The sequence below is a fragment of the Rhipicephalus sanguineus genome, chromosome 5 (assembly GCF_013339695.2).
Source record: "Rhipicephalus sanguineus isolate Rsan-2018 chromosome 5, BIME_Rsan_1.4, whole genome shotgun sequence".
Classification (NCBI taxonomy): Eukaryota; Metazoa; Arthropoda; class Arachnida; order Ixodida; family Ixodidae; genus Rhipicephalus; species Rhipicephalus sanguineus.
In genome coordinates, this window is record NC_051180.1 from 12,500,406 (window position 1) to 12,572,156 (window position 71,751).

The 71,751-nt window shown below is 47.3% G+C and overlaps 2 protein-coding genes across 3 annotated transcripts; one reads left to right on the top strand and one right to left on the bottom strand.

Annotated features, from left to right (window-relative positions):
- The first annotated feature begins 2,652 nt into the window (after positions 1 to 2,652).
- On the top strand, positions 2,653 to 21,715 carry LOC119393232 (selenoprotein S). 2 transcript variants are annotated; one of them, XM_037660142.1, is made up of 4 exons: positions 2,653 to 2,909; positions 4,402 to 4,533; positions 10,952 to 11,067; positions 20,833 to 21,715. In XM_037660142.1, exons 1-4 carry the CDS (start codon positions 2,825 to 2,827, stop codon positions 21,082 to 21,084), a joined length of 585 nt encoding a protein of 194 aa, XP_037516070.1. In that variant the 5' UTR covers positions 2,653 to 2,824; the 3' UTR covers positions 21,085 to 21,715. The 2 variants fall into 2 exon arrangements, with proteins under 2 accessions (XP_037516070.1, XP_037516071.1); XM_037660143.2 differs by having other exon boundaries at positions 2,658 to 2,903.
- A 5,018-nt stretch (positions 21,716 to 26,733) lies between these two features.
- LOC119393234 (B-cell lymphoma 3 protein) lies at positions 26,734 to 56,565 on the bottom strand. Its single transcript, XM_037660144.2, has 5 exons — positions 55,795 to 56,565; positions 36,723 to 36,831; positions 30,887 to 31,088; positions 29,019 to 29,107; positions 26,734 to 27,777 (listed from the first exon to the last, which is right to left on the bottom strand). Exons 1-5 carry the CDS (start codon positions 56,352 to 56,354, stop codon positions 27,580 to 27,582), a joined length of 1,158 nt encoding a protein of 385 aa, XP_037516072.1. The 5' UTR covers positions 56,355 to 56,565; the 3' UTR covers positions 26,734 to 27,579.
- Positions 56,566 to 71,751: the final 15,186 nt, after the last annotated feature.

Below are 71,751 nucleotides of genomic sequence, written 5' to 3' on the forward strand. Positions count from 1 at the left end.
AAGCACATGCACCCACATTTAACCTGATCATCTGAGCATTGCATCAGCACACTTCCCAGTCTTAGTTTGGCGTTGTCGATACGGTGAGTTTGAAGAACCTGCTATGAATCTAGTATCTTAAATTCTCACTTATTAAAAAAACATGTGGCTGACAAAGCAAGGTACTTCGCAGAAGTCTCCAGGATAAGCCGAGTGCCAATTTCTTTACTGTTAGAGCCCTCTGATATAAAATCTTTCTTAAGGAGAAGGCCAAGTTCAGTCGATTAATACTTAAGCAAACCACATTGAGCTGGTTGTGTAGTTATAAGATTATAAATGACTACGGATTTATATGCTATAGGTGTCGTTCCTTGCCCTCCTACGTTTCCCAGCTTGGGTGGGGGGGGGGGGGGGGGGGAGCGGTGAAGTGGCCTTTTACTCCTCCCCCGGTTCCTCCAAGTAAATAGCCTACGTAAACTGTGTAAGCTCAACTTTTCCTTGAAAAAATGTGCGATTATAACGTTAAACTACCCTGCATTGTTACCTTCCGTATGGGTCGCTAGCTGTTAATGATTGGTTGAAATTTTCTAGGTCATGCTCACAGAACCTGCTCGTAAAACGACACAACAAATGACGCGTAAATGATCCACCGCGTAATTACCACTTACGTTGGTTCTTCGCTATTCGTCAAAAATTTTCAGTGTGCCATCAAATTGCCTCCTTGTTACGCGACGTCACAAGTCTGCGAAATCTCGCGGCGTTAAAATGAAGTGTGCAAAATGAGCCGCACATTACTGTGCTGAACAATAACTCATTTTTTTTTTTTTTTCGGAGTAGCCAGAGAGTGTCTATTCCTCAACGTAATTTAAGAAGGCTGCCCGCGAATCACATTGGCAGCGGATGCTTATAGCAGCGGGCGAGATGGATTCATATGTGTATAATAGATACCTTCAGTTGTTGTATAACTATGTTGAGCTGTTTTTGCGCGTGTACAACTCTCTGTGAACTCATCGTTGCTGCCAGAGGGGTATAGAGAGAAGTAGGCATTCTTACGAACAGACACAATCCTTTGCAGGTATAGCCATCCTTCTTAGCCCAGAAAACCGTGGACGCCGATCATCTCCCTGGTGAGGTAGATCAAGTTACGGGGCAAACTTAAAAGTTGGGCTTCTCAATGTGCTCGAGTCCACTGACCTGTTACAAGCCGCCGCTATCGCTGCAGGCTGCCATGTGATAAGCAAAGTGAAGCAGGCTAATCGTATACTGAAGTGAGAATCTACTTTAGCTGTCCTGGCTAGGCACAACTAAAATACTGGACACTTCTGCACACCCAACAACTCACAGCAGCTTGGATATGGAGCAGTGGCGATGCTATCCATTTTCAAGGAAATAAACTGAATTTCCCGAAAAAGGAGAGAGTTTGATCGGGCTATAAAGCGTTTACTGGTTCCCGCCCATATTTGCCTCGCCGATTTCTTAAATGTCAGGCCAGGCAGAACAAAATAAAATCATGACAGATTGCTGTAATGTTATAGAGCCCCTGCTGAGTGATAGCCTCCTCTACAATGCTCGAGCGCAAGCGTGGAATAGGCAGCCCGCACCGCAGGTAGCCTACAGTGCGTGGTCATGACACACGGAGGACAGTCGTCACAGCAGAATCATAGGACAAATTTTATTACATAATTACGTTGCTGCTGCGTTCAAGTAAAACGTTGTCTGACTTATTAGTTTCCCAGCCTGCAGCCGACAATAACCACTGTCGAAAGTCGGGGGGGGGGGGGGGGGTGCTCCGCCCCCCTAACATTTCCCAGTGGGGGGGGGGGGCTAGCGTTCCCCTTGCCCCCCCCCCCCCCCCCCCCCTGGTAGATACGCCTATGCATGTGTTGGGCTAATACAAGCTGCAGAACACCAACTCGCCCGAACAGCAATCCTTCTAGTCCGCAAACTGGCTTTTTAACTTGTGTTTTCGATTTAGTCTTTCTTCCAGATACAAGCATTCGTCAACCAAAAGTGTGACTGGGAGGAAACCAGATGCGCGGTGTATTAGCGCGCATATGTCCCGTCCTCATAGAAAACTTCGGGGACGGGAGAAAAAAATCTATCTTTGTCATGATCTTTGTCAAGAACTTGAAAAACCCGCGATTTCTTATGCACGCTTTCAGTTTCGGTTCCGGCCTTGGGTTTGCTGCTACTTTTTTTTCATGCGTAAACAGCATTTTTCCTTTCTTCGTGGTAAACAGAAATAGTTGATGCTTAGAACAGGGCAGTTCGTACGTGTTTCTTGCTTGCAGAACACAAAAACATTACCTTTGAGATTTGTGACTCGTTCTTGTGGATAACGGTCACCTGCCATTTGAATATATTTACCTGCTATCTTGTTGGCACTTTTTATGCTTATCTAATTATGGCAACGGTTTTTGTGCTTCACACGCCGCTTTTTTACTTTCTTTGCGAAGGAGGCATTTTCTGCTCCCTAATTTTCTGGCCCTTCGAGTGCCATCTGTACATCGCAACTATAAATATTTTGAAACATACACTGAATTGTTTACTCTGACAAATATTACTATTTTTAAATTTTTGCTTTCGTCCTCTGATCTCACTGTAGACCTTCAGTGACGCGACAAGGACTTGATCATGGACGTGATTAAATTTTGCTACCGGCGAGATGTTGATCGCGACCTCGTGTCTCGTGTGGCGCTGCTATCGCTGCTGCGCGCTGCGCGCATGATGCAGCGTTTGCGTTCAAGGGACGGGTTGCTTTCGGTTACTTTCGTTTTTGACTTGTGATGTCGTTGTTAGATTAGCAACGTTTTTGGTTTTACTCTCTTCGAAATCCTGACCAGGAATGGATTCTATAGACAGCTCTACGAGCGACAGCATAAGTTCTCTTTTTCAAGAGAGCGAACCAGAGCCAAGCTTCTTCGGTATTCGTAAGACACCTTTCATGTAATTTTATGACGTGTCCATGCTTACAGCCGTGTGATAATGTTTAGTTTCGCCATTATTGTATTTACACTGTCAGAATGTATTGCTTAGGGAAGTTAGTGAATGAGTTCTTCCCTACCCTACTGTTAAGTAGGTTATCGTGCAAAGCCCTACATAACGAAGTCGATGCGATACGTTCCGAATACTGCTGCTCCAAGTCTATCCTAACATTTTGTTTAGAACCATTTCGCGTTAATTGACACCATTGAGATTGAGATAGGCATAAGCAAGCTTGTGCGACTTTAACAGGGCACTGACATTTTGCGTATTACTAGACTTCTTAGGCGTTTTCCTTTTCTTCAAGGCTAACTGCAACGTTTCCGTCAGCATGTTTTTCTTCTCACGCTTTTTATGAAGAATACCCGCCATTACTCCCGTCGTGTGAGCCCCACCATCTAACAATGGTACACGATTTCTGTCGTTATGCAGAAGACATTTCTTGATAATTAAGCTGATATAAAGAACGTAGTGTATCCACGTTTCGACGGAGAGCTTGTTACTGAGTCAGTACTCAATTTTGTCGGAGAACGTAATGTTCTGACAAAGTGCCGACGCAGGCACAAGTTTTGATGCAAGGACGTGAAGTTGCTGCACAGTGGTCAGTCTTTGCGGGTTTTACCATTCTAGTTTCCGGCACACCACTCTGGATAAGCGAGGAAAATCAAAGAAAATACTCATCGCGCTTGCAATCGGTTTGTAAAAATAGTTTTCATATAACATGCTTTGTTCCCAAAAGGTTGTAGATCAGGGCAAAAAATATTGGCTTTGCCAAAATGTAAGAGGCAGTCTATTAATCCACAATGTGACTAAGATCGTGTAAGCTGAGAAAATTAATGTCGGTCGGCGTAAGCTAAAAAAGCCAAGACGCCTATGCACAAGAGCGTTAGGTGGCATCCCTAATATGTCAAGGGAACGTGTAGATGAGCTTAAAAAACGTGTATTAAATAAGTCTTGCCGGTGGCCGTCTACTTGTACCATCAGGAGTCTCCAGCTACTCAACTGCACTTAACAGTGTTTGATCCGAAGTACAAGGTTTTATGGAATTAAAGAACAAGCAATGATTTATGCAAATGAAGGAGTGAATTAGATGAAATTAAATTTATTTGCAGTAATTCACTGCAGCAGCCCTTATTCATTGGAACTGTGTAACTTGGTGTGCGTTAGTCTTTAGATTAGCACACTTGCATGAAATCTGACAAAAAAAAAAAACTTAAGAAATACACGGGATGTGCCGTCATAATGGTGTATACCATAACAGAAGAAGAGGCTGCAAAACGGCTGCTTAGAATATCATTAAAAACGTGCATTAACTCCTTTTTTTCAGTCACAGCACTTGTAATTGAAGCTATAGTCAGTAAATGTTTACCAGCAAACTTGACAGGAGCCTCAAGATGAAAACTTCTTGTTCCCTTACTGGTTTACATTCCTTGCTTCCAGTGCTGAACTTCATCTCAACAAATGGCTGGTTTATCACATTTGGACTCATCGGCTTGTACATGCTGTACAGGAAACTTGGCTCGTACCTACCAACAATGAGCACAGTCTCGCCACCTGCACAACAGGCCTATGGTATGGTGCATGTTACTTACATATGTAGATTATCACTAAGAGATTCAGATCATTAAGGCATGGTATGAGGCCTCAGAGCATTTACATAGATTGTTTTAAATAAAGTTCTCTCCATCCATCGGTCCTCGGAGCATGTGTCCCAATTTTTGAAAGGTGTGCCTTCTGCTACCTTTTTATTAGCTGCACCATTCTCAAGTCATGGTATTCCATATGTGCTTGCTGCATGCCACATTTTGTTTCCATTCTTATCACTCTTAATTATATGCTACCGTTGTCATCTTGGCAGGGGCACCACATTGTCCTGTTTGTCATCCTTACACAAGACCTATGTCTAGGCAAAATTGATGGTTTTAAAGGGACACTAAAGGCAAATAACAATTTATGTCACAGTGAAAGCTCAGTGTATGACGTCTGAAATGGCAATATTATAAACAGCAGTGCCCTACTTACCGAGAAATTAAGCTAAATGCATCACACGACGTGCGCCACGAGTGGGACATTTTGGAAATGATCCCAATGACGTGAGAGCGTCCGATTACAATTAATCACCAGTAATCAAACTAGCTTCAATAAAAAAAGAACCTTCCGTGCATCAAGAGACGTAATAAAATGCTGCTTGTTCGTTTTTGTTTGATTTATGGAGAAAAGAACCTCATTGGCATTGCCATGGGGAACGGCGCACGTGGTTCAAAGGTTCCGTTTTCACTGAACTGCGCTTCGTCCGGTACCTGGCTTCGCTCACGCGGTCACGTCTCAGTGGTAGTTTCGGTAATGCATACTGCCGCGTGTGTTTTGCACGCCCGTGAAAGTCGCTCTGACAGAAAGTTCGACAAAATGCCGCTTGCATGTGATGTTGCCGGATGCCCGAATGGTGCACGCCGCCAGTTCACACCGCCGCGCAGTAAAGGCGGGCAACATTGGGCACGGCAACACTGACGTCAGAAAGACTGCTTTCAGGCGGGTGATTTGAAGTGCGCTAACGCGATGCGGACTACTAAAACAGGATTTTATTTTAAAATAAGCACTTCCTTGGCACAAAAGTAGCACTACAAGGTTTCTGGACTGCTGTTTCAACAATCAACATCGACTTAATATTTGCCTTTAGTGTCCCTTTAACACTAATCTACTGTTCTGGCTTGACTTAATTCTCATCTTTACATGTTGATGCTGGCAGCTCATACATTCTAAACTAAGTATTGCACCAAAGTGCAAGAAAAAGGTCAGATAGACATTTTTGCTATGTTATCCATCTTCTTGCTCTGTCTTGCATTGTTTTGACTACGACGCACCTCTTGTGTCCTCTCAAAACTACTCTCTACAATGTGCTTTGTTATCGTAATTGTGTGCAGCAAACTTTTTAAAACTATAATTTGTGTGCAGTTTGTGCAGTGCCTGAAATAAGTTGAATTTGGTTGCCTTGGGCCGCTATTAGTGAACCATATTGTAGAGAGTATTTGAGCAATTAGTGGTTAACATTCTTTGTACAAGTCCCAGTTACTTACAAAGCTTGTCAAGCTATTACAGTCGGACACCTTCATTATTATCTGCCTCACAATTTCAGTGATAGTGCAGAGTACTGTGCCTAGAGGGCGCCGTGCAGTACCTTTTCTTGGGAAAAACCAGAAAAAAGGTAAAAGAAAAAGGGATAAGGCGCGTGTTGCAATTAGTTACATAAACATGCAGGGTGGCAGAAAAAAGGCAAAATGGTTAGAGATTGAGGAGCAGTTAAACAAAGAACAGATAGGCGTTTATGCGGTTACAGAAACACACCTTAGAGACTTGGAAGGGTGCAACAGGATCATTTCAGAAAGGAAAGGTGGGGGTGTAGGAATGCTAATTCACCGCGGCGCCAAATGGGTTAGAGTGAAACAGACGCGTTCAGAGCACCTCTGGGTTTTGGGCACAGTAGGTGGAAAGAAAACATGGCTAGGGGTTGCCTACTTGTGGACGGGAAATAACTGCAGAGAAAAGAATCAGGAGATAGTGGATTACATGAGTGAGGATATTAAAGAATTTGGTAATGGGGCCGAAATCATCCTTCTAGGGGACATGAATGCCCACATACACGACCTTGACGGATATTTAGACACCAATGGGAAGTTATTACTAGATCTCTGCGAGCAACATAGTCTGGAGATAGTTAACACGGGGCCTAAATGTGACGGCCAGATCACGTGGGAAGTCGGAAACAAACAGTCAAGTATTGATTATTGTCTCATGTCTGAAGGAATTTGTCACAAACTGAGAGAAATGAGAATAGACGAGGAAGGGATTAAAAGCTTAGGTAGTGATCATAAACGAATAACCTTACAAATGGGATATAAAACTGGAAATGAGAGCATAGAATCAAAGTCTGGCACATCGTATTTAAATGACAAACAAATAATAAATATAGCCACAAGAGTCGAGGAAGAAGTAGGCAAAATACCGGACAAGGACTGGGAGTACAGTGAGCTATTAGATTTAATGACGAAAGAGATAGGGAAAGAGAAGAAAAATATTTGCTGGAAAGGAAAGAGGAAGCCAAAAAGTTGGTGGAACAAGGAAATCCGGGAAGCGATCGAGAAGCGGCGTGAAGCATCACGGAATCATAGAAGGGCAAAAAAGGACAAGCGACCGCAGGACGAAGTCACCGAAATATAGGAAATATATCTAGAGAAAAAATCCATTGTACAGAAATTGGTCGAGGCAAAAATTAAAGGCGAAAGTGAACGCTGGGTGACAGAGATTCACGAAAAAAAGGAGGCCGCACCTAGTATATTTTGGAGCCACATAAAGGCGCTAGGTAGGAAGTCTGTCACAACGCAACAACATATTCTCGATGAAGGAGGAAATCAATTGGAAGGGTATGAAGCGCTAGGTTACATTCGAAAGGTAACAGCCGATTCGTTTAAAAAGAGCGTCCAGGGGATTTCCTAGGTGAGTAAAAGTGTGGCGGAGAGAGCAACCGAGGAAGAGCTAGTGCTGGAGAATTTCAATTGGAAAAGGGCTGAAGGAAAAATTCCAAAGCGCACTGCCGCGGGTTTAGATGGGATTCCCGTTAGCCTCATTAACGAACTAGGAAATAGCACTAAAGAAGCACTGCTGAAAGCTGTAGAAAAATGCTTAAAGGACAGGCAAATACCGGATAGTTGGCGAAAAGGTAGAATGAACTTAATCTATAAAGGCAAGGGAGAAAAGGATAACATTCGCTCGTATAGACCACTAACCATTACATCGGTACTGTACAGGTTGGCGATGCAAGCAGTAAAAATGAAAATAGAAAAGTGGGCAGAACACAACGATATTTTGGGACAACTCCAGAATGGATTTCGAGTCGACAGGCGGTTAGACGATAACCTGTTTGTTCTCACTCAGTGTATAGAAATATCTAAAATAGAAAATAGGCCCTTGTACATGGCTTTTCTAGACATCACTGGGGCGTACGACAACGTTAATCAGGAAATTTTGTGGGATATATTGAAAGGAATGGGCATAGGTGACGACTGTATACAGCTTTTGAGGGAGATATACTGAGAAAATACAGCTTGCATAGAATGGGAAGGAATGAGTAGCAAAGAGAACGTTGAGATTAGCAAGGGGCTGAGACAGGGATGTCCTTTGTCCCCACTGTTATTCATGCTGTACATGGTGAATATGCAAAAAGCGCTAGAAGGTAGCAACTTTGGCTTTAATCTGTCACACAAACAGGGCGGCGTGATGATTGAGCAGAAGCTTCCAGGATTATTTTATGCTGACGATATTGTCTTATTTGCTGACAGTCGAGAGGATATACAGCAGCTGGCGGATATATGCGGAAGGGAAGGGGAAGCTCTAGGACTAGGATTTAGTGCAACAAAATGTGGATTGATGGTATTCAATGACCCTTTTGATCAGGCGGTGTCAATACAGGGCCAAGAAATACCGAGGGTGAGCGAATACAAGTACCTCGGAGTATGGATAAATGAGGGTGACAGGTACATGGAGGTACAGGAAAAAGCCTCAGCAGCAAAAGGAAAGAGGAATGCTGCAATAATGAAGCACAGAGCATTGTGGGGATACAATAGGTACGAGGTGCTTCGACGTCTGTGGAAAGGTGTAATGGTTCCGGGGCTTACTTTTAGGAACTCAGTGGTGTGCATGAGGGCAGAGGTGCAATCGGGAATGGATATAAATCAAAGGACTGTGGGACGCCTCGCGTTGGGTGCTCACGGGAAGACGACAAATGAGGGTGTAAAGGGCGATATGGGATGGGCAGGTTTTGAGGCGAGGGAGGCTCAGAGCAAAATAAGGTTCGAAGAAAGGCTAAGGAATATGAAGGAGAGTAGATGGGCAGAGAAGGTGTTCCATTACTTGTATAGGAAGAGCGTGGACACACAGTGGAGAAAAAGAACTAGGAGGCTCACTAGTAAATATACGGCTGGTAGTGTAAGCAGTATGTCAACAAAGAGCGTTAAGCGAAAAGTCAGAGAGGCGGAGAGGATTTACTGGATGGCAGCTATGGAGAAAAAACCGGCTTTGAGTAACTACCGAAAGGGCAAAAATGAAATAAGGAGGGAGGCATTTTACGACAATTCAATGGGAAACGCTTTACTGTTTGAAGCGAGATCGGGTTGCCTTAGAACGGGTAGTTATAAAGCGAGATTCAGTAAAGAAGAAGAACAATGCACGTGCTGCGGGGAAGATCAGGAAACGGCGGAGCATGTTCTGATTGAATGTGGAGACATCCACCCAGGTGCACGTTTGGGCACGAGCCTACATGACGCCTTGGGTGTTAGAGACAATGGAAAGCTGAACACACCCGCGATTGAAATAAGTAAGAGACGATTAGAGTATTGGTGGCAGAAAACTAGAGAGAAAGGACAAAAATAAATATTGGGAAAAAAAAATAAGGACATTCTGCCGTAAAGGGCACAGAACGGAGCTGAAAACTTAAGTTTTTTTTTTTTCTGGAGTAAAATAGTTTTAATTGAAGTAAAGACACTAGGCCAACGCTAAGAAAAAAAAAAGAAGTAAAGGTTTTTTTTTTTTTTTCGAGCCTGGTGGCACACTTGTCACCGCCCCGTTATAAAGGGGACGCTCATAGCATCCATCCATCCATCCATCCATCTTCGAAACTGAGAAAACGTTACAGCATGTGCAATACATTTCAATTAATATATTCCTGCAGAAAATTTTGAGGTTGAGGTAATAATAAGATACGCATAGAGAACGTAATGTATGCATTGCCCATTCCTCCTGAGCACACTTGCCCTTTACTGCAGCTGTGCCAATAGTATGGCTCTTCCTATTTTCCCTTTAGTACTTTTTCTTTCCATGGTGTGCTTATTTTAACCCTTCAAAGTTAGCACCTATGTTTGAAGAGTAACAATGCAGTGATGACAGGTCAGGTGGGATCAGAATCAGAATCAGAATCATTTTTATTTCAACATCAGATTTTGACAAATACAGATGTTGAGGGCCGTGAGCTAAAAGCCACAAAACGGCTTGACGAGGCCCATGCATTAACATACCTGCCAACTCTCCTGATTTGCCCGAGAGACTCCCGATTTCTGGCCTGTCTTCCCGATTGTATGATCGCTGCCATAAATCTCCCGATAAACTGCCTCAACTCAAGTTCGAAAAAAAAGCTACAGTAAAACAAAAACAGGTGATTAAAACAACACGAACTTATTTATATGGCACACCAAAGAAAAGGGAACGTCCATGCAGCTCGAAAGGTTCGCTGGCCACTGCTGTTTCCTCTCGTCTGCTGGGCTGTCCTCCTTTCACCAGAAACACACAAACACACCCACACCCCAACTGCTGACGCCGGTGGGCACGTCCCCCATTTTATGGCCCTGTTCGGAGAGGCCACAGTGACAGTATAGAGGCTGGAACGCTTCTATAGTCACAGTGTTTCAGTCAGGCCGTAGGCCCGCTTCAAATGTTCTGAGGCCACGGGCATGGGGGCTGTATGTTGGACAGTTTTGTTGACCGATCACAGGCGTCAACTGAAACAATTCCCCCCCTCCCCTCCCCCCGCGATGTGTCTCCTGATTTCAGAAGTCCCTAAGCTGGCAGGTATGCATTAACAAACAGCACTTTGGGGTTTGCTGGTAGTTTAGAAAATGTGCACATGTGCGCAAGCTTTTGTGCAGAAGAAACTCATGATAAGAACAATTGTGCAATGGCTGCCATATATGAGCTGTTGCATGTGTCTTTGATCTCGTATAGCCGATGTGGGACAGTGGCGTTTGAAAGCTGCAGGAGACAGGAAGCGATATTTTGTGTCTGACTCCTGGCCGCATGCAGCAGAACACTACGTTGCTGGCATGCTCATGGCAGCCTTGTCTGCATGCTGCCGACATTCTCTTACCCCGTTTCAAATGTGTTGCAGTGCCCCTTTCGAAGTGTTGGTGTAAGATTGGAATATGTTTAACGAATCTTCTGTGTGCAGGACCATCAGAAGCAGATGAATTCGTGAAGCGGCAAGAAGCTCTGGAGCGGGCACGTCAAAGGATGCAAGAAAAGCAAGACGCGCTAGCTGAGAAGCAGAAAGAAAAGATAGCTCAGGTGGGGATGTACACATAATTACCACAAAAATATACACTGTCCAGAAAAATATAGCAGGTTCTGTGAGGGGTATTTGATTATTTAAACGTCTCTAGTAATGGATAATATAATTGCTATAATTGCTATTAGTAAATATAGATATATAACTTTAAAACGAATACAGAGAACTTAATTAAAAGCATCCTGAGAAGCGCCACCCCTTAGGGCTACACCACGGCCTGCTCCCATGTGGGGACAGCTGTGCCCAACCTAACCGCTACATTGCACGCTCTCTGGACAGCCAAAAGCTGATGATGGTGTTTTGAGCTGTTGATGGCCGAGCTACACTTCTGTTCAGCGATGTCCTTACCCTTTCGTAACGAGGGACACCACCAGAGCATGTGATCTAAATTGCATGTCTCCCTGCAGATAGGACAGTGTGAGCTAAAAATGTCTGGGAATAAACAGTGCATGAAGGCCACACTAGGATACGAGTTAGTCTGAAGCATCCTAAGGGTTATTGCCTGAGGTCTTGTGAGCTTTTTATGTGGTTGAGGAAAGATTCTTTTCTCCAGATGGAAATGTTTAGTGAATTCATTAAAAGGTGAATAAAGTGTCCCGGAACCCTTGGACACTGGACTGTGACAAAGCTCCTCCTCCTGCGTAAACTTAGTACGCATGCCTGGGAGTGATCAGTGTCATTTAGGTTGGTGAACGAGTCCAGATTTAGGCCCAAATGTGCCAGAAACCAAGTGATCATATGTGGAGTGATTGCCCTGTTCTTGAGAATACTATGGGCCTCTTTTTGCGATGGAGCCCGAGGCAAACAGCCTGACTGCCGATCTAGAACCTGTGTAGATTTGCATTCTGTTGCCTTCCAAAAAACCCAAAACAACAACAACCTGCTCTGCTTTAGAAGAAGTGGTCCCAGCCACCGAGACTGCCGAAACAGCATGGCCTCTGTGATCTATTGCCACTATATGGCAAAATGAGATGAGCGGCCATAATGATCCACATGCACAAAGCAAATCGATTGTGGTTTGTTCTGGATCTTTTTCAGGATTGCAATCGCCCTTGCCCTATGCGTTCCCCAATTGTGCTGTGGGTGCACATTACGAGGGATTGGTACAATGTAAAAGCCTTCTGTTTTCTCATCAGTGATTCGATGCCTTCTCTTCGACAACTACTGGGTTAAGGCCCAGGATGGCCATAATTCTTCTCGCCGCCGAAGAGCAGGACAGTCGAGCCAGATGGACTGATTCTGGCGCCTCAATGATCTCCTCCAATGAATTGTGTACTCCTGATGGTTGTCGAGTATTTTAATGTGTCAGTTGTGTCCAATCAAATCAAAAGTTTTATGTAAAAGTATGGTACATAGCACTTCCATGTGCATTGTATAGGCATAAAATTTGAGAACTAGTGAAGTTTATAACAGGCTACATCATTCGAGGTGCCAGACTTTACCGGCTGTACATTGTTAAATCACAATCTTTTAGGAGTCCTGTGTATCCAGATACTTTCCTTTTAAAGGAAAGTACCTGCACCCAAATTTTGCCTGCTGAGTTTTACATTGCAACTCGTTCCTCATATCATCCTGAGATGAATGCAAAAAACGCCAGGCCTGCGCTGAAACCGCAGCACAGTCACAGCGAAAGCTGGAAGAGCGGCGTTTCTAGAGCCCCTTAAGCTCTCTTGGGGCTACAATACAAGTACACTAGAAAGGTACCCACTACGCCATAAATCACAATTTTTGTGAAGTTGGGAAGCACCTACTAAGCCATTATTCATCATTCTGCGGAGAAGCGAGGCGCCAGCTACACGTCTGTAAGGCATTATGTGCACTTTGTTGACGTGACGACTGATGACGATGAAGAACTATAGCTCAGCCTTTTGTAATGGGTTGGAATCTTTAAACGGCCCACCAGTTATGTAATTTGCATTGGTGACGCCCGGTCGCTATTCCCCTCTCCCGTCATGCTGTATAACATACGTTGACGTGGGAGAGAGACGGGGGGGGGGGGGGGGAGAAGAACTTTACTGAGACCCCAAGGAAATGGATCATGCGCTTATGGCCTTCATTGGCAACCAATACAAGTGCACTTGCGAGGAACCCACTATGCTATAAATCATTGTAACTTTACTGAGACCCCGAGGAAGTGGATCATGCGCTTATGGACTTCCTTGGCAACCAATACAAATGCACTTGCGAGGAACCCACTACGCTATAAATCATTGTAATTTTTTAGAAGTAGGGCAGCAGGCACTGTGCCATTTTTTGTCATCCTACGGAGAGCGTTGGTACCTGCTAAACCCATGTAAGGCATTATGCGCACTTTGTTGATGCTGTGCCTGATGACGATGAAGAATTATGGCAGAGTCCTTTGTAATGGGTTGGAAGCAATCAACAACCTACTCGTTGCGCAATTCGCATTGTGTGACGCCTGGTTACAGAATTCGCTTTGTGTGACGCTTGGTGCTTATTTTACTCTTCTACCACGCTATATTGCATAAGCTAATATGGTTCCTTCCCGACATGAAGCCTGTATAGGACCTTTTTGCAAAGCAGTTTCAAGCACCGGCATGGCTCAGAGGTTGAATACTGGGCTCCCACGCAGAGGGCCCAGGTTCGAACCTCGTTCCATCCTGGAATTTTTTTCTTATTTCGAGCGATACTGGTTACGGACACCGGCGGCGGCGGCGGACAACTACGGCGCCAAAAACGGCCGGTGAAATGATCTCATAACAGCTTTCGCTGTAAAAGAATTTTGGAGATAGACAACAGAAATTAGCATACCCTTTCATTTTTTCACTCACCCAGTGATGTGGCAATCTGGTTTGTCTGGTTTGTCTGGTTACGATCAGAACAGAGCTTGCATTTGGTCATACCAGAACCCTGCAGCACAGGGTGCCCTTCCTGCCGCAAGCGGCTGCTGCACTTTTTAATGGCTTTGGTGCTGCACAAGTTAACAGACGACTCTGTGCTGACAAATGAGTGGTCAGAACGGGTCAGAAACGATGAATACAGGGCAATTCTGTGTTTTGCCATAGAGGAATAATGGTTGTGCCCTGATTCAGAAATGCAAGGTACTACTGTGTATTGGTGAAGGCTGCACTTTCTGTAGACATTTCGACAGCGCCACCTGTGTCACTTGCAATTCAGATTGAAGTTGCGATGCACAAATTGGTGTCTTTTTTGCAGCCCTGAGAAGCATTAAACACATCACATTGTGTAAATTCCTCATACTGAGTACATCTTAAGCGTGTGCAATATATTGTTTTATTTCCAACCAATCAAAGTGCCCATCATATGCCTAGCATGATACTTCACTGCTGGCAACAGAAATTTTCAATAGACAACACTGCAGTCAGTGTGGAAACGCACTTTGGCAAGAAATTAAAGTATCAAACGCTTTGTTCTTACCACTTTCACTGATGCCTCAGCAGTCGTCAAGACCCATAGCAAGCAAACGGCCGATAAAAGCATGAGTAATTTGGGGTGCAGGGCCATTTTAAGTTTCCTAATTCTCCATTCACTGCCTTTAGAAAGACAAGTCCTCTTGTCAAAACTTTGGCTCCAGCACCATTCTCTCTTCAACAATTTCTCATCACTTAATTGCTCCATTTGTGTTTTTTATTTTAGCATAAAGAAAAGCATATCATAATACAGTACACTATACCTTTAAATGAAACTCGCCGTGGACAATAAAATTGGTTTCGTTTATCGGCAGTTTCATTTGTCTTGTGACCCCCGAAAAAGCTGGGAAAGTGGGTTGCCTCAACTTGGCACGGAACTACTTCACTATACTCCACCTCACCACTACCGTTCAGCACTACCAAAGCTACGGAGTGTAAGCCACATGCTTGCACAGCAAAACATAGTTCCAGATATAATTACCTTACAATTGGCAGAGTTGAGATATTTACGCTTGTTTGGCACGTGTTGCGTCACATTAATAAGTGAAATGTTTATTCTTCATTGGATTTACATCGTATTTCTTTAATTGTTGTATCAGTAACCACTTGTAACTGTAGTTACAAATCAACATGGCAGCGCTCATGCAGACGTGACCGCCTGCTTCAATCCGAACTTGCTCTTGCTACTCGCCCACAGCACTGACAGCAACAAATAAATTGTGAAATGAGCCATCGCTTTGTGCCATCTCACGATGTGGACAAAGCATCAGGTACGTTTCATCGTTATTGATGAGATCAGCTGTTTGTTTAGCGACGCCTGCTAAGCCTAATGCGCCGATAATTTGGTAACTGTTCATGGGAATAGAACAGTATAGTCGCGAATACACTGCTGTTGAAGCATCAGGACATAAATACAAAGCAAATACAAGCGTCAGTTTGGAACTTACGGCCCACTCAGCACAAGACAACGACGTGATAAATTCGAGGCGGAGGGCTCTAGCGTCCTTAGATGCAGCCATGTTCTTTTTTTCGGCGCTAATCTCTGCTCGCTTTACTCACCTGCACAGATGCCATGGGGACACTGAGCAGACGACGTGCGCACGGATGAATACATCGGGAGGGATTTACGCCCTTCCTATTGGCTAAGGGGCCCGCAGCCTCCACAGTGTTGAAAGGAACTTCTGAGATGGAGTATAAGTAGGCATTCGTCCTGTTTAGGTTGCACGCATGCTCCAAGTAGCCCACTTTCGGGAAGTACCGCTGGAGTAATTGTACTGCTTTGCTTGTTTCCTTAGTCGCTTTTAGCCACTTTAGTCGCTTTAGTGGGGAGCTCTGGTTGTCATTGTGGTCAATCTACACTTAGTCTCTTTAACGTTGGTTTTTTCAGCTGTCCTTCAGTGTGTCGGCAAAGTGTCCTTTTGGCAGGTGACAACGTCATTGTGAATAGTTTCATAATTGTCCATTGTCACTGTGCCTGTGCCGCACCTATGAACCACCAGACCAAGAACGGCTTGTGCTTTAGTATTCTCGACATCAGATTCCTCTTGGTTTGTGACCACTTCCTTGGAGAAGCCCACATGACAGAAGCATCTTTGAATGGTCGTATAGCTTCATCTTCATCCCACGAGTGGGCCAAGGTGTGAATGGCTGAAAGGAGGGCTGAGGTGTAGTCATCCCTACCCATACACAGCATCATCCTTTAAGGACATGGCGACGGAAGAACACCTATTTCTAATGAAATGACACCCTGGTCCATCGACGGAAGTATGGCCATTGCATTCGCAGGAACGTACTCCAGCTCAGTAGAATTTAGGTCTTGCACTTTACCATGTGCTGGGGAGTTGTCCACAACAAACACAACCTTCCTGCCTTCTCTGGAGAACTCAGCATCACTCTGCCTCAACCAGCTTTAAAAAGACGGCCTGCGTCATCCAAGCCTTCGTATTTTGCTTCGTACTGGCAGTTCTTTGACAACTAAAAGCTTGGGGCCTCATTGCTTTCCTATTTCAACTTTTCAGACCCATGCATGTTGGCTCCCATTAAAACAGCAATGTGGTCTTTGCTGTGCTTTCCTCCTGGCACTTCTCTCACCTTTAAAGCTGAGAGTCTTGTTGAGAAGAATCTTATAAAAAAAGCACCATTTCATCCACGTTAATATTTTTCAGGGCTTATAGCGTATATATGCATGCAATGACCGCACCCGTGTAAAAGCCACACCCAAATCTTCGTTAAAGGGGCACTGACATAAAATTGCAAGCTCGAGATGTGTCCTTCATTCGATTGTTTGGTATGCATAAGTATTTTTGACCAAGTTTGAATGGCATCCGTCACCTGGAAGTTATTATTTCGAGGGCAAAGAGCGTACGAAAGCTCAAAGGGGCTTTCATCATCCTGCGACATCGACACTACTGTGACGTGTTTGGTGTGGCGCATACCATCCTGAGTAACAATGCACTAGTGGCGATGACGTCGACGATTCGAGTGTTTTTATTGTGGCGCCGATGCCTGGAAACGCTCTCACTCTTCATGCCTGATCTTCGTCGCGCCGCTTTGGATGATTTCATGAAATTACGAGACGCAATCCACCAAGGAAAGACAGGCGAAAGGAATGAGCATGATTCGACATGTGTTCGTCAGCCAGCATGTCGGGGAATTGCATTGTTGGAAGCGCAGAAAAAGCTGAATGAGTGTGTCGTTTCATTACACGTGAGGTACACGACGACAAGCTATCAAAGTGGAGTAGCGTATAGATAAATATCATCGCTAACAAGTAACACACAGGTAGCGTTAATAGTGAATTTTAGTTCATCCGTAGACTTCGTTGCGCTAGCGTAATACCGGGTTACTGCAGCCGTAACCGTGAGAAGCCGGATAGGTGGGGCCATCTGGCGGCGCAAAGAACTTCGCAAGCACAATTGCTATTGTAGAAGCCTAACATATTCTATTTCTCCGCTGGTGTGCATTCACTATACCGATATTCCATAGAACCCTTTGCGCATACCGGAATGCCGTGCACGCTAAAATTCTCTAATATAGCTAATTGAGACACACCAGCGAGCATGGCCCAAGCGTGCGTCCCCGAGCACCTCCTCGTTGCTGCTTGGAACGGCGTCCATTTTTGAATAGCTGTTTTTCAAAGCGTCGAAGTGAAAATCATTTGTCGCGAATCGCGGCGATTCTAAGTTCCAGAATGTCGTCTTCAACACTAGTCTACATGTTGGATGGCCATGCTGGTGACAAGGCATGACTGAACGTGTGCGCGTAGCAGACGAAATGTTAGCTGAGCAGCTGAGCCTCACGTCACTCGTTTCTGTAGGCAGGAGGTCAGCTGGGGCGCAGTCTGGAGGTGGCGCTGCCGGCGCTAAAAAATGGCGGGCTTCCCGGCCGTTTTGAATCGTGCTGGATACCGGTGATCTAAATCAATAAAACAGATAGGTATTCGTCCCTCAGTGGCATTTTGGGTCGCGAATCGCTACTAGGGGGTCGATAACTACTCGTGGATGCAAAAATCTTGACATGCGTAAATTTGATGTCAGTGCTCCTTTAAAAGTAGGGGTGTGCGAATAGGGAAATTTCATCTCGAATAGAATTCGTATCGAATAGTGCCGAATAGTGGTCAGAAATATCGATTATCGAATCAAATATCGAATAGTATATTTACAGGAAATGTGTACCGCCAGTTACGGCAAGACAAAGGAAAAATCGGGGACGCTACGGCGTGATGACAGCTTCATTACGCACTTGTTCGGGAGGGGCTTTTGTTTCAGCTTTTATGGGCGCGCAAACATGTTGGTAGAAGAGCCGCCATTCCAGTCAGCAGCACCACACCTAACCTCCTCACAGAAGGGGGTACGGTAACTAGTTTTCTTTCCCTGTGGTCGCGCGATATGGCTCATCTGACAACGGTAATGTTGTGCTTCATCGCCATGGGTGCTTCGGGCCCAAAAGTCATCGGGCGCCCGTTCACAGCAGCGTTTTACTGGGTGCCAAAACGATGGGAGTTTCTGAACTAGTGGTGCAGTGTGGCAGTGGCGACTGCCCAGCGTGAGCACATTTTTAATACAAAACCAATCACCGAGGGTTTTGCAGGCCAAAGTCAGGTCGTTTTACTGCGCTTGCGGCTTATGTGACCGAACTATGCAAGAAGTCCATGCCTTCGTTTCGGGAGCGATGTTGTGAAGGACTTGACAGTTTTATCATGTGTTTTTCTGCGTGCGGAAATGACATAATCTCCTTTAAGGTCAACATGCCTCGCTTTTGAACCAGGATGTCAGTGAAAGTTTAACAAACGGCGACGTTAGCGTTAGTTTTAGCCACCCCACCCTAACCAAGTTGCACCATTGGCCTTTGTCGCGTTTTAGATATTCGTCCTGTCGAATTATTCGATTAGGAACTATTCGATTCGAATTCGAAACTCGAATATTTGCACATACTAGCTATTCGAAAGTCGAATCGAATTATTCGATTAGGAACTATTCGATTTGAATTCGAAACTCGAATATTCGCACACCCCTAGTTAAAAGACTACCCTGAAATATAAAAGTTTCCCCTGCAATAGCCACAGCCTTGATTTTTCAGAAGGTTAACAGTATTACCCCTTTAGTGGCGTGAGAATTGCAAAGCTTCTTGGGGGATGGTGGCAAGGAACAAGGCAGCCATACTTTCTGGCACTTCCAATTAGCTTTGTCTTTTCCTTTGTCCCATCCTTTATTGCACTATTATGAATAGGGATGGGCGAATAGTGAATTTGAGGTTCGAAGCGAATCTGAAGCGAATAGAGATTTGGTCGAATAATTTCGAATCGAATAGTTCGAATAGTATTTACCGCATATTATTAAGAAAAATTAGCATTTTTGTCATGACCCTTGCACAATATTTTTAAGGATTGAAACTAGGTATGAGTGAATGTCTCTCTTTTGGTTTGAAATGAAGTGGAAGCAGCCTTGAATAGTATCAAGATTTGAATAGCAGTAGGGTTATAAGTGGACGTTACAATTTAAAAATTACTACACTTAGCGCATATAAGCCCATATAACACGCTCTTAAACTTAAAAAAAATATGTACATTTAACCTTGAAGTGTGGCTTCGCTGCAGTGCAGATTTCCCCTGGGTGAGTTGTTTCACGGCACATCAACCAGGCGCTGCAGTGAAACCACCTTTACAGGGTCAAATGCATGTGCGGTCAAATGTATACATATATTCGTTCATTTCGAATAATCTAAATTCGTATCAAAGCGAATTCGAATACTGTAATATTCGTATGAATATTCGAAACGCCCGAATATTTGCCCATCCCTAATAATGAATGTACAGTTCTGCTTTGCATCACTGAACGGCTGTAAACTACTGCCTTACATTGTTTTTAAAGGGCCCCTAAAACACCTCCAATAATTTTTCAACGTTTCCAGTAATTGCGTGCATTGAGTTCAGAATGCCATCAAGATGAACAATGCCAAGCGCAGCAGCGCTACAAGCTGCGGGCTCACCACGAATTCCGAGAAATCCCTTCTCCTCTCCAAGCCTTTTCGTAATCCTCAGTGTTGGCTTTGATGTCAGCATTTGCGTCTGGTCATGTCATTTACAAAAAGAGCCTGTTTGCTCACAGGTACGCATATTTGCTGCTCTTCCTCCTTGCCTCATCAAGTGTGAAATTTGACCATTGGCATCGGCATCCCGCGGTGTCGTGGACGAGTGATGCAAACTATCATCACATGATGACGTCACAGACCACCAGAATTTGTGACATCATCATGACATCACTGTGCCTTCACATGATGACATCAACACGTGACATTGTAGCCTGTTCAAGGGTGGTCCGATCACGGAGGCAATACAAAACCAGCCGAGGTGCCTCTGATGTTGGAGGCAGTGTAAACCCATGTTAGGTTCAGAAAGCTGTCGAAGGGTGGCAGGGCATGATCAATACATCGACTGAGAAGAAAAAGAAGATGGCTTTCGCCTTCGAGTCATCTTAAGTGAATGTATAAAGGACCGTGTGATTTTTTAAAACGTGCACCTAAACCTAAGTACATGGGCCTCTAGCACTTCGCCTCCATTGAAATTCGACTGCCATGGCTGCGATCGAATCCACATCCTTCGGATCAGCAGCTGAGCACAGTAACCACTGTACCACCGTGGCGACAACGTCCTTACACACTGGCTTTGTGAAATGTGTTGCCACAAGTGCATCTGCATTAGGGATGTCCTTATAAATAGACATCCGAATAATCTGTTGTTGATTGTCGCCATGAATATGACATCCAACCATAGGGGTAGGCTGCTTTCAATTGCAGATTGCCTTATTGTTAGCTAAGTTGTCCATTTTGAAACTTCGGCATTATGCATATTGTACTTCATTTTTTCTGCTGCAGCTTGAAGAGCAGAAACGGCAAGAGAAGATAAAAAACTGGGAGCAGTTGCAGCAGGGACTTGGCCTTGGTTCAAAGCTACGAACCACGTCTACCAATGAGAGCTCTGCCGAGCCCAACAGACTATCGCGGAGACCCCGGGGAAGCCAAGACGGCAGCGATCGCCTTCGTAACTCGGATTACAACCCGCTCACGGGTTCTTCGGGAGGCTCCTCGTACAGGCCAGAGAGGAGGTGTGTGAGCCAGGGTGGATGAGGTTAAAGCACGGGGTTCACCTTTTCATTTATGCAAGCTGTGGTGTTGCTTTTCTAGTTGCTGACATGCGACACATTGTGAACGCTTGTTTTACTAGCTTACAGCATTGAAGCATTACTCTACAACCCGTCTAAGTCTTTGTTATTTTTACTTTGCAGTATTTTTGATACCCTCAAAATTGTTTCGTATCTTCCTCAATAAATTTGAGCTGCTCCAACCTTTCGCTCTGCACCGTCTGTCTGATGTGCTGACAAATGTATTAGCATTTTTTTCTTCAGAAAATGTGCATGTTGACAGCTTGACGATTTAGCAGAGAAATGCTTCACCACAGCTGCAGAAATGTGAACCCCCTGCTTTCTGCTACATGAGCGTACCTCAGTGCGTACTTGCTGTATTCGTTCCTTGGGACCAAAGGTAGCCTGGGACTAACACAAGCACGCACACTCATGATGTCATTACTGGAACTGGTTCGCAGCCAACGGTATTGATGGAAGGAGGGATCTGAATGTGGCAACTGCTTTTTGGAGACTCCATGTGAATAAATTTACACGACCATTCCTGGGTTTAGAATCTCTCTATGTCCCTTTGAAACCAGAAATTGAGTTGTAAATAAACGTACATGTCCATTTCATGGTTCTCAATCTCTGTATGCATTCCTTGGGATATTACAAATACAGTCGAACCCACTTATAACGATCCCACATATAACGATCTATCGGTTATAACGACCATATTTGGGTGCACTTACGATTTTCCTATGCTAACCATTGAAGCTGCGTCCAGATATAGCGAACATTTTTCAAAGCCTCCTTTTACAACGAACACTTCAGACACGGTCGCGGTAAAAATATGGCGCATACGAAGCGAAAAAAAGTTAAAACATGCCTTCTAAAGCGTGACAGGGGCGCGCGCTCGCGCGTGCCCCGCTCCAGTTTACTCGCGACTATTAGATACCCAGATCGGCGAGCACCGCACGCAGATTTCGGACGCTGCGAGCGACGTCGCACACTTTCCAGGCGTTTCTTCAGTGGTAGAATGGCAGTGAGGGGAAAAAAATAGTAGGCAGCATGAAGCCTTGCGGTCAGCTTTCGCACAGTAACTTTCCTGACGCCGTTCTCTGCAGCTACGACCGCCTGCGATGAACCAAACAATGCCTTGGAACGCAAGAAGGCATAAATGCAAGAAGTGATAACCGCGATAACTTTCCATCGCAAAAAGGTTCACTGCGTCCCTAAACTCGTCGAATGTGCCGCGAAAAGTCGTCCGTCTTTTCGGTAACGGCAGAGACCGGGCGATCGGTGATTACGACTTCCGCGCGTGTGCGGCGATGCCTTCGCGGATAAGCATCAGAAAAGAGCGAAGGCGAGGTGGCGGCCGTCGATGAACGTGCCATTATGACTTATAGCCGACAACCTTATCACAGTCATCTGTAGATATCTGCTCGGCTGCGCGTGTGACGTACGCCGTACACTGCGGATTGACGGCGGTACGGGCGCGCCATGAGCCATGCTGCCGTTCGCAAGTTCGCCGCCGCCGCGTCGTGTGAGACCGCTTTAAACTGCGCGTCGCTTTGTAGAAACGAAAGTAGCTCGCTGTTATTGAGCCGCGCGGGCACTGAGAAACTTCGATGCACTGACAGCGAGCGTATACTGCGTGTTTGACTAGGTGACAACTGAAGTGCGCCGCGCATCGTCGTGCAGGGCCGCGAGAGCATCGCGGAGACGTAAAGTGCGCGTTGCTTGGAAAATGCTTGTTTTCGCCGCGTTGAACGAAGAGGCTAGTCGCCGCACCCGTGCACGGTCCGGAGTGAAGCAGGCACGAGGAACGTACAAACGAGCGCATACGGCATAAAGCAAGCGGCCCGGCAGTGACTCCGCGACCCGAGTAGGCGACGCGCTGCACGCAACTAGCCAGGGATGATCGGCTCCACGTCGCGGTACCGCGCTTCGGTGAAACGGTGTCAGCTCATTGCAACGGCGGTTAATTCACTCGTCAGCACGCAGCGAGCGTCGCTTCACGACGCGAAAAGGCTTAGCTTGTCACCGAAGGGGTTGTTAGCACTTTAATAAAAGTGCACAAAGAAAAAAAAACGGCTTGGCCGCTAAGCGCACGTTTTTAAGGGCGAGTCCATATACAACGAACTACTGATATAACGACCACTTTTCGCGACACTTTCGAGTTCGTTATAAACGGGTTCGACTGTACATAATCTTTCCATCAGCAACGCTAACATTTTACCATAGCTACAGTACGTTAGCGAGCAATGAATATATGTTACGGGGCTGTTAATTTAACATTAAGCCTGCTTTCTGGGATCTCCAATTTACTTTGTGCAATGTTGGTTCAGTAAGAGCTTAGTGGCAGTGGGTTGTGCTCTCACGCAGTTTCACTGTTCTCTATCATTGCTTCCACTACACTGTGCTTTGGTCTCCCCTGTCTAATTTTTATACAGTGAAGTTTAACCCTTCCCCTACCGAGTTTTTGTCCGGAAACGATACATAAATACCGATTGTTTTTATTTGCCTGTCTGATTCTACATGTCTTGAAACAACTGGAAAAATTATTCAAAGGCACTTCATTCGCAAGATACACGCAAAGTATATATTTGTTTGAATATGCAGAGGATAGGCTTCACTGCACTGCCCCATGGAGAGTGCCCTAACCTCATCAGTCTTAGGTGCAGAAAATGTCTCTCTGAAATTTAATAAAGTGCAGGGATGCAGGTACATGAAAACAAACCTTGGATGCGCCGGTGGGGTTTTGTTTACATCTATCGGCGTCCACTGCCGATACGCCAAGACACGGTCATCGTCCAAATCCGATGATTTAGAGGAACTATGCTGCTATGTGTAGTCGCTGCGACACACGCAGGAGAACTGAAGTTCTTCATTTCACGAAGCTTCGGCAAACTAGGGCATGTTTTTTTTTTTCTGATCAGAGCCGGGCCTTTTCCGGCACGTGCGCACAGAAGAGGACGTCATTTTCTAATTGCCATTACATGAATCATGTCTCTTCTCGACCAAAATGCATGCTTTGAGCACATTTTTAAATTTTACTGTGTTATCTGTTGAATCCAAAGAGAACACAGCAAAATGAATCGGGGTAGCTTAACTGCGGCACCCCCAAATGCTTGTTTTCGTGGACAAGTCCAACTCGTCTACGGTAGGAGTGGTACAAACTGTGTGGACGAGCTCAGCTCGTCTTCGATAGGGAAAGGGTTAAACTTATTAATTGGGCTTTATGCTTGCAAAAGCTGCCAAGCGATTGAAATGCTTGTTATAGCAGAACCACATTGATATGTTTGTTATGGTACAACTGAAAAATGCCCGATTCACGATCTGGAGAAACATAGCACTTGGTAGCGCTTGTGACTGTAGTAATGGTGAGACAAAGCTCGCGTTAAGCATTTATTTAATGATTACGAAGTCACCACACTATTGAAAATCCACCCAGCAAAGTAAAAACTCCACGTAAAATCTCCTCTGGGAGTTGTCCACATGGTGCATAAGCATTTGCTACTAACCGCCCGCTGTTTCATTGCTGTATGGTGCTTTGTTGAGGCGAGTAGTGCACTCTTTTTTCCCCATGTTGTCCAGTAGTATGCACTTGTATTTCCGGCACTTGTTCTGCGTTGTGGCCACAGTGTAAGATATATACCCTTTAGGTGGGGATGCTTCTTGACTTGCTCACATGGTGTGATTCACCAGATAAAGTAGCAGTGGCGCGTGCTGATCGTTCTGGTGACTGCAGCGGATATCTGTCGGCGATACGACCAAACTTCAAGACAGGAAAGGTTTTACTTCAAGTTGCTGTGGCAACCAGTGCTTTGTGGGAAGTGCAAAATGATTGAGCTATGTGGTGAAAGTAAGTCGGTGGCGGACAGACGAAGGCGCCCATATCACGTGTGCCTGACAGCTAGTCAGACAATCTGCGAAGGGCTGGTTGTTACAGCAGCGTGAGATAAAATAATTTCTGTCTTCAAGTTACATCGCATTTCCGATATATAGGCGCTGCCGTCACTAGATCCGGTTGATCGCACTTTCCGAGTGTTCTCACCAAAAGAGAATATATATTTTACACCTCGGCTGCAACCTTTCATGGATCGTCGTCGGGCAGCATTGGCACAGCATCCTCCATCCTCTTGCATCCATTAGGTTATGGAGCAGCCCAACAAAGCACACAACCAGAGAAACACTTCAAATATGTGCTGCACTTAGCATTCAATTTTCGCAACGTCGGAATTTTCCTGGTGTGTAGAATGCTCCATCTCAACTTTACATGTTGTCCCAGAGAGGACTTTTATTCTACCGTCTCAAAATATTCCTGCATAGCCTTTTAAAAAGTGCTCTCACACGTTTGTTTTATAAGGCTGGTACAATGCATTTATATGGTTCAAATATATTCACATTCTGCAAGCATTTGTGTTTAGCCCAGTGGGTAGAACACTCTGCTTCTAAGTGTGAGACCATAAGTTTGAAACCCACACCACGGTCAAACAGATTCATTTTGTTTTATACACTTATTCTTGCACAACAAAGAGACAGGCAGATGCAGGTTTCTCTCTGAGTCACCATAGAAATGCTTACGCATTTCAATATTTGTTACTCGTCAGGAACTGGTTCAGCAGTAATCTATCTTCGACATATGGCATTGTGCTGGGGACTTGTATGTGCACGCTAAGCTGAAACACTCGAGGCTGCGCTGCTCAAGTGACTGCACTAGTAGGTTGACCATGACTTGTATTTTGTAATATTTTGTTTAATTTCCTTTTTTGTTTCCAAAATTGTGTTACCCACCATAGTGTTCATCTGCTTCAATCATCTGCTTAACATCAATACACCAGAATCGCTTAGATGAGTGATCATTTGAATCTGTTTTCACTGTCATTTCAATGCACAGTTAGTCTGGCTTGACTTGCCCCCACTATCTGTTTATGCCAGCTGTGTCCTCTCTTCTCCCCTCCCCTGGGCAAATGGGAACATACGGCTGAATCGGAATGTATGAAAAAAATTCATTATGGCCTATGCATCAACCTGCTCTGAAATAAGTGGGCTATGTGCATATTCTCAGGAACCACCTCTATGTGGACCCTGAGTTGCAGGCTGATTGGAGGAACTGCAAAAAAAGTTTAACCTTTATAGGTTCTGAAAAATTTCTTGAAGAGTGTACAGTTGTGCTCAATATGACTTTCAACATGGGAGCGTGTGGCCTCATGAGTTCAAAGATTGCGCGTGGGTTCAACTTGTTTTCATTTCAGCAACTAAATGATATTTTCTTATTTGGAATCATCCCCGAGTGCTAGAACAGCGTTTAGTTATGGAAGTAAGGGCTCGTGGAATCCATGAGCAGTCTTTGAACTCGTGAGGCCACGCGCTCCCGTGTTGCAAGACATATTGAGCGCGACTTTTATAGTGCCATGTGAATACCTATGCACAACAATACCTTGTTAAATATGAGGAGGCACCAAACAGTAGAATAAGCTTAGTCGAAGTCCATGGTACAGTGTAGCGTCAGTTCCAATCTCTAATTTCACTACCGTCTACATACGTTGTCCTTGTCTTCATTTCCATTATTTCTCATCCAATACATTAAGATAGTAAATCAGATGCGCTTGAGGAACAAGGAACAGTGATCAATGCACACTGGAAATACTTGACAAAAGTCCTTTTAATTTTAATAAATATGCCGGTGCCAGCGGAGTTGCATTCAACAGGATCACAAACACTTTGCCCACACGGGACCACAACAGTTTGTGGAATTCTCGAAGGATGGTCCGTATGTCCCTCCATTGCCTCCATTCACGAGAGGTAGCTGCGCTTGTCAGCTACTTCGTGAGGAGTGTCTCTTCACTGGAGGAATTGGCCTGAGCATCCAAACTGTGTGTAGCTCTCACGGCACTCTTTAATTAGCCCGCTTGCAAAGCCTTCATCGCACTGTTGACTGGAGCTTCCCAAGGACATCTACAGTGCAGCATCGTGCGCCCCCGTTGCATTTGTACAACCTATGGCACTCTGGTTAAACACCGCATGGCCAAGTAGCGTCAACCTGCCACCATTGCCTGCTTTCTTGTAAAAAAGAAAGCGTTGTAATCATTTCACTTTGGTTTAGGCAAGGCTCACTAGAGTTTATAAACACGCCGAACTTGACGTGACGGCGTGTTTACAGGATGACGTGAATGTGATGGACGTTAAGAGTTTGTAAACGGCAGCAAGCTAACGGGAGGTTGAAGGCTTTTGCAGGGTGGCGAAAAGAGCACAGGAGTGGCTAATCACAGATACACAGCTGGCAGTTGCGCATCGCTCGCGCTGAACGCGCGTGGTCTCTGGTGATGTTGCTTCGCAGAGTCGCAGTGGTGTGGCTCTTGTCGGCAGCGCATCGCGTTGGCACTTGCGCAGTCGGTTGGCAGCCCGCGCCGAAGGGTCTGCCCGTTGCTCGATTACGGGTCGGCGCTGATGTTCCGAGTGATGCTTCTAACGTGTTCTTGTGTTGTGGCGGTCAGCTGCACAGTGAGGACCCTTTTCCCTGGAGCAATGGCAGGCACGGGCTCTTTGCCTCTTTGGCGAGCGCGAGGCACGAATGTCCCGCGTAGTCTTGGGCCTCGGTGCTGGCACCTTGCGATACGAGCTGCTTGACTAGGTGCTCGCGCTGCAGGGCGATGGCGTGGTACAGCGGCGTCCTCCCGCTCCGGCCGTCCTGCAGACGGAAGCAAGAAGATTGTTAGACGCTTGAAAACTAAATCAGTCTTGAGTGACAAATTGTTCCTTGAGAATTTTATCATCGTTAATCTCGCTATCATAGCCTTACTATGAGAAAAGAAAATTAAGGTCACAGTTTAATACTTAATTACGCGATAGATCTCCAGCGCCTCAAAGTCAGTGTGTCGTCACGGATTTCAGTCTCTTACTACGACATCAATTGTATGGGCATTGCAGGCGCATTTTTGCCGTCGCCGTGATGTTCTGTATAATGTCCAAGGACGATAACATCTCCCCGCAAGCCTAAACAACGTATTAAAAAAAAGAGAGAGCATCTCCCCGCGCGTTGTATGTTGTATGTGCGATGGCTGTCAACGATCGTGACGTAAGCGGAGAGGGAGCGCGCCGGCGTCTCCGATAAGCGGTAGGCCCATGGGGGGTCTCGGTGGGCGGGCAGCGTGGCTCCGGCAAGAACTGCGTGCAGTAATCTAACGCGCGTGCCCTATCTTGACAGGAGTCAGTAGACGGCTCATACTTCTGTATGCGCTATATCTTCATCGCTCAGTGTATATATATATATATATATATATATATATATATATATATATATATATATATATATATATATATATATATATATATACACGTGCTCGGATAAATCGGGAAAACATGTGCACTTTTATTTTTCGTGCGGTTCCTGGAATTCCCCACGGCGTGGCACCCGTTGTGACTCTGCAAAAACATAGTTGTGCGCGTTCTTGAACGGGCACCTGGTTGCATGCTTCGACGCTGGACATTGCAGCAGGAGACTCGTTTTATTCATACACACTTGCTCGTGCTGCGTTCTTTGTGCCACACTTGTCTGGCTGCAGTGTTCAGGAGGCGTTTTATAACTTAACTCGACTGCACGAATTTCATGTACGTAAATTGCACTCGGTTTATTAGTTTATCCACTAACGGTCACTTTTATGAATAATCCTACGTTATATGGACGCACTGAAAATATTTGTTCACGACCACTTTGTCCAAATACCGCTTTGTGAATCGGAATGAATTAGGTAGACGCTGCTGCAGCTCGGAATTGCAGCTCTGACATAGAAAGGATGTATTTAAACAATTACTCTGCGTTGTCGATCATCCACTTCTCTGAATTCCAAGATAGGCAGACATGACCAGTTTTGGGGCGAGGCGCCGCATGGTCCAATGCAAGGTTGAAAGGTTGAATCCTGACATACTTACGGGAACATTGATATCACAGTTGGCCTTGATTAGGAGGCTGACCGCTTCGGGCTTGTTGAGGAGTACCGCCAAATGCAGCGGGGAGTAACCTGCGAACAACATAATAAAGTTTGTTGAACGTCAGCTCTTAAAACTAGCGTGTCAATGCGCGCCTGGCATTCTACTTTGCTTAGGAGCTCTATATAATAGTATTATAACAATGTCTGGAGCTTTACGTGCCAAAACCATGATATTATTATGAGGTACGCCGTAGCGGAGAGCTCCGGAAATTTCGACCATCTGGTGTTCTTTAACGTTCACTGACATCGTACAGCAGACGTGCCTCTAGCATTTCGCCTCCATCGAAATGCGACCGCCGCGGCCGGGGTCGAACACGCAACATCCGTACCACCGAGGCGGACCTCTAGCTAATATATCCGTACATTATGCTGCCCAGTGTAATTGGGCACGTCCATCGTGACTCGTTCAAAAATAAGTCGCGGGTTGAATGCCTCTAAATTGCACAAGTGAGCGATGAGAAACGCCGCGTAGCGTCCGGGAATCACACCCGCGTCCTCAGCAGCGCGACGTCATAGCCACTGAGCCACCATCGCAGGTGTAGGACTTGAACTTGGTCCCAAGCCAGTGCCCTTACGGAGTGATTAAATCTCTCTTTTACCGAGCGCACGCTGGCCACACTCTTTGCGAGGGATGCTACACCGGCACGGCGGCAAAGCGCGCTTGCTTCGTCGGCTGCGTCCTGTTTCGTCTCGCGCGTTCGCTCGCGCGCCATGTCTGACAAGGATGCGGTGGTATTCTGGGCAGGCATCTCTTCCCCGACAACCTTATACTGCCGTGAACATTTACGCGATACATCATTAATATATGGTGCTAAAATTTAAATTATCCGTCGCGATGGCTCACTGGTTACGGTGCTGCTGGTCCGAGAGACGTGCATGGAATCGATGGCGGCCGCGGCGGTCGCATTTCGATGGAGTCGAGTCGCTGTGATAGAAGCCCGTGTACTATGCGATGTCAAGGCACTCTAAAGAATGCCAGGTTGTCGAAATCATCCAGAGCCCCTACGGCGTCTCTCACTGAGCCGATTTGGGGCGTTAAACACCATAAACGAACCTATTAAGTTTTACACTGTTGCCTATCACGAAGGAAGTGTGCGAACGAATGTGCTTTTCTTTTTTTTTTTTCTACCTCACACCTGCTCTTTTGGTGTGTGTTAAAAGCATGCATATTGCTCACATTCTTATTTTACGCTTTCACTGACAAGCGACTTGACGCGTTTAGGACGCTAAGCGCCTTTATATATGACACATGTGCGCCTTCGGACTTCCCGTAACATGTCGTGTGTTTTCAATAACCGTTGGTCTCAAATTTAAGTTTTCGCTGATCGGCGGGGACAATAGCGCATGGGCTCTACAGTGAAAGTTTCCTGCCCAAATAGCTTTATGAACGGGCGTAGCGTTGGAGCACAAGGTGCGCTTGGGGTGTGACAGAATCGTCCTCTTAATTAACAAGTTTATCGCCTGGTTGTCGCCCCCGATCTCTAATTAATTTCTTTCAACCTTTAGTTTAAGCGTTTATCGGCGACTTTTACCTCTGAAGCCCTCAACACAAAGCGGTGCCTTCCTGATTTCTTAGTGTATTGTTCTGATCTGGACGCCAATGTCGGCGGTTCGATAGCTGCAGTTGCTAGTAGCGCGATTTTTTCGAGCAGCTAAGCAGAGCACCCTCGGGCATTGCCGCACTACGTAGAGCGCTTTGCCTGTGCCTGACGTTAAACTTTGAGTTGCCATGGAGCCAAGGACACTTCTGTTCACGAGCGTGTCCCGCATGCCGGTATCCGAAAGCTCGAGAGTGCGCCCGCTGCTCACCGTCGAAGTCCGGCGCGTCGACGATCTTGGCTGCTAGCCGGTGCGCGAGCACGAGCCGCATGCAGCCCAGGCTGGGGTACTTGAGGGCCAGGTGCAGCGCCGTGTTGCCGTTGCGATCCCTGAGCAGCACCGAGGCGCCCTCGCGCAGCAGCACCTCGACGGCAGGCTCGTTGCCCACGATCAGCGCCAGGTGCAAAGGCGTCTGTCGGAAACAGAGCGGACGTGTTAGCACGACGCCCTAAAGGCTGCTTTACGGATGCACTTAAGTGTCGCCCTCCTCTGCTTTGAATCTTAATGTTTTGAATCTAAATGTAACAACTAAATGTAACGATAAAATCTGTCTATAAGGCGATTTTCTTCTGTATTCATAGGCGCCGCCACCTTGGTTTTTTGCGCGAATGATTTCTCAGTTTTGTGTGTCGTAGCGTCAAATTCACGAGGTCATGAGGCGCCGAACGCATCTGCACATCGTTGCCGTGCGTATAAATATAGTGTAGAACCGTGCAACATTGAGTCTTTGCAGAAATAGCTGCACTGACGGCCAACGTGGCGACAGCTGGCGCATCCGCAATGGTACTTAGTTAGTGGTACTTAGTGGTACTTAAGCACGCACGTTCACTGATACGGGATCGAGATTTTAAGATAAAAGATAGAATTTATTTAGAGGAAACTGGCATGTTATGTTCTTTCTTCCTTTTTACTTTTCTTTGCCGATGCATCACGAGCACTGCTTCGACTGCGAATGGGCAAACAGGACGCAGCAAGGATATCATTGTTCCGCATATAGTACCTCTGGTTCGGACAAAATTTCTGTTGCTTCATCGTTCACATATGTGCGCAATTGCCGCTGAAGCCATTCAGAGTTTCAGAGTTACTCCACTGTCGCACTGTCTGCAAGAGTACAGTGGTGCCAGATACAACGTTGCTGCGCGTTATTCTTATCCCGCGATATTCGCATGTCGGCGTGTCTCTTCCGAGCTGCTTCTGCCTTTAAGAACACGTTTTCATGCGCGCCGCACGTTTATTATTATCTGAAACGATGTTCTTTTGTATTGGTCCATACTATGACTCGACATCGATGGCTCAGTCTTTTTCCATCATGCTAGTTCGTGGTTTAGCCTATATAGACCCGCTAATTAAACCCCCACATTTTAGCATTCGCGGTGTGGAAACGGTTGTTGTGGTTATTCGCGGAAACTTCGACCAAACAACCCACACTAGAGTTAAATTCGTTTGTTATTGCCTCAAGTAACAATATATCCATTGCCCTGCTCCTTCCTCGATCTTCCTCACGCATACACCCTAAAGCCATCTTCTTTCTTCACACTGGCATCGAAAGTTGGTCGCTCTAAAGCGTGGGCATTCGTTTTAGGACAGCAGCTCTTGTATACTCCAGTAGTAAGGAGACTCGTTAATCAGGAGCAATTATTGGGACCGTAGCCCTGAAGGGACGAAAACAACAAAGAATACAAGTACACGGGCGCTAACTTTCATCTGTTGAACCGGTGCTATGGTCGCAATAATTGCTTCCTTACTCCGTTCCGCCGCGCTGGTGGGCGCCGGCCCGCTTCGAGTACATCGGGCAGTTTTTAGGCAGATAGCTGTGAGCTGCCTCTACAACCAGCGGAAGCGCGTTCGTTCACCGTGACCCGGCGCCGTTGGTGTGCCGGCCTCGATCTCGCTTCCACCATCGCGTCCCTTCTGCCAGCATTTTGCCCCAGCTGCCGCTGCTGCTGCGAGGGTCAACAATCGCCGGCGTGGCGGGAAAGCCCCATTGTCGGGGCCGGCAGAGGACGCTCCGCCTCTCACCCGCCTCCAGAGCACCTCTGCTCCTTCTTTTTCCGTTCTTTGTTTCGCGAGTTATGCTCGAGCATCGAGCGCTCTCGCGCACGCGTTCTCTTTTTCGCAGGCCGTGCGCGTCTGCCGGCGCTGCGAAAAAAGGAGATGAACCGCGCCGCCGCTCGTTGCTTCGATCGTCGTTGCCGGGAACGGGCGGGGGGAAAACCCCGGGGCTGTTCCGCCGGCTGCTCTTTTTTCACAAAAGAGCTCCAATGATCGCGCACGCGGCGCGAGAAACACAGACCAGAGAGACGTTTTACTCCCTTACCCTCCTCCTCCTTCTGCGTGGCGACTGTACTTCGACAGGAAATGACTTTGGCTTTACCAGCGGACTCAGATTTCGCGTTGCGACACCACAAATGCGCGCCCGCCTTTGCACGCCTCATAGATCGTCGCTAGCGTGGCTCATCCTTCCAGGTGCGTAGGAGCTGTACCCGAACGTCCACCGCCACACCTATCTGGACACATCCTCGCGACAAGTCCTCACCGCATTTCCAACACCCTTACCTCCTGACAACTCCACCAGCGTTTACGGTGCTCGACTGCTCACCGGAAGGTCGCGGGATGGAGTGCCGGCCGCGGCGGCCGTATTTTGCTGGAGGCAAAACGCTAAAGGCCTGTGTGCTTAGATTTGGGCGCACGTTAAAGAACCCCAGGTGGTCGAAATTTCCGAAGCCCTCCACTACGGCGTCCCTTATAATCATACTGTGGCCAATATTAACTGTCGGGGTTTTAACCCCGACAGTTAATATTGGCGACTCTTACGGCACAGTCAGCAGCATATCCAGAGGATTTCCGAATCATCATGCACCACATGAGTTATTATCAGCGCCAACGGCTCGGACAAAGAGCCGAATGTAATATAACGTTTATCTCTACTTTTCTCTCTCATTCGCACCTTGTCTATGCATTGCACCCGGCTGCAGGCACCGCGCAATACTCCGTCCGTGCGGCGCTCAGTCTTCCTCGAAGATTTTTGCATTGGTCGTTGCTCTTCAAATAATCTCTTCCCTCCTCTTCGCATATTCTCCTGCTTCTTCGCCTTCTCAGTTCGGTACCGCGTCTTTCTTTTGCATCATCTCCTCTGTACCGCTTTCCTTTGTCACGTTCCGCCTCGTGGGCAAGCAAGCACATGCCTGCGCTTTGAGTGCGCGCCTGGGAAAACCGACCATTGCGTATATAGCAGCAGTTGATCGCACGGGGCTGCATTGTCGATCAAGATAAGGCGGCAAACCTCCTCTTCCGAGTGCTTCGGCCTCACGAGGGGCGGAGTCAGGCGAGAGTGAGAGATGAGCTGCCATGCTTCTCCGCTGACTGTGCTGCTGGGCAAACACTGGCCGCTTCCTCGCTGGGTTTTTACCCTTCCCAACTTCTCTCTTGACCCAGCACAGCACTCGCTCGCAGCTCTTCGCTGTAATGGGGGTCTGTGTCGCTGTTAATCATAAAGCGGTTCCGGTCTGCCGGTTACGAGCGACGAAGCGAATGCTGTCGCTGACCGTAACCTTGAAGGCACGACGCTATTTAAGCGCTATTGAGAAAAAAAAAAAAAAAAGTAGTCGCCGTAGGGTCAGTTCCAAGGTGCATTGGAGCTGAAGAATGAAAGGAGAGCTTGTCACGACGAGGGGTATGTCTGACGAAAAAGGACTAATGCTTATTGCCTAATCCATCATCCGCACGCATTCACGGAAGAATTATACCGTGCGAATAGAATTACGGGCTCCGGAAATCTGATTTAAAAAAATATAGAAGGGGAGGGGTGATAGGAAGAGGAGTTGTAGAGTAGATCCTTGTATTCGTAGCACGCACCCACGCTGGGGGATTGGCCGAGAACTGAGTAGTTTAAAAAGAAAATTCTTAAATTATAAGTTATATCTTGTTATTAGAAACCTGGACGTGCTTCTGTTTCCTTGTGGTAATTAAACGTTCGAAACCACCGCTGGTCTCAGGATGGCGCATATACGTACGGGTTCGAGCTTCAACGTTAAGGGTATCGCAGCCTCGGTAACGATAACGTCATTGCATGCGTGATCCCGTGGACGGCCTCCTTGCAATTTCTTTTTCGCCCTTTTAATATTGGTCATGATAAGCAACGTAACAGGTGTTTCCACAAGAAACGATGCTTGGCTCTGTGCGTCACACTGGCAGGGTAAGATGACGGGCCGTTGGTGATGAGCACTTACCGTCCACGAGTTCTAAGCAGCGACCGAAACGTCAGCGAGCAGCTTTTACACCCACCAAGACCTGTGTCAGTTGTCTTTTTATGTACTCGAAGCGCCGTCATCACGTTGCGAAAGTCAAGAGCGCGAAATTTTAGCGACTCGCTTCCACTTCCTTCTCAACTTTCGAGATGAATTTCATTCGAAAAGTCAAATGTGTTAGGCGCCCATCAATCTGTGACAAAGTTTCACCGCACGATTGCACATTTGATCCGATTGGATGGGCGCTCATTAAGTAATCGCGTAGAGAAGTTGACGAATTTGGCAACTTCGAAGGAAGAGAGAAAGAATGTCGCGGTTCAAGCGCTAAAACGAATTGTTCAGAAATAATGCAGGTTCTGACTTGGACTTACGGAAACCAAGCGTGCAATTGAGTGCAACTTCTCGTGCGCAAATCCCCTGTTCTTAAATCTACATATGAGAGGATGTATCATTGACCAGTGACTGGTCGGGGTATGGGCCCCTTCGACCAATCCCGGTATACGTGATCCTTACAAGTCAGCGGTGCCGCATACTTGCTGGCGCCAGCTTTGAATTTCTCAACATTCGTGGTTCGATCTATAGCGCGGTAAGTACGAGGGCGCTTTGATTCCGGAACTTGAAGTCTCTTGTGTGCACGGCACTCTTATTCGCGACGCGGAGATGTTCACCTATTCTAATCTCTCGCGTCATTTTGCAAGGACTATTCTTTAGCTTGAACGGTATTCAAACTGGAAAAAAACCGAGAACGTGTGCTGGCTGACTAAACTGACTTGACATCGAGGCTCCCATTTTTCCGGCTTTCTTTTTCCTCTGTTGCGTAGGCCTCTGGCGATGGTTGCGTATTCTCCCGGCGGGTTGCGTAACTGTCTTGTCAACGCGGAGGTCACGAGAGGCCGCCAAGTGGTACGCGACCGTTTCCATGCGCCGCATGCTTGCGTGTATATGCATGGACTACGTTCAAGTTTCTTAAAACGGTTGCGACACTCTCGATTTACGCAGCATTTTCTCAACCTTTATTTCGCGCAGATTTTTGTGAGTTTCCAGCTGACGGTGCCACGCAGTCACTTTCAAGCTGTACGTATTACGTTTCCTTTTTTTTTTTCTTTTTGGAACAGTGTTCATTTGGATGGAGGCCACATTAACTGGCCGTCACATCACATAAGAGGCAATAATAGGTTTAACTCTGCCTTGAAATTCAAAAACTTGCCTGGTCTTTCCGTGACTTCTAGAACACAAAATATTTGGCTCCAATTGCCCTCTTTATCGATGGCGAAGCGTAAAAGACACAAGGAATGCAATTCACTTCGTCGTGTTTCCTTCATTACAGAAATACACATGCACGAAGTACGTAAAGTCCAGTGTTATGCGTTAGTAAACGCGAATCGTAATCTTGAACTAACTGCAGCGTCAAATACTGGCGAGGCCACGTGGTTGTGACCACACGCCGTCAACGCCGTTTCAAGGCAGTGTAGTCAGTCGACTTTGCGTTCGCACTGCTCAAGTTGCGTCGGCATAGCCTAGTTAACCTCCCTGTCAAGCCTACATTCTCTGCTTGCGCCAGTGGCAGTACACACTACACAAACGCCAGAACGGAAGCGCTCGGCTTGCTTCACAAGCAGTGTTCACTGTGTATACGGTGCATCCCGCTCTTGGCGATTCGCCCGAGAGCGCCTGTCGTATATCATAGCCGATAGGTGTATTGTTCAAAGGCAGCGGCTGTCGTTTACGTAATAACGGTAGGAATATTTATATGTGCTGACTGTGCGTACAAAGGGGACGCGAGTGCTTGATGTCCTCACCTGCCTGAGGCTGTTCAAGACGTCGACGCTGGCACCCGCTGCCCGGGTGAGTCGGCAAAGCCGCTGCACGAGGGCGATGTCGTCGTGGAGAACGGCGATGTGCAGAGGCCTGCGGACGAGTGAGAAAAATAATGGAAAAGATGTAGAACGGTTACTGGACAATGTAGCTCTCAGGCGCAGTATGTACAGTCGAGATCAATATGAGAAAGAACATCACGATTACTTCTGATGTACCGTTATTAATGGGACGAATTGCAAGTTATACCTTTCCGTTTCTGCATATAGTGTTGTAAACAATTTCGCGCTTGCCAACTGCGTTTAGCCGCTGTGGTCTTTAAAATTCTATTTCAGTGTTCCATCTCATATCGTTCACGACTGTAGTTCACTTCTAATACCGTGTAGTCGCACAAAAGTGAAAGTATCCCGGAGTGTGATCGACCGAACGGATCTGTATCGAAACCACAAACATGAAAACCAGCTTCAGGGATACATTTTTTTTTCTTTTTACATCTCCGAAGGTCGAAAACGAGAGGACGTAGGACGGGCGCTGTAGTCTCAACATTTTATAGAAAACATCGTATATAGGCGATTGCAGCACACATATAGAAACACAAGGAGCATGTGTACCAATACGAAGATTACAAATCGTAAAAGTCGACAGATGGCTAAACATAAAAAATTCCCACAAACACAGAAATAATAATTAATTATTTCTGGGGTTTTGCGTGCGAAAAGCACGATATGATTAGGAGGCACGCCGTAGTGGTGAGAACTCCCGATTAAATTTTGAACACGTGGTGTTCTTCAAGGTGCGCTAATACCAAGTACACGCGTGTTCGCATTTTGCTCGCATCGAAATGCAGCCGCCGCGGTTGGGAATCGAACCAGGTCCTGGATCTTAGCAGCTTGACACCTGACCTGCTGAGCTATACCACGGCGGCTACAAAGACAGAATACTTCAATTCACACTACGGAGGCTAAGCCTACGTGATAAGCAGATAAGCATTTCCTTCTCCGAGAACGAAAGCGAAACTTTAGTGACGCATGCGTCTCCCATTCATTTAATATGAAAAAGGTTTGATTACTTAGCGGGTTGTCTGGCATCTATCTCTACAATTCCTGTATGGTTGTGCAGCCGTATGTGCAACAGTGCGACGTTAGATCCGCTACACGCACTACTTCTTTATATGATTGACTATGCCCCTTTTATCGGATATTGTCCCACACGTGATTTTCCACGAGTAAGTCGCGTTTTCTCGTCTACGTCTTTGTTCTTTGGCGCTGTAATGGAGCATGTTACCGTACCAACTCTTTCATCTATTAAGGCACATATGTCTCACACGAACGTGACCTTGAGCGAAAAGCGGTGTCGACTCGAAATCTTACAAAAAGTCACATGAGCGCCCACGCGCATCGTGGCTCGATGCACGCGATCTGCGTGTTCACTTCGTCTTCGCGACGTTCATAAAGTCGCCGTAAAATAGCCACGCCGGATGGCTTTCGCGGTCGAGTCGTCTCGGCCGAATGCGTAAGGTGCGCCGTGAGTTTTTGATCCTGTTTCTGAGATTAAGCAAGCTTCCTACGTGTGCAGACAAGGCGGGTATAGTTCCGAGAGCTAGCGTCACAATCACGACATGCTTGAAAGATCCTGGTGCTGTGGTGGTTGCGGGTTTGCAGCCTCAGATGTCATTCCGCATCGTCCCATTTCACCGCATTTCTTAACTCACACGAACAAAGGGTTTCCCTTCGCGCATGGCCTGTCATGCGCTTTCTCGAAACTTTTGCGTCCTGCTGGCGCAAGTATAAGTACAGTGCCACAAAGCAGGCTTTCCCGTGAAACACCAAAACCTGACCGCAACGACCGCGTTCTGCGTTGAAGCAACCAAAAGAGAGAAGCAAAGTAAAACCGTCAGAAAAAGTGGCGAGGGCGGTAACTTCCAAACTGTCCGCGCTAAAGTCATGGTGCTCTGATCTTGAAGTTCCTTTTCTGGTTCTGTTCACATTTCCTGCGCATTTTTTATACATACATGTTTCTTTGATTCCGTGACGACATTTCAGCGTAGAAGAGGAGAGTGCGAATAGGCTGCGAGTCTCCGAAAGATCGTTTTAAAATAAAAACGAAGCAGTAAAAAAAAAAGAACTTGATGTTTCGGTAATAATTACTCTTTGATTATGCTCCTGAGTATACGCGACGGAAATTCCCCTGAATATAGAGGCTATTCACAGACGGTCCAGCTTTATACACGAGGCAGAGTGTAATGTGCTTTTATTGATATATATATATATATATATTTATTTTCCCGAGTCAGGCGTTGTTAGCTGCGCTCAGGGGGAAAACAAAGAGGAATGTGATGAGAACCTGAAGGGCGCCTGTGCTTTCCACGATTGCAGCATGCGCTCGTGGCGTTTCTGTCATTCACGCGATACCGTTGCCTCACACGCATGCAGCGTATATATATATATATAAAAATGGCCCGGTGGTGTCGCGTGGCGGAAAACAATTCACTCGTCGGTGAGAGGGATGGGCTGGACTGTCTTCAAAGATGGCGTGGTCGTGATTGATGCGCTTGGCCGCCACTACGGCACGCCGTATAGCCCTTAATGGAGCAGGTGCCCTTTCCGGGGAGAAAAACAACGGCTGGGCGTTTCGAGCGTGGTGTGTGGTGCCTCACGTGCACCGTGCGCCATTTACAGTGGGGCCGAATTCTCGAACTTGATATCGGTTGAAACATAGCTTGAAATATTTTTTTTCGCCTTCTAACTGCCAGGTGTCAGTGCAACGTATGTATTAATTGGCGTGTTGGTGCGCTCATTAAATCACTGAGCCGTTGCGTAAACCAATACACTCCTCCGTCCTTTCGTTAAGGTATGCTGTCGTGAAGCTAGCTGATACGTGAATGCTTCTTCTACACGCGCTGTCGGTATTATTTCTTCGATCCGTGTGCACTGAGCTGTGCTGTACTGGACAATGGACTCTGCTGGACATTCAATAGGCTCAGCCAATAACAACATATTCGAGACACCTGACGATCACAGACATGGTCCACGCATGAGAACATCGTACTGGACAGCGAACGAAGTCTATTGCGATCAACTGACGGCGCCTTTCTTTCTCCGGCCGCTGCACGCTTTTAGTTAAACGGCGCGCTGCTGCCTCTCTCTACACCGTGTAACGAGGTCACTGCCAGCTGGTATCGACGACGTCTTTGTGGCGTGAGCTGCCTCTGTGAATGCACGCAAACCGAAGAGTTGACCTTGCTTTACGACGCCTAGGTCTCGAATGACGTCACATATGTTGACAAAGAGCCTCACCGCTCAGTTAATCTTTCTTGTTTTCGTTTTGTTGTGCTATGGCTGCACTGGGAGGGTGGTGTGCTTTAGCAATCTATGTGGCAGGGTGATTAATACGGCCACGGTTGATAGAATGCTTTTTTTTGTGTGAGCGTTTAGTCGGATGTGAGTTTATGCCCTACGTACACGAGAGAATAGGGATGTCAACGTACCCCCCCCCCCTCTTTTTCTTCCTCTGTTTTGTTTAGATATTTTTACATAACTTAATATGCTTATGTGCATTCGATATGTGTATACATAATTTCTGAGAACTTAAGTGGTTATAAATTGGAAACTTTGTATTGGCATAAATGTTGTCTATTTTTTTATGCAATTAAAGACATTGAAAGATGTGGGATACGTCTCGTCTCGTCGATCCTCCGTGCGCTCTCATTAAACTTCCATAAAGCGACGTTTCACTCGGAGAGCTGGCTTTACGCGAGCAAATACGGCAACAAGTCTACTCAAATCAGCACTTGGTTGTTTCTCATGATGGCTACGTATATAGACATTGAGATTTTATACGACGTGCGCAGGCCGCGCTCTTATCGAAATAAACTAAAACTGCGCTCGCTACGATCGCAATATGACTGGGCGTGAACGGTGTCTTGATAACAGAGGTTATCAGCGCAGCCTATAGACAAAGAAGGTGCACAGCTCTGGTATAGAAGAAAACGCAGACGGTGGGATGCAAACATTGGAGCGAAGTAATGCCACGGTGCCCTTGCGCCCCCATCTGTGTTCACGTACCTACAAGTTACATATGACGCTGCTTACCACTTTGTTATCTAGAACTACCAGAAGTCATCGGAACCCGTGATATAGTCAGATTAAGTCCAACCGATGACATACCTCCGCAATGTATCGAACGCGTCTCTTTTCGCCGACGAAGTGCATAACAATGTGTCGACCACGACCCGTGTGCGCTGCGAATTGTTTGAATGCTGCGATCGTCTCTACCAGGCCGTATTCAGGCAGATGCAACAAACCAGCAACCTCCAGTGACCTGTACAACATGACGCTGCTCGCGCGCAACACCCCCCGCTCGCACGGCTATTAAAAAAAAATACTTTACTACTCCATATGCACATTGATAACTCTGTGTGGATCAGAACTACCGGCCGCTCTGTCCCGTCGCGAGGAGGTTACATAAAGGATTCGTGCGGGCGTTTCTTTGATGCCGGATGCATGCAACTTGTCTTCGAGCTTTCGACTATCGACCATGCAGCTTTCGGCGCGACTTGTCCCTTCTACTCTCACCTAGCTGGCTTCGTAGGTCTATCACACCTCTAGTAAAGTTGACCAAAGTCGCACTTATAGAGACGCCACCATCTGTTACCAAGGCGCCAGGGGCGTAGCCAGAAATTTTTTTCGGGGGGGGGGGAGGGGGGTTCAACCATACTTTGTGTATGTTCGTGCGTGCGTTTGTATGTGTGCGTGTGTATATACGCAAGTAAAACTGAAAAATTTCGGGGAGGGTTTGAACCCCCCCCCCCTTGGCTACGCCCCTGCAAGGCGCCACTACGCCCAAGCCACCCACCTGGCTGCCACCTGCAAAGGCGTCTGGACCACAGCTTCCTGTTAGACTTCGTTTAGGCAGCGACCATTTATATATTTTACACGCGTGACACGTTTTATACGTCAGGGCGAGCTTTCGAAGAAGAAAAAAAAAAATAGCAGAAGTTCACGAGGATGGCTTGGTGGCCAGTTGGTAGTGCATCTTGGAAATGTTACAGCGCACACAGACGGGGACAAAGTTCTCTTCCTTTTTGTTTCCTTCCTTTGTCCCCGTCTGTGCGGGTTGTAATGTTTCCAAGAAGAAGAATAATGCAACATGTGAGGCCATGATCCTCCGGCTGGGAATTTTCTTTACCGATTGGCTACTTGACGACGACAGGTTTTATAGAATCTCGTAAAATTATCAGTTTCCATTGCAGTACTCAGTGACCTCAAACCTGTTTGATACAAATTGTGGTGTAACGCTCAGCGACAAAAAAAAAAGTAACAAGATCCCGGGTCAGTGAATCTGATAGCTCGGTTCTTGTAATGCGGCATGTCGATCATGGGGATAAGTTCGTCGCGGCGTCGCTCGGGTCATTGACAAAGAGTGACCATAATTGGTGTACAGTTCCTAGAATCGAAACATCAGGCGTTCCAGCGAAGAGACGAACGTCGGCCCCATGGAATCGTATTAGACGCAAGAAGGCCATGTTATTCATGTTATAGCAGCCGTCACGAATGACGCAATCATCATTAGCTAACACTCGCTAATTATAATTTAAACGACGATCTCTGCAGGAGCAACCTCTTCAGTAATGCAGGATAACAAGCTGGATTTTATCTTCCGGTTGACCTCCCCGCCTTTCACGTATCATTTCTCCCTCTCTATCTATTTATTTGCACTTTTTCTTTTTTCTTTTTTATTCTCACTGTGGTGTTATGATCGGCCTGCCTGGCTTGGCGCCGCTTTGACGCATGAGACGTTGCGGCTAAGACTACCCTGATTTCTTCCGGGTCAGCGGTTCCAGAGATGCCCCAAGAGCGGCGACAACACGAAGGTCGTTCGTCTAATATTCTCAGGTTGTCTGCGCCCCTCGTAGAACCCTTTGGGCACGCCTGACCGACTGACAGATTAGGAAGAGTTGTTGGCCGTCGAGGCGGCTGGCTTTGAGCTTCCATGATGCTAACCCCATCATGTAGCAACACGCTACCTGTAAATATGTAATAAACGTTACTGTTAACAGCTCCGGGCTCCTCTCCTCGACATCTCCCCGGGACTCTGGCTGGCTCCGATCCTCTGGGCAGACCCCCGACTACATCAACTGGATGGCAGCGGTGTGATGCTGCTGACAACTGGAACACATCATCTGGTTAGCAGCAACGGGATGACCCATGCTTGACTCGGGCCTCAACGATTGGTGAGTGCTTGACTTTCTTTGAGTTTTGCCAGGTTTTAGCTTTTGAAATTTTCTAAATTTGTGTGTAATCTTCTGTGCGTATAGGCTTCGTTGTACCGCTACCATACGTCACAGCTATTCACCATTTTAGCTTTCATGTTCTAAAACTGGCAGTGTTTTACCGTGCGTCTAGGCTTCGCTTGTTCGCTACCTAACGTCACGGCGGGTAGAAAGTCCTCACTCGTGAAGACCATGGAGTTGGTAAGGAAGCTAGAGAGACCAGACCTCTTACTACTGTGGGAAGAGCTGGGAATTAAGGTTGGGAGAGAAGAGAGAGAGTCACAGCTGATTAAGGCTATTCAGGAATGCGGGGCGGAGGATGATGAAATTGAGGAGTGCTGGGAGGAAGTTGAGAAGAACAAAAGATGGGCTGAAGAAGACAGGATAAATGAGAAAAGGCGATTGGCTTTAGCACTTTATCAGGCATCAAGTAACCCGAATAACGAGATAGCACCCTCAGATAAGAAAAAGAAAGGCAGTCCTGCTAAGTCCACGTCTACAGTGAGCCACTCAGAAGATCGAAAGAAAGAAAAGGCGTTTAAGGCTAGGAAGCCGGTTGTATGCCACCGTTGCAAAGAGCTAGGTCACATCGCAATCGGCTGCCGCAAGCCTAGGAATGTTCTCTGTTTTCGGGACAGCAGACATTGACAGCAGACATTGAGACATTTGCTAAACTGCTTGTTTTCTTACATTTTGCAAAAGCTAGCACCCGAGTAGAAAGTTTTGCGCTGATTTTAACAGAGAAGTAGGCTGAAGGTAAAAGCCTTTGTTTAAACCTTCTGTTCTTGCAGTGAAGTGTAGGTTTTGTTTCTCTGTTTGTTTTATGTTTTACGCGCAAGTTTATCTTAACAGAGGAGTAGGCCGAAGGTAAAAAGCCTCTGTTTAAACCTTATGTTTTTGCAGTGTAGTGTAGGTTTTTGCTTTTGTTGATTTTATTTTATCCGCATAATGTTCGGACAGTGTAAGGCTACCAAGAATTTCTCTTGTATCCAGTTTTGAATTGTTTTGCTTTTAATGTTCGCTTGTCTGCAGATGAGCAAGGAATATGTCGATTTTTGTAACTTTTATTTTCTTCCTCATTATAACTGCAGACATTAAGATACTTGTTGAACTGAGTGTTTGCTTACATTTAGCGAAACCTAACACCCGAGTAGAGGGTTTTGCGCAAGTTGATTTTTAACAGAGAAGTAGGCTGATGGTAAAAGCCTCTGTATAAACCCTGCGTAAATTGCAGCACACTTGTTAGTATGCGCATCAGTGTAATGTAGGTTCTTTTGTTTCTCTGTCTGTTTTATTTTCATACGCGCAAGTTTGATTTTGAGTTTTACTTATACTGTGAGAGGCGTAATTCATTAACTACCTCCTTTCGTTTTGTTTCGCCCGTAGCACCTGCGTGCCTTGAACGCTGTGAATCTCTCTGGGAAATGATACAAAACGTTAGGCTGTTGATTTGCTTCGCACGTAGTAGGTCTGAGTTTGTTATGGCTTCGTTATCTGATTCTTGATTTTCACGAGTGAGCGCACCAATTGTAAATTTCTAGGGAGTTTTACCAAAACTGTAACCTGGCATTTCTCGAGGTCAGTTGAGTGCTCTATGTTTGTTGTGCCTCGGGTCTTGCGTGGTTCGTTTCTGGCGTTTGCTGGCCATGGCTCAGGTCCAGAGATTGGTGCAGCATGCGTCAACGTCTACAAGGGAGCAGATCTACGGTCTCTGCGGAGTGCTTTGGTGCTGCAACCCCTTCGAGACCTCCTGTGACGGTGGACGGGCTGTTATGATCGGCCTGCCTGGCTTGGCGCCGCTTTGACGCATGAGACGTTGCGGCTAAGACTACCCTGATTTCTTCCGGGTCAGCGGTTCCGGAGATGCCCCAAGAGCGGCGACAACACGAAGGTCGTTCGTCTAATATTCTCAGGTTGTCTGCACCCCTCGTAAAACCCTTTGGGCACGCCTGACCGACTGACAGATTAGGAAGAGTTGTTGGCCGTCGAGGCGGCTTGCTTTGTCGTCAAGGTGCCCTGGACAAAGGACCCAGCGTCTGGGAACCGTCTGCGGATGCATTTCCCATGTTCTCCGTGGCGCCTTGTTGCCGCTGTTTCCACAATTCGTGGTCTGCCTCGCGCATACCCATCATTGCAACAGACTACGAAATTGACTTCCACGTAAGGCTCAACGTCTTCGTGCTGTGCCGTGTGTGCGCGGTGGGCAGTGTTTTTCCCTCGCCATGGGACGGACTGGACGTGCCTCTTTCTCCTTTCGTGGGTTAGGAAGGAGGCGGCGTTTCACCTTCCCCTTTTGGGGGCGGAGGTGAAGATGGAAATTTTCATTGGACTGTCCTGGCCTCTATTGTTTTTTCCTACAGGGAACCCTGGAAAGGCCAGGACATAAAATTCGAGCGCCGATGCGCTCCCGACGAGCTCCCGACAAGTTCTCTCAAGCTCTCACAAGCTACGAGAAGCTCCTCTCGAGAGCTTCCATGATGCTAACCCCATCATGTAGCAACACGCTACCTGTAAATATGTAATAAACGTTACTGTTAACAGCTCCGGGCTCCTCTCCTCGACATCTCCCCGGGACTCTGGCTGGCTCCGATCCTCTGGGCAGACCCCCGACTACATCAGTGGCTCTTTCGGCGGCGTATATTTTACCGTGGAAAGATCAGTGCACAAGGCGTTGCCATTATGAAAACGTTCGTTTGAGACCGTGCCATTACCTTGCCTGTCTCACTGCTTTGACATTGTATATGACAACGAGATGTCCGTCAGAGTTTTCCTACCGCATATCACTCGTTGTCGGCAGAGCAGCCGCCATGAATTCCCGCCATTGTAGGCAGTGAAGCTTGACCTCCAGCGAAGGCAGATGGACGACACCTTCGTCTCGCAAAAACCCGTCCGGCAGTGGCCGCCACCGCGCGCGGGGAATCCCCGCCGCCCGGTCGCGTGGTGGTTACGTGCACCTTGAGGCGTGTGCGTGCAGGCATCCCATCTGATGCCGGTCAAGCGAGGTCTTCCTGGGGCGCTCGTTGGCCGGGTGCGAATAGCGCAACCGGAGAGGTGGACAACGCAGCGGTGGCATAGAAGCGTCTGGCTCGTATGCGGGTGAGAATCGAACCCTGGTGCCGCCTGGATCCCGCCGGCTTCTCTAAACATTAGAGATGTCCTCCGACAAGTTAATCGGTTACTTGAACGGTTGTTGTCGTCTTGTAAGGGGTCCTATAGAAACCGCTTTGTCTCTGGGCACCCATTATTCCTGTGCCTCCCTTCCCTTCCCCGACCGGCGGGAGCTCGTTGTGGTTCCTGTGCTGATTTCTCTTCCGGTCCAAACAAGCTGCAACACTCGCTTTGTTTCTGAATTACGACAATCCGACATACTCACGGTGATAGCTGGTGGCGTATAGCAGCTATTTGCGATGCAAAGCGTGTGGCGATTTAAAAGCATATATTTAGCGTTGAAACGTCGGCGTCTGCTGTCGAGGTGGTTCAGTTGCAGTGCACACTGTCTTGCAGCCTACACTCACCGGTGTTACATTTATTGACAGGGATTGTTGTTGATCGCGAAGTAAAGCAGCTTTAGAATGGAATTTGCGAACGCTCTCCTTCGTGATGCATCCTAGTCATTCAGCCTAATGTAGTCAACAAATAACGTAGCCAACGAAAGCATAGGAGACACAATGTCCTCTTTGCATTCCCTGGCTTCATTATCTTTTGTCTGACAAAGAAACGAGCCTTTCGAACCATTCCCTTGCTTGAATTCATCATCTCGCTCAAGACACATATAGAACTGTTTTAAGTGCGGCTTCGCTGCTGTACCTGTGTGACCTGGGTGAAGTGCGTTGGTATAGAACTGCCGCCGTACAAGATTTACCGAAAACATGGGCTGGGGTGAGTAAGCTGACGTGCCTAAGCGGTTTGCATTTGGTATCTCAAAGAGTGGTACACGAATCTGGGGTATCTTTGTAAAAGTTAAAAAGCGAAAAGCAGAAAGACGACAGAATAATGCACCATCTAGAGTGGAGCTTTTTTTTTTTTTTTGAGTGAAAGTGAGTTGCTGCGGTTCTGCCGCAGAGTGCAAGACCATGTGCAAGCCGCCGTTACGGTAAGCTTTTAGCTTTAGCCGTATGTATACAGCATCGGCGCGCTCGTTCATCAGAGCGGAATGTGTATAAGAGGCCGGAACTTGGTCGTTACACAGTTAATCGCGATACAGCCGCTCCGTCTGCCGCTCGTTACGCCCCGTCATAGTGGTCGTAGCAGTGTTTCCTCCTCCGCCAAGGCGCTCTGGTACTCGTCAAAGGAGCGAGGAGGAAAAGGCGGCGGGGCAGGAAAGTTCGGTCGTTGGGGCAGGCCGCCAACTGCCGGGGGCACTCGCAACGTGCTCCTCGCGTTCTTGCAGTGTGCAAGGGCGTGAGCGCCGGCCATTCATGCCGCGACCACGCTTACTACGGCGTCTCGGGCGAAGCTAGTTGCAAGGACAGGGCGCTGTGCGATCACAGCCCGATCCGGATGCACTGCATCGAAGGTCGTGAAGCGAATGCGCGCCTGCCTTCTTTGCACCCGACGCCTCGAGGCAGCTCATCGCAGCCGGTTATGCCACGGAGTTTCAAGTTCTACCGGTGGCGCTGCGTTGAAGCGTTCGGCCGTAGCTTTAGAGGAGGATGACTTGTTGATCAGAACGGTCTAGAGTTCTGCGTATATTTTGCGTTTTAAGTAAGCTCGCACGGTGACGGTAGTGCTCGAACGCTGTTATTATGACTCCAACTAAATATAAGAGGCAACAGGTGGCGCGCCACATTTCACTTATCCATCGTCGGAGAAGAACAATGCATCCTAGACACGAACGAATCTGTCCGCTAAGGTGTTGGTGTGGGTCAATCGGTTGGGTTTTAATCGGTTTCACGCTGTAACCAGTCCAACGGACACGTCTTCTCAGTTTTACCTTGTGTTTTAATCTGCCTTTTGGCACTTAGCGATCAGCGGAGCAATTCGTAAAGAACGTTCCTCCATCGACACGATGGATAATCGGCGGCGCATAGAAGTTTGCGCGCGGGGATTGCACTCTCAACATGGCCGCTTGCACGTCCCCGAGTTTGGGTGAGAACCTACGTCTACATAGAGAGAAAGGGGCGGAAGTTCTCCGCACGCTGATGTTACAGTGGCTTTTAGTAAGAGCGGAGGGGATCCCAGCCTAATTACAGCCTTCGGGCAGGAAAAGGTAGATGAAATATGAGGTCTTCCAACTGAACGCGGCGTAACGAATCGGATATACAAAATCCGAAACACGCGTAAAAGTACCAACTTCCCCAAGTTGTGAAGGAGAAGGGAAAGTGAAAGAGCGAGGGAGTAAAAAAATCCGAGCGTTAGTTGTAGCAGGCAAAAAAAAACAAAAAACAAAGAAGCCAAGATCACGAAAACAACTACATGACTTGTTGCGGTGCTCGCTCTTCCTGCAGGCTTGACTCTTTCGAAACAGAGTCGTGAAATCATGAACAGTCACTGAAGTCGTGAACATGGACAGTCAAACAAAATCATGAACAGCCACCAACTAGCCCAATTCATCGCTATGTTGAACCAAACAACTTGCACGGCTATTTCGCGCAGTGCATAAACAGTGTGCGCTAATGGTACGCACAGAGAGCCACACTTTTACCGTATGAACAATTAACTTGACGAGCGCGTTTCTTCGCTTTCGGTGAAATCATGTACTCAACTCGCGAGTAAAAAGGATGCTCTTGAAATTTAGAAGAAAAAAAAAGGCCAGGAAAAGGAGACACCGTTGGCAGTGTAATTGTGTAAGGTGATGCGGAGTATATGCCACATGCGCGGTATACACCCCAACAAGTTTTCTTGTGCTGCTTGCAGGTGAGAAGTACAAGCCAGGAGAACGGCGGTGACGCTTTTCTCGACGTGTTCGAGGAAAGAAGCAGCGTGTCGCTGTGGCGGCAGTCGCGTGCGCTTGCTGGGGAAACCACCTGGGACGCACTCGCGATCGGCGTTTCGCGGAATCGCAATTGCGCACTCCCGTCTCTGCACGCCAATAACTGAGTTCGAGCCGACGACGATGCAAAAGATAATGTAGGGCAGAGACCATATATCGCGCGGTTTCTCCTTTGCTCTTTGTACCTTCTTTTTGTTTTCTTCCTCGCATGTCTGTTATTCGCGGAGAGCTGGACCAGGAAACTGCGGCGTTGAAATCGACAGCGGCAGCCGCGTGCGCATTTCTGGAGCGACGAAGGCCGTCGTCGGAACGCGCCCGTCGTTACCATCTCGGGCGCAGGGTTTTCTGGGAGCCGTTTCTTGGAAGCCGTGCGTCGCACGCCGATCGCGGTGGTTTGCTCGGTCCGACAAAGGTCTTCGGTAGAAGGCGGGGCGTGGGCCTCCCTTTTCTGTCGTGAGACAGGAATGGGAGATTGTCTTATTTTAGAAATGCGTACGCTCAAACAAGACGTTATTCAGCTATCACACGCAACTTATGTAATAAGTGGAGTATAATGCGATTTTTCTGTCGCTATACCCATTCCATAGTTAATATACTGACTCAGTCAGTATATTAACTCTATGACCTTATCACTATTAACCTTATCACTATTAACTCTATCCCAATGGCACCCAATGTCCCCGCCAGTGGGATTGCCCAGGTGGCGCGGCGGACGTAAACGGTGAAATGTCATCGAAATAAAAGAAGCATGGCTCCACACTGGTCTTGAAGCGTTCCGCGCAGGGTTGCATGATGAAAGCTTATTCTTTAATCAAGTACCATGTTGGGCGAGTTTTTCTTTATCAGTACTGGAACATTTCCGTTCATAAATTGGGTGCTGGTAAAAACGAAATTAAGTTATTAATGATATTGAGTATTTTAATAAGTCCCGCGCATTGTTTTCATTAATAAGATTGCTAGGTGATCGCGGCACAGAGTAATACCAGCACAGTGAGTGATGCGTTTCAGATGCTACCGCGAACTCGATCGTAATGCGCCCGGCTCAAGTTTCGGTCGTTGTCAGTCATTTGGTTGTTTGTTCGTACCTTTAAAGCCGAGAATTTTGTTTGCGTTTGTCCGCAACGGCAGTAGTGCCAACCACTCTTTCTTGCAACGTTTGATCCGAGACGATCGAGTTGACCCGCTTTAGCGAGGCTTACTCGAGTGGTTCAAGTTCTTGCTTTTTCGTATAATACCCCGCTAGAAGGCTTCCTCTTGCACAAACATTATGTTATAACTGAATATGCGGATGGGGGCGTTGCGCTGCCGCGAGAACGTCACTCTGAGAGGCAGATGAGTTGACGCAGGTGGAACAGTAGCTTGCGTGGGGAGTGCGTCAGTTCCGAGATGATGCATGCCTCGAGTCTTCGCGACAGCGAGAGAAGGCCGTTGTCTGACACGCTTCTCCCCCGACCATGTTCTGGCCGCTTGCCAGAGCTGAGATCGCGTCTCCACGTGAATGAAGTCAACGACGCGTGTAGCCGTTCGTCTAAATGCATCGATGCTTAACTTCCTGGCGTTTGGGGAATAAGCTAATTGATATTTGCCAGAGAACACCCACGTTGTCTATTAAGATTGTCGCGCTGTCTTTGAGACGATTACTTTGCCTTCAGGACGATATTTAGAGTGCAGCGGGTGTTTTCGAAGTCGAAGTGAACGGCTCCAGCGAGTGCTTCGGGAAGGGACATGTTAACGTTATCGAACGTCATTCGCGTTTGCGCAGTATCAGTAGGTATACATTTGCGCCGCTGTATACTGCATTTGAAGCAATTGAAACACACCGTTCGGCAGTTTCCGTTTCTCGAGGTCGAGTGACATGGAAGGTCGTGTTCCGTATGATGCCGACTTTCGAATGTGCCTTCTGCTAATTGCTTGATGATATTGCTTCGCCGGTGTGTTGTTACTGCAACTTCGCTGTTTATACGAACCCGTATTGACTTATGAGCACAGCGCTTACCTTTCAGCAGTTTAGAAGTCTAGGCCACTTACTCAACCGCTGTTATGAATAATGTAGGGCAGCTTGCAAGACAGAGAGCGAAGTGGAGGCTTTGCGCGGCTATACGGCCTGCCACTGGCCGCGTTCTGTATAGTATTGAAGATGAAACTACTGCCCTAATCCATTCGTCTTAGAATGCGTCTGTACTGTAAACATCTGTCTTCAGCCGTGTATGACGATAAGAAGGCTGCTTCGCTTGCGCCAGCTCTAACATGTAAAGACGATAGAAACGGTTGCGAAATAGAAAAAAAAAAAAAACAAGGACCATCCTGAGGATGTGGCGGCATCTCCATCAAATAGTACAAATAAAAAGGAAACGCTTTAATTAACTACAGTACAGAGGCAGATGCCGATGGAGAAGTTGTCCGTGGTTCAGCTATGAATAACCGCAGCCAACTCCTCATCGGCCGACAGCTAGAGCTTTGCGGTGGTGCACAGAACACGGCTATCGGACGCTGTACCTGTTTCAGTGGTGTGCGCACGTATACCAAACCGTAATGACGCAACTCGGCGTATACGTCAACCAACTAACGATGTATTCTGAAAAATGCGCGATAATTGAGTGAGCGGGCGCATCAAAATGCGCGGCGAACACAACCGAATGGCGAGGCTATGCGTGCACACAGCCACTTCGCACCTGTGAATGTGTGCAGACCCAAATGGATGGATACGGCCAGGAAAAACCTCGCGCGCTCCCTAATTGCCGCGCGCTGTTTAGCCCTGCTGCGGCAGACGCGGACACGGAGCCCCGCGGTGTACCGCCCGCAACGCCGGAATGCCAGTGCCGTTGGGGAAGACCCAGCTGAGGGAGACGACGCTACGCAGCAAAACTCGTTGGATCGAATCACGTATATCTGCGACAGCGTTGGGTGATTGCGCTAAGGCGGTGCACGAGGAAACTAAGACGGCGTACGCATAACCTGTCGTGTCACGAATGAAACGAAGTCGTAAAGAGGCTTGTTTGTGAATGTCTGCATTACCTACACTGCTAGCAGTGGTGTAGCCAGGAAGTTTTTTCGGGGGGTGAGGGGGCGGGTGCCCAACCATACTTTATGCATGTTCGTGCGTGCGTTTGTGTGTGTATATATAAACATGCAAAATTGAAAAAAAAATCCGGGGAGGGGTGGTGGGGGGTGACTCACTTTTCCAAAATGAACGAAGATGGGCATGACCTCCTTTGAGGGTCGCGTGTTGTGTAATCAAAAACATCGCTGAGTGGCGATAAGACTGGCGCTAAAATCAACTATAGAGCCAGATGCGGACAGGAACGGGTAAAGATAATTTTGTTCCGTGTAGTTTTAGAATTGGGAACGTAGTTTGACAGGGCCAGTTGAAACGTCGGTTCTCATTCACTTAGTCTTACTATAAATTGCCGTTTTAGTAAGAGGATGTCGCTTTGTTTGCGTGCGAATGTTGAATAACGTTCTGCATTGGGTGTCGATGTAAGAAATACATCCATGCTGTCTTGGTATAAGGAGGTGCCGTCTTAGACACTCAAGCGCATCCGCCACAGCTATATACTCACACGCCTTCCTCTGTAATTTGTGGGTGTGAAGATCGTTGCAAGCAATCATTTTCAAGAAGAGAAGAATTGATCGTATACGCCTATAGCATTCCGGGCCCGGAAGGGCCACTTCTCTGCGTCACGTGCGTTTCACGAAGAGGAGAAAGTGGCCAAGGACAGAATCAACCGTGCCATATATACTTTGATGTCGTGACGCACGTGCTAGTGTCGGGAGAAGCGGATCCTTCACAAGACGATTCCAAGAACAGCATTCGCCCAGTATGGTTCCTTCAAAACGTGCGCGTGTGGGCATGTTATCGACGATATGTCCGTAAAGCATCCGAGTGTGAATTACGTGATGTAGCATGCGAGAGTAACTTAGTAATGAACACTCTCAGTGCGATGTTGGCTGTACTATATAGCAATTTAATATTTTACACAATATACCGTTTGCAAGATCTCATATAGCCTTAGTATCGTCCGTGCGTTGGGGCAATCTGCGCGTTGTGTCAACGCAAAGTGCGCGCTGAGCGCATTTTACTTTCACTCAGCGCGATCGCGTGCTGGTCTTCTGCATAGCAATGCCGTCACTATGCAGCATCCTGGAAAAATCCGTCAGGGGTAAGTGTGCCATGCAGTAAGTGCCGTCATGCATCCACTTCCGGATAACACTCGCAAATACATCCCTATAACAATCTCTCAAAGCGAGCTTCCTTGCAACCATGGGGAATTCCTTGACGAGCACCAGCTTTCTCAGTCGCTTCATTTTTCTGTGAGCAACGCCATTTTTCTTTTGGACAGAAACTTATCCGCTTCTCTGACAGAAATACTGGGCACCAAATCCTGCTATGTCCGTCAACTCGAGAGACTTAAATGCCGCTCGTTATTACAATAAGTTCATTCATTCCGCTTCCGAGTCATGGATGCGACAGTCAGTTCGCGCATCTAAACGATTTTGAAGGAGAAATTGCATTTGATGTTTTAAACCTCCTGAATACATCATCCAAACACTTTATAATTTGCAAACGCCTTTGCATGAACGCCTTTTCAGAAACGCCTTTTCAAACGCCTTTTCAGAAGCCACATCCGTGGCTTCTGAAAGAACATGAACCGACTAGCCCAACAACGTGTGCCTCGTGAATACTGCAGAAAAAGCGGCCGCACGGAGTGGCGTTATAACTGATGATGTCTAACCTCGCTTTGAAACTGCTTCACTCTTAAATGGGAGCAGAAGCAAAGGGCGGTATTGGCGTAATACTTAATATGCATTTTCTTTCTTTCTTCGCAATAATCGGATATTGTGAACTCACAAAGGTAACATGCTTTTTGTGCTATGGCAGAGTCGCTTTTCAGCACCTCGTCCTTCCAAAAACATACGGAAGGTAAGCTAATTAAAACTTGCAGCTTACATGTGCGTCCTTCAAGCGACGTCCTTTACGACTTCCTGCAAGCATCCTGAAGGACGGTAACTCGCAATGTTGATGTATATGGTGTATTTACACATTTCATTAAACCCTCGCTGCGCTAAAGTGCGACAAAGGTAAGGCGCGGAGGACGACAGGGACGGCATTTGTCTCGCGCAAGAATCGCCGAGGCCGTTACTGCGAATCGGAGGTCGACGCGTAGCACTGCCTTGAGTTTCTACCGTCTCCCACACATGGAAAGCCCTAGTGCGCGGAAAGTCCAGTATTGAGCGGCAAAAAAAGAAATGCGGAGAGAAGGGAAAACCGAAACCAGTCGTTCTCCTCGGCGAGCGACGGCGACGCGGAGCTGCTGAGTCGCGCGTGGTTTTTCACAGATCGTGAGTAAAACTTCGCAGCGTGGCCGGAATTTTGTTGTTGTATACCGTTGAACGCGCCGACGATTTAGAGAAAAGAATGGACGCAAAGAGTCGGTCGGTTGTGTCGTCTGTGTCGGTTGTCTACGGCGGAAAGAGTCGCTGTCTCAATCAATCAATCAATCAATCAATCAATCAATCAATCAATCAATCAATCAATCAATCAATCAATCAATCAATCAATCAATCAATCAATCAATCAATCAATCTCAGTATCACTGGTACTTGTGGGTACAAATAAAAAGCCATCTATCAAGCTTGACAGCATCTGCACTTCTTTACAGTGGAACAGAAGACGCATGATGGATACGACACGCGAGCGGAATAAGCCGCAAGTCAGGTGTCCTAACTGAAACAGCTAATAACGATGGAAATACCAGTGAAAAAAAGAAGCAGGTTAACTCTTCATGTGGGCGTTTGTGTTGTCTTCACTCCTCTCTTGTGTCCGTGTTTGCATGCCCAGTCTTTTTAACACGAATACCTACCGACTAGCTCAGCTCTCTGTTATTTGAACAAGTCGTTGTGTAAAAAAAGCGCTTGCACATTGGGACAACTGTTCACGCGAGTTATCGATACAAAGAGATTCACATAATTACATATATTCCTGATATATATACAAACACATACTTTAGATGAGAATGGTTAAAGATGACAATGGTTAAGGCGAAGCGTATCCGTTGAGGTTTCTTTGCGGCAGCCTAAGAATCCAAGGAAAAACGCGTGGTTCGGACATCGGCATCAACGAAGTGTAGGCAGCTAATATCTGGGCTCGAGGCGTTGGTGTTAATACCGAATACAATGTTAAGAAGAAAAGTATGAAAGTTCGTTAAGCAAAGACACATTCCCAGATGCATTACTTGTCTAATGGGCAGAAAAGAAATTCGTCTGCTCGGAAACATAGGTGCAGCTCACGTGTTTTCAACTATAGGCTTTTGACGCGCTCCAAGTTTGCGTATGACTGAAATTAGCATACTTGAAAGAAATGTATGAGACTAAGCCAGCAACGCTTTTAAATTCGCAGTCACGCGTCATGCTATATATACTCCAGAACACATGAATTCAATGTGTCTCGCTTTGCTATGCGAAAGAAGTCTGAAGCCATACCTAATTGTGTTTGAGAAGCGAATGTACTCTTATACTTAATCTGTTGTTCACTCGCAGTTTTGTATCGACTTTCCAATTCGGCAGTCATCCGACGCGAACCGGAACTCAACGCAGATTTTTTTTTTACTTTTTCTTTGAATACATATTGATGGACGAACGATACGCGGTCGCACGCATTCCGTGGCGCGGGGCACCGCACCATCACAACTGACTCATCGCGTGCGCGTCAAACACGGAAAAAGGAACTCATTCACGCAGCATTTGAGACGTGAATCGCGAAAATTGCCTAAGCATGGGCTTACGTGTCTCCCGCAGGATGCTGGAAGAGAACATACGATGACTCATCAATAGAGACGCAATGAAGGGTGCCTACCGGTCTCCGTCGGCGTCTGAGAGGAGCGCGTATTTGACTTCGAGCGAGCGCCGGTGCTCCAAGCGCGCACTGCGCCGTGCCCTCTTGAGCTGCAGCGCCTGCTGCATGGACGTCGGAGACTTGATGCCCGGCACGGCGGCCGTGGCCAGAGGGCCACTCACCGGAACGGGGGTTCGCACGGTGCGCACCACCATTCCGGCAGAATGAGAGGTTGGCGTCTCGGGGTGTTCCGTGCCGCTGCCGGCGGACGAGTAGCCCGACGTCGCTGAGTCCTCGGAGACTGCCGCAGACGACTCCCTGGTCGTCGACACTGGCGTCAGAGGGTCGTCACACACCAGGCCGCTGTCGGTGGTGGTCGCCGAGTCGGGGCAGCCGCTGTCTTCGCTGTGCGAGCGTTTCTTGCGCTTCTCACAGGTCGCGTCCGGCGATTGCTCCGACTCGAGAAGCGTCTTTCGCGGCCCGGAGCCGCCGCAGTTGACGCTTAGGATTAAAGGTGACGGCGCTCGTAGTGGCGCGCCGCGGTTCACGTCTAGTTCACTGCCGTCGGCCGCAGTCGGCATCACTTCTTGGGGCACACGAGGCAAATTGCGTGAGGTTGCGTCCGACAACCCGACCTGTGCTGTGGGCACACGCGCGCACTCTAGGAAGAAGCGGTCGGCATGGTTGCACTCACACGCGCGATGCGCGCTTTCTGACAGCTGCGTGCGGCTCGCGCGCACTCAAAACGACCGCTCGTTCGGCGCGGGCCAGTTCGCTGGAGAGTACGGAGCGCGTGGGGGGAGAGAGTTATGGGATCCCTTATCGGATGCACTACCGACGGCGTCCCCGGACGGCGAGAGAGGGGGGGGAGAGGCCGGTCAGCGCTACGGTTGCTGCCGAGGGACGCCTGACGTCGCGAGCGAGCGCGCCGGCCTGGAAAACCCCACCACCGGCGCTCGCCCTTCTCGCCGCTCGTGTGAGCGCGCCGCCGCGCTGCCTGGAGGAGCGGGGCACAGCCGGTCCTCCTTTCCGCAATCGGCCCGTCCCGTCTGTTGCGCGGTCGCTGTTTGGGACGCTCGCTAAGACTGCGAGCATTACAATGCGGCGTCGACCCTTCACGGTCACGGCCAGTGGCCAGCCGACCTGGCACAAGAGAGGGAGAGAGCGTGTCGCGGTTTATTGTGCCTTGGCTACGTTCTCTTTGCTTTGTGTACGATCGCCTCCGCCCACTTACTTCCCCGTGTGCTCGTCGGAGCAAGACTAGCTGGTCGTTAGTGGAGCGCCGGACGTGCCGCAGACGGGTTTCGTGCGAGCCAGGGCCGGGAATCCTCGGAGGGAGGTCTCTTCTATTCACACGAGAAAGCACTTCGCCCCGGGAACAACTGCGCTGCCCCCTGCAACCACCCTCAGTTTCCGTTCCTATATGGATTCCTTCGTATCGTGGCGCACGATTTACCCGCGTTGCCATCGAAATGGCCAGCACTTACAGTGCGGCCAGCAGAAGAATGCGAGTAATGATACTAGGCAGGATTTTTTCCCTTTGCTCTTACGGAGAAACATCTCTTACTCTCCTCGCAGTCGACAATCCTAGAATGTGTGAACTCCCGTCTCCTCCCTGTCGGTATCCTTTTAGCGGTTGTTTTTTTCCTTTCTTTGTTAATTTTTTCCCCCGCCTTATTGCCTTCCTGAGCGGTATAGTGTGAGGTGTATCCTCTGCAACCCTTTCATCATTTCGTTCTTCGTAGGACGCCCTCGCTTCTTCTTGGCTGGCAGTCTCTGGAGTTCGTCCGTTCACTCGCCCGCAGCTGCAGAGGCAACGCAAAGCACCGGCAATGACACTTCTCTGTGCTTTCCCTGCGTTTCGGTTCGCGCCAGCGGACACGCCTCCGCCGTCTTTGTCCTGGGAGTTCCACACAGTGTATACACGACGAGCCGCTGCAGCTTTTGTGCGGCCGGTCGACTGGGTTTTTCTCTCTTCAAGTAAAGCCTTGGGTAGACCATCTAATCGCTAGTTTTTCATGGTTACGCGCAGGTCAACTGTCTCTGCTGTGTCTATCCATGTTTTCTTACCGTGGCCCGCGGAATCTTTTTTTCACGTTGGTTTATGGTGTTTAACGTCCCGGAGCGACTCAAGCTGTGAGAGACGCTGTAGTGGAGAGCTCCGGATAATTTAGACTATCTGGTGTTGTTTGACGTGCACTGACATCGCACAGCACGCGGGTCTCTAGAACTTCGCCGCTATCGAGATGCGACCGCCGCGGCCGGGATCGAACCTGCAACTTATCACCATTACATGTATCTTTTGCGTTGGGATGTTATGAGTAAAATGAATCATTCGCACTGGCTATACACTGTTTCACGGCGCTTCCATATCCAATCGTCTACGAAATCGAATGCCTTCGTTCACTCGAGGATTCTCTGCATATAGTTTGCAAGAAATCTAGCTCATCTAGGAAATAAGCAAAGTACTTCCCTTGTTCACTTTTCTCTGTTATTAGCTGCTGAAGCTAGAATAAAGTGTCACGATTCCGTGAAACTTCAGGTGTACGTACTACCTCGGGCCTCTGAATTTCATACAGAGGCCCAGTGTGACAATAGTCCAACCGTGCTTTCAAGCATCGCGTAAAGAATAAATTTGCGAACGCAACATAGAGGTACGCGAGATACGCGTATACCTCGCGAGGTACGCGAAAAATGAGAGACTGAGAGGTACGCGAAAAGTTAATCATCTCTGGCACTGCTCTGCACAACGTTCTTTTTTATCGCTACGTCACTTTGTTATTTGAATTTTTGTCGTTCCTTGCTCGCGTCACAATTTGATAATTTTGTACCTTTTTCTACTGTAGGGCGCAATAACTTGACTCTCCTTGCGTGCGACTCGAAAGTTTTGCTTAAAGGTGTTCGTGTAAACTTATTTCGTCGCTCGTTGTTTTTCACATTTGCAAAAATAAATACATAAAAATAAAGCATATGATATGGCATTACAGCGTGTTTGCAGGTTTAAATTGGAAAGCGAGAGCGAATAAACATTAAGAATGGGAACAATTTAGCGTAAGGAAACTATGAGGCTACTGCACAGGATTGTTACGCTTGCGTAGTTCTGAGCAGAAATACAGGCCACCGTTGTTGCGTAGTTGTCGAAAGGTGGATTACTTGACATACTTTAACAAAGATGTAAATATAATGCTCTAGGAGCGATGTGCTAGCCGAGCGGAATATATGATCATTGTGTCTCTTTTCAATAATTGCGTTGCTGTGATAGTGATTATTAGGTCTTATTGGTATAAGTGCAGCTAAGGCCCAAAAAGCGCCGGGACAAAAGTGTCATGTTACTGCAATGTTGTTGGTTAAAAAGCACGTTTAAAGGCACGAAGTTGAAGTGTACAGTTATTGCTTAGTTCAATGATGCCGAAGCCGAAGTTTCAATTCGTTTCTTCAAGCTTGTCCACGCACGTGTTACTCGAATTAGATTCACCGTAGTCTGTCTATGTATGTTCTCAGTATGAGGACGCGGAGTACACAAGGTGATCGTACAGGTGGCTCAATATCGGAGCGTCGCGGTGCTGCATGGTACTACTATCACGTTCATCAGACAGCTCCGTTGACACCTCCTTCTGTAAGGCTGGGTCCCGGTAGAATATACCGCTTTCGTTCTCGGCTCAATTAATGGCGGGCGCGCAAGGTCGTCGTTCCTGGCACGTTCTGCGCGCGTGCATCTTCATGCCCCGTGGGGCAGCTCGCAGTCGTGCCCGCTATGACATCCTCGATGGCGCACCGCCGTTGTCGAAGGTCGGGGAGTGCCGCCGCTATTTGTTGCCTAACCGAGCATCTCTCTTCCTCGATCACAATGGCCGGGCTTTTCCTTCCTCCTTGACTGCGCTGCTCAAATGGCCGCCACGCGCCTCGCTCCAGGACGCCCTCCGCTCAGTCGGGGGCGCGAAAGACGCGAGCTGCAGCGGTCAGAGCGCGCACCCAGTTGTTGTTGTTGTCGGCTTTGCGGGGCCACACCACTCGTCTGGCAGGCCGGTTAAATGTGCCGCCGAAACTATCGACGTACACGTGCGCATCAAAGGGGCGTGTGGGCGTGCCGATGAGATCCTATGATGGTGGGGGAACCCTCAAGTTTGCCGTCTCCGCCCGTCGCGATGCTTCCCCTAATTCGCCTGGGAGAGCCCTGAGAGACAGGCGATACGCTCGTAATCGACGTACTTGCGGTCAACTGACTCGAGCTGCGGTGCCATGCATAAGACGCCGCGTAGGCACGAGTTACGTGGAGTACGTACTGCACCCAACTGCGGGATACAAACGTGACCTTATCGAGGAAACGTATTTTGCTGTAATCATCTCGCCTGCTCCAATGCGTGTTTTATCGGACCGCCTTTGACCTCATAGGTTTATTCATTGTGCTTGCAAGGCACAGAACAAAATTAAACTTGTTTCCTTCCGCAGTTGAAGGAATGCGACCGCGTATTGACCCGTGACCTTGTGCTTTATCATGCTATGCGCAATGTGAACATCTGAAACAAGCAGTAACCTCACTGATAGTATGCGATAACAGCTTCCAATTCGTCACTACTCTAACATTAACAGCGGCATTACAATTTATAATTGCGCCTGGATGCGTGTCTAGACAGAATTTCTATTGTGTTAATTCATGCCGAAACCACAAATTATGAGGCATGCCGTAGTTAGCGATTACAAATAAATTTTGTCCTCCGGGGGTTATTTAATATTTAGCCCGCATTTCTTGAACCCAATCCACTTGGTCGCGCGGTAAGTGGGCCTAGGGCTCGCGTCACCATGCGACTACCGCGGTGCCTACATCGAACCTGCGACCTCCTGCTCAGCAACGCAATGCTATAGCCACTGAGCTACCACGGCGAGTGCTAGTCTATACCGCAGCCATCACAAGCATCACAAACGAAGGACGGCAAGGAAAGTACAGACAGCGTGTCGCGCCACTTGCTGCTATGTGACGGCAGTTTTAATTCCGTCACCCGTCACTGTCTCCGTGGGCCGCTTATATAATTTTAGAGCGCAGCTCTTAGGCGCCATTCCTGCACTGAGTGGCGTCGCCGTCACCATCGCCGGCGTAAACGATGGACATGAAGAAGTAACCGATATACATGAAAAAATAAAATGAAAAAAAATACCCACGATTGAATGGGACTTCAAACCCGGACCCTCTGCGTGGCAGTCGACTATCCTATACCACAGAGCCACGCTGGTGCTTGAAACTCATTTGCAAAAAGACCCTATACAGGCATCATGTCATGCAAGGAATCGCGTTAACCTACGTAATACAGCGTGACAGAAGAGTAAAATAACAACCAGTCTTCACACAATGTTAATTGCACAATGAGTGCGTGGTTTAATGCTTTCCACTCACTGCAAAGTGCTCAGCCATAACTTCATCCTCATCAGCCACATGCAGCATCAACAAAGTGCACATAATAACTTACAGATGTGTAGCGGGTGCCTCGCTTATCAGCAGAAAGACGAATAATGGCGTAGTGAGTGCTGTCCTACTTCACAAAAGTTATGATTTAAGGCGTATAGCGGATATACCCCGCGGATAGCCAAAACTTCAAACACAGTTGGCCTTGCCCTAACGCGAACCTGCGCTCAGAATTCGCATTTGGCAGTATCGTAATCGTCGGTGAATTTTTTTTTCCTTTCGTTTAGTTTGAGCTTCGATGCGCGCATTGCGCAAGTAATTAGGAAGGAAGATTGAAGGGCAAAAGGAGAGTGGTGGTCCGCAGAAGAGCCTGCTGCTGCTTTGCGACATCGTGGTTGAAACAAACGCTGCTTTTTGAAACTGAATTACTCTAACACTTAGGTTAGGAATTTCTCAGGCTTCATTTTTATATTTCTGCTGTACTCACACCAAGGAAATAGTGTTCTGAAACACATAAGCCCAACAAATTCCTCATATTTCGCGCGCCCTCGGTGACTTAATATACCGCACTACTACAGCGTATTAATTAGACATACGAGTGCGTGATTAATTTATCAGCGATGCAGTCATAATCTAAGCAACGCTGGTACCGTGCATGTTACCTGATATTTAGCCGTTACACATGGCAGCGCTGCTCGAGGTGTCAGAATAAGGTACGTGATCAGCGCGGTCAGCTTTCGTCGTTCTGCAGCTGGCATAACCAGGCAATACGTTGATGTTCTTCTCCTGTTGTTCGTGCGCAGGTTACCAAAACAGGCATAAAATGAAGGAAGGATTATACAGGCGGAAAAAGGGGGGAAAATGCAGAGCCGCAACGGTTCATTTCTGCGAATGGCAAGGAGAGGATCGGAAGCAAAACCACGACTTAAGTAACAGGTCGAACGGGCAGCTGGGGCTTCGCTCACGGCCGAGGTGGGGGATTCCCGGTCGACTACGCGCGCTTTGCAAGGGCAGTCGACCGTCTGGGCCAATGTTAGTGGGTCACCGGAGCAGGCCGGGTATCCCCCCAACACCTGGTGAGGTAACTGCGCCCGCCGCACCCGGTGGACCGTTATGTTGTATCCCGAGATAAGCACGAGTTATGAAGAGTCTGTTGTGTGACGTGACGTGGGCTTTGTATTCCGGGAAGAAGGCGGGGGACAGACTGTGTATACACGATGGCTGGGCATCCTTTTCGCTGCGTACGCTGTTGCCAAAGGTCAGGATAGAACGCACGTGCTATAATAAATAAAAAGTACACTGCATCGGATGTATGCATCCTGACTGCTGTGTAGTAACTGTCATATTATTTTTGAACAACATATTTTTAATATCGTTACGAGGCATTGTGTACCACCTTCCTTGCACCTTGTGCTTTACGCTTATGTCGACTGCTGGACTAAACAATCTTCCATTCATTCATTCATTCATTCATTCATTCATTCATTCATTCATTCATTCATTCATTCATTCATTCATTCATTTAATAAATAGGTCTACTGTTCATTGATCTTGGTAAAAAATCAACCACAATTTTTTTGAAGTCGTGCTAACTGAACAGGCTTTGTCAAATATTTTCAAACAACGCGTCGTTCTTGAAGTACTTTGATTGCTCCAAATCTCCCATAAATTTGAATGAAGGCTGTCGCGGCTTTGCCGAGGAGAGCTTTTCGTTTTTTGTGTTATGGCGTAGCGTTTAGGCTTTCGACTGAGTTTATACAGGTTTATTTGTTCTCTCTCTCTCTCTCTCTGTCTCCAAAATATTCGAAAAGGCTAAATATTCTCAGGCATAGCTTATTATTCGGTAGTTTATGAGACAATAGTAGTAACCTTTCACTCGACACCTAAACATTTCTCTGCTTGACTCTTCACTTGAAGCCGTACGCGTTGCGATACCGTACAGCGATGAGATTCCCGTTTTTCCGAAACATGAGAGCATGCATGGTTGTCCGTGCTAATGAGGGCCTTCCATCGATATGTAGGCATATTCCTGCAGCGAGGGTATTTGGGCTCCTTGCACGTCCTTTTTTCTCGCGGCGACCGGGTGCCCATTGTGACGCGCCTCTTCCGGACCGATTTGTAAACGTCGGGAAAACCGTGCCACAACACGACACGAGCTTCGTCCGCTTCTGCGGCTACTATCACGTGACCATCTGCTGGAGGTTGGTGCAAGCAGCGATGCGCAGGGAAACGCAGAACGCTGCAATTAGACAGTTTTAGTTACACGTACGTAGGGACTTCACGTACGCAAACGGGAAAAGTATACGTACCTTATGTGCACGCCATATACAGCTAGAACGCTTTTAGCTACGCGAACAAGCTATCGCTCGTTCGTGATCTCACGAAACCTCCGCGCGAAGCTGTCTACGCGCACTAGAAACGCACGCGAAAAATCGGATCTCATGCACGTCTGTGAGACCAGCGCGCAACTACCGCATTCTGCGCATGCGTACTGCTTACACGCAGAAGCTCTGCGTACGCAAAGTGTCTACGTACGTGTAACTAAAGCTGTCTATTGAGCCGCCACGGTGATCTAGTGGTTATAGTGCTCGACTGCTGACCCGAAGGTCGCGGGATCGAATCCCGGCCGCGGAGGCCGCATTTTGGATGGAGACGAAAATGCTTGAGGCCCGTACTGCATTGACATCTAGGTGCACGTTAAAGAACCCCAGGTGGTCAAAATACCGAGGCCCCGTCTTCTGTTCGGCAAACACCCAGTCGTACCGAAGGAAGCCAGGCACCATGGGCTTTCCATGGGGTATAACGTACTGCGCAAGCACGAAGGAAGGAAGCAGGAGAAGAGACAGGAAAGAGCCCAGTTCTCTTTTTCTGCGTCCTTCTTTCGTGCTTGCGCAGTACGCTACCCGTTCCATATGAACCACCTAGCCTGCAAAAAGGTCTTATTTCCATGGGGATTCCGAGAATCACGGAACAGAAGCTTCGCGTGTCCCACTAAATTACGACTTCGCGGTTAGCGTGTGTTGCAGACCAGCTGGAGGCGAAAGTCCTTGAGACCCGTGTGCTTAGATTTAGGTGCACGTTAAAAAACCGCAGGTGGCCGAAAATTCCGCAGCCCTCCACTATGGCGTCCCTAATAATCATATCGTGGTTTTGGGACGTTAAACCCCAAGAATTATTAAAGCTGCCTATTGTCACCAAGTTGCGCGGAATCGGCAGAGATGGCGAAAAAGAAAGAAAAAAATCTATATCGAAGAGCTCTGTATTTTATTTCAGCAACTATCGACAATTGAGAGCTTGCCCTTGATTATCAGAAACGTTGTCGGTACGTTGTACATAAGGTTTTCTGGGCTTAAATCTCAGAATTTTATTGGCCAAACTCAGCGTAGCATTGTGTGCGTGAGGGAACGATGTGTACATTGGGCGTTGCAGCGTTTAAGAGGCTGCAACTTCGTTTGCTTTGGCTCTCCGCCCCGTGAACATCAAATTGCTGAGCGAGAAGTTCACTTGCCTTGTAAAGTGGCGTTCTCAATCTCCTGCTATTTTAATTTTTCTTTTTTTAGAATTTGGGGGATTTCGTAAAATAAAGCAAATTATCTCAGCTCGTATAGTTGAATTTCTGTGACCATTCGTCATAAAGGGTTGATAGTTTTTTCTTGCTTTGCATGCAGCTTCCTCCACGTTTTTTTTTTCTCTTTTTTTTTTTACTGACATAATGTCGTAAGAGAGTCTGGCTTCATCAGATGGGGCACAGGCTACTCCTTGTCACTTAAGAAACAAGAAAAACTTTGCAACAAAACGTGGCACACAGTGCGACTCGCGTATGTATAACACAATATACAATCAGCGAGTATATGAACACATGAGGTCCCTCCTCCCCCCCCCCCCAAAAAAAAATAATAAATGAGTACTCAGGCACATACGTAAACAAGAGTATTTTGAAGGCTCTAATATTCACAAATACCACCAAAAACGTTTAAATCTTTTTTTCAGGCATTTGCTTTAGGAATCGGGAATATAAATTAAGAGTTAAGTGCTATAGGGTCGGCTTGTCATGCCTGACAGATAGTCCCAGGTTTGGTCACCGGCAACTGCAGCGCATTTCAATTGGAGCGGAAGTGAAATACGCTCGTGTTTTGAATATTTTGTGCAGCGCGTTGAACAACTGCAAATGGGCGAAATGATCAATTCAGAACCCCGCACTAATGTGTCTGTCATCATGGTTGAGGTTCCCTTGGACGCTCAGCCGATGAATGAATGAATAAATGAATGAATGAATGAATGAATATTTCATGTCTTATTTGTTGCATCCCTACTAAAACATGCCGTCATTTCAATAATCAATACCTGCTTAAGTTTTCCTCATAATGTTTACAGCACACTGATATAGCGGGGGGGGGGGGGGGGGTGTGAGGCGGAGAGTTGGCCGCTCCCTCTGGCTTGAAATTGAAAAATTTTTCAATTTTTCATGTGTATATACACACGCACACATACAAACATACGCAAAAACATGGCATGAAGGGTGGTTCAACACCCCCCCCTCTCCCCCCCAAAAAAGCTTGTGGCTATGCCCCTGTTACAGAAAGTATATGAATTCCATGTATATTTCTTATAATTACACATAACCACATTAAGAATCGTTCCGAAAGCACACGAAATTATTGCAATGCATGCGGGAGGTGTGGATCGCGATGTTACATCCAACCACTGAAGGAATGATGTGTAGTCGAATGGCGCTGTTCATGTGCCATCCGGCGCGCGTGCTCGAAATGGCGCTGCGCACTTACCGTTATCACCGATGCGGAAGCTCGTCGCAGGGCAAAATCCCACCGGGGAGTGGCTTCGTATTTTCCGCTCTATGCCGATTAGCGTCCGCACCCATTCAGTTCCGCTGCACCGACGCCGCAGCTCCAGGCTGTCATTGAAGCAGTTCGAATAGTTACGTATTAGCATGTGTACGCCAAATACGTACTGAATCATCTGAAAAATACGACTAATAAAATTGAGGCAGTGCTTTTACATAATTTACGTAATTATATAAGGAAAATGCAGCCACTGCCAAATCAGGAATCAAATGACGCCACTGAGGTGGTCTGGTGGTTGTGGTGCTCGACTGCTGACCCGAAGGTCGCGGGATCGAATACCGGCCGCGGCGGCCGAATTTCGATGGAGGCGAAATGCAGGAGTTCCCTTTACTTAGATTACACGTTAAAGAACCCCAGGTGGTCGAAACTTCCGGAGCCCTCCACTACGGCGTCTTTCATAATCATATCGTGGTTGTGGGATGTAAAGCCCCAACAATTATTATTATTGGGAATGCAGGGAATGGCAGGTATTCTGGTATAGATGCTTCCTTTTTTTTTTGTTCTGCGTGAAATTACGGCGGTCAGCAGATGATGTGATTCAAGGAAGCCGGGCTTTCTTATCATAAGTCGGTGAAAACGCGTCGTTATGTCGATCGCTCAGAAAATGTCACCGCCCCAGAAGGTGTTGCAGCGGCGTGTGCGGCGACGCACAAGTCCTACCTTGTTTCGCAACCTATAAGTGCTTAGGCGGGTGACCAAGCGTAAAAATAGTCATAAAAAAGAACACTTCCACTTGGGAGCTAATGAGCCTCATTACTCCATGTTTCGCGATTCGACTGCTGCAGTCGTTGAAACACGAGGAAAATTTCAGACCGTAAATTAATTTCGCTCTTCCCATGTAACGTGCATGAGAGCCATCACTTTTCCTAGGCTTCGGCCGACGCTTGTCGATGGCAGAAATTTGCTGTTTTAAGCATGTCTCCTGTGCTGTTGTTGAGCTGATTGTTATCGGCCAAATTATTCATCAATGTGCAAGTACGTGTTCCACAAATAAGAAGCAATAGACCGCTTCACGGTGCTCTTAATCATCCGGTAAAGGAAATAGTGACGCTTGATTAGAAAGAAGCGCCACCCTAAAAGCGAACTCCTTTTTTCGTAGCTAATTATACGTTCTGATTAGGGTGGATGTTAGAGCTTTCTTTAGTTGCACGTTGGCAACGCTAGGCCAATGCGAAAGGCAAAGGGAGAGGTCCGTCTCGCTTTCTGCCCATGAAATTCCCGTCGCCTTACGGGTCCTAACATTCTGATCGACCCATGTGTTGTGGGGCTGCCTTATGTGTTTACAGCACACTAATATGTTTCAAAGTTTCCTTGACCATAGCCGCTGTGCGCAGGCCGGTCAGCATTGTTTTTCTTTTCGTCGAGCATTGCTGATGGGTTAGAATTCAAACACAAAAGTTACGAGGGTCCACTTAAAGGGCTACTACGTACAGTGACGAAATTTCTCTGTGCCAGATGTGCAGCAAGTAACTTATTGAAAAGTTGCTTTACCACCGATACGAAAGTAGAACAATTGTTGACTATTTTACACAGTACGTAAAAAGCACCGGTACAGATACATCTGCTACGACCGGAAGGGACAGCACGAAAAACACAAAGCGTTCAGGCGGTGTATTGGGACATCGAGCCTGTTGAAGACCGACGTCGAATGATTTGCGCGATTTTCTGGCTTCAGAACATGGGATTTTCTTGACGGAAGCACGCGCCAGTCTCGTTAAGGCGCTGAAATCCTCCTGATAACGCGCCTTTGTAAGCTTGCCGTGTGCATATCACTCCGGGTACAGAGTGAGATTCTTATCATCACCCCGCGTATTGTCCTCGAGTTTTTATCGCGCATATCGCACAATCAACACTCCTGTTTAACCAACGATGTCTGGAGATATTCCATCACAGTTTGCGTACACGTATATCGCAACACAAACCTATCTTGCTCGTTATAATTTCTTTGCTTCTTTTGTATTGTCTGCCAAAGCAGCACTGTGAAAGTAAAGATTCGTATCGCTAAAACGCCGCCACGCCGCCTACAAAAACGCCATGCTTGCATGTGAAGTCCGCGTTTGTGAAAACGCAAGAGCCAGCGATAGCGGATCGTGGACGTATCCTCGCGTGCGCAGCAAAAATGCGCAGCCGGGCGAGCCACATGCGTTCTCATCAGCATGTGTTTCCCCGAGAGCGCGTTACCGAGCCCCGTCTTCTGTTCGGCAACGGCCACTCGTACCGAAGGAAGCGAGGCACCATGGGCTTTCCATGGGGATTCCGAGAATCACGGAGAAGAAGCTTCGCGCGTCCCACAAAATTACGGCTTCGCAGTTAGCGTGTGTTGCAGAGCAGCTAAATTGCACGTTTAGCAGCTCGCATTTCGATGGAGATGAAGTGCGAGAGACCTGTGTACTTGGTTTTAGGTGCACGTTAAAGAATAGCAGCTGGTCAAAATTTCTAGAGCCCTCCACTACGGCGTCCCTCATTATCGTATTGTGGTTTTCGGACGTAAAACCCCAACAATTATTATATGCACGTTTAACAGTTCGTACTGGCGGACAAAATAGTGAGACGGCTCTTTACAGAGATTTTCTATTTGCAGCTGTAAAGCTCATTAGGAGAGAGATGCGAAAACCTATAGTCGAACCCTATAATGAAGTCACGCGTATTTCATGGGTTCGTCTTTATTAGATTTACCAAGCGATGAGTCGATGAGCATTAGTGCACGTTAAACATATGGCCAGCAAAGCGACGCGGACATTGCTATACTGCTCTTAAAACCGACCTGGCTAAGTGAATTGTAAGCATGTAACGGACAGACATACACGCTCCACCTTGGTAGCGCCGTCCTCGCTCTTCTTTCTCTCTTTTCATATCTTAATACCTTTCTCACAGAACGGGGTAGCAAACCGGACGCGCGTCTGGTGACCTCCCTGTCTTTCCTTCTTTTCCTCCTCTGTAAACACACGATGTATATGAAGTTCGCAGAAAAGAGGATCCCAATTTTATAGTTTTGACTACCTCTTTACCTTTTTATGGCGTGCTAACGAGGGGGCCACCGATATCGCGGCCACTGATATTATTTCCTGTTTTGGCTTGGCTGGCCCCGGCGCTATTGTTTCTCAAAAGCGAAGTTTTCAGCTAGAGACAAGTACCACTGTAGTGAGCAGAACAAAGCATAAGATAACCATGCAGGGCAATGTTATTACTTGGAACTGTTATATTCGACCCTGATCTCAGCTTTAGAAAACAAAACAACATTTTTCACATTTGGACTTGGCGTGAACTGTTGTGTCCTGACGTCCTATTTTCACAATATGTGTGTCGATATGCTTAGGAACTCTCAGAATTAAGATGCAGACTTTTAAACAGAGATGCACTATCACTCAAATTGCCTGTAATACTCGTATACTGTATACTCGTATACTCGCGACACTACTGTAATACTCGAGAGTTTGCTTGTAATATACTCGTACGTGTGTGGTGATGATTTTCATTACAACGCTTATGTGGCTCTGTCCGCATACAGCAAGCCCTTCACATTAACACATGGTAAACCAACCTAGTTTCCTCTAAAAATATCCAGTGAGGCTGGCGCACCGGGTGCGCCAGGTGCCCTATCAAAAAGGCAGCGACGCTATCAGACTGGTCTCTGTACTCATACTCAGCAGCGCTCTCATACGCACGCTTCGGTTAGGCAAAGTTGTCCGTGATATGCAGGTGTGCTGCTTTCAAAAGATGCCGTTGCGGTTTTACCGCTGGGGTGGCCTCAGGCATCTAAAGGAACGGTTTGCAGAAACGGATAATGCCCCGGCCGCTCAAATGCATCGTTGCCATTTCCCCTCCGTCACCCGATGCGCTGTGTCAGAAAAGAAGCCACTTAAGCGAACGACGACACGAGTCGCATCACTTATGCATTCCGGAAGGGCGCCTCGTTGACGCGTTTGTACCGTATATATACTGCTCGAGTAGAATGTGTGTCAAACGTGTCGAAAACAGCCTTGGGTTTTCTCACGTGTCGGAAGAGCCCCGAGCCTCCCACGAGCAAGCAAGCAGGTGATCTGATAGTTGCTGTATAACCCCTCGTGTGCACTGCGAATGATTACAGGCGGGGCAACAGTTTGTCCTGGAGCAGATTTTGTGTCATCAAATAGTTTGTGAGATTAATTTAGGGGTCTGCAGTCGAAGAGAGGAGACACTCAATCTAAGTGAGGGAACCCTTCCCCCGTCGTATACACGCGCTGCTTACGTCTTGTGCTGAAGAGTACATAAGCACCTGTAACTTGCCTACGCCCCATTAAAGTGAACAAGGCTTCCGCAGTGAAGCCGAAACGTCTTTTATTAGTTTCTAGTTATTTTTATTTTGGTCGGTGTCCTTCGTTTTATTGCTTCATGTTTCATCTGCACCAGAGGGGCTTCCGTCGAACACTCGACTTCATTACTTTAGGTGGTTCTCAAGGGTGCATAAAAATTAAGGCGTAAAGGTTTACACTTAAGAAGGAATAAACAGAGCAGAAAATAAGAGCACACAGAGAAACGCACAGATATATCTGTGCGTCCTTCTCTGTGTTCCGTCTTTTTTGCGCTGTTTATTCTTTCGTAAGTATGAACCAGCCCGCTCAAGCACCCGTTTTAGTTAAGCTTTACATGTAGGTTACCCCATGTGCGCTCTTCGAAGATGCGGATACATAAGACGTCCCTGTTCCACTGAACGGAAAGATGCGGAGTTGGTGTGTAGAGATTCGTGCAAAGTGAATCATGCAACGTCCTACATACGTCTTGCGTTTCCTATACTTACGCCCTTTAAGTTAGTTTTGCCTATCTGGAAAATTCTCATAACCTGTCGACCTGTAAAACACTTCACATATTTAATTTGTTTTAGCCACGAAATGGGTATGTTAAGTAAGGTGGATATTTGGGCAAGTTGGTAAATCTTCATCTTAACACAGCGCACACACACGAACATAGAAGAATAAGGAAACGACGACATGAGCGCTGAAATTTTTTTTATTCACCACCATAGGTCGGCAAAATATGTGGAGCTCACTCAGACTCACTCATGAAACATATTTTGCCCTTAGAGCTCACTCGGACTCAGACTCACGAAAATTTTCGTCAACCGGACTCACTCGGACTCAGACTCACTGAAACTTTTCTCAGCCGGACTCACTCGGACTCAAACTCACGAAATTATTACTTACTCGGACTCACTCAGACTCAGACTCACGGCTCTGTCTGAGTCTGAGTGAGTCGACTCATGAGTCTGTTAGCGTATAGTTGGTTTTATTGACTATGGTGTGAATGCTCTTTCACACCAATATCTCGCATAATTTGTGCTCTACTTGGCACCTTTTCATCTTGTACCTTCAAAATATAAGTTATCAGTGTTTGCAATCCAGTAAGGACATTTTTATTGAAAGGGATGACTCAGACGAAATATTTTTATCAAGAACATCCTGTGAAAGAGTTTTCGGGGGCAGTTCATGGCACCCCCCCCCCCCACCTCTGATCAATAAATATAGTGTATGAACTCTAGGGCTTTGAAGTATGTGTGAGTCGACGGGACCATAAACGTGAGCCGACATAAGGCTGATAGTAAAGCTGAAGAGGCGTAGATAGAACGATATGTCGGCAAAAGGGTGTGGAGCTCACTCAGACTCACTCAAGACACATATTTTGTGCTTAGAGCTCACTCGGACTCAGACTCACCAAAGTTCTCCTCAACCGGACTCACTCGTA

Excerpts from the sequence above, each read along its gene's own strand:
- LOC119393232 (XM_037660142.1), top strand. The coding sequence starts at position 2,825 with ATGGATTCTATAGACAGCTCTACGAGCGACAGCATAAGTTCTCTTTTT. Across the intron at positions 2,910-4,401 it reads GCCAAGCTTCTTCGGTATTC|TGCTGAACTTCATCTCAACA; the intron begins GTAAGACACCTT and ends CCTTGCTTCCAG. Across the intron at positions 11,068-20,832 it reads AGAAAGAAAAGATAGCTCAG|CTTGAAGAGCAGAAACGGCA; the intron begins GTGGGGATGTAC and ends TTTCTGCTGCAG.
- LOC119393234 (XM_037660144.2), bottom strand. The coding sequence starts at position 56,354 with ATGCCGACTGCGGCCGACGGCAGTGAACTAGACGTGAACCGCGGCGCG. Across the intron at positions 29,108-30,886 it reads CGACGCGCCGGACTTCGACG|GTTACTCCCCGCTGCATTTG; the intron begins GTGAGCAGCGGG and ends TGTTGTTCGCAG. Across the intron at positions 27,778-29,018 it reads ACTGTGATATCAATGTTCCC|GACGGCCGGAGCGGGAGGAC; the intron begins GTAAGTATGTCA and ends TTCCGTCTGCAG.